Below are 72089 nucleotides of genomic sequence, written 5' to 3' on the forward strand. Positions count from 1 at the left end.
TATGGCCCTACCAACTCCCGTTCATCTCATGATCTTCTATAAGCTCCTGACTCCTTTTCTGAAAAAAAAAAACAAACCAAAAACCACTCCAAAACAAAAAAACAAAAACCACAGCTACATGGACACTCTTGCGTCTGGGCTTGGGTAGATGGTTGTTGTCTAAGTACAGAGCACACACTTTTTCTTATTGAATTACATCCTGGTTTATCTCAGATCTTTTCCCTAAATTATCATGAGTATTTTGAGTTCTAATCCTCTACCTGCCTTACCTCTTGGCCAGGTATCATTTGCAAAAGTAATAAGCACCTTCCCTTTTCCATCATCTAAGCTATTGAAGAAAAACCCAAGTAATTCTGGAACAAGGACAGATTCCTGGAAAAAACCCACTCAATGTATTGCTGTATTTTGATTTCTTTCCCTTGCAGCATTTTTGTCTAGACCATATGTTCCCCGCTTACTTATGACAGTGTTCTAGGAGACCATGCCCGGAGAGTCACTAAAATCAAGATGTGACATGAACTGTTTTTCTGTAGCCACATGAAGTGTTACCCTATAACAGAATGGAATTATTTTGGCTTGACATGGTTTTTATTGACCACTCCTTTCTCTTTAGGTACTATTTTCTAAATGTTCACAACCAGTGTCTTAACTATTTTTCCCACTATTCCTACAGGAATTGAAATTAACTATCTGGCTTATAATTTTAACCTCTCTCTTCTATTTCTTTTTAAAGATAGGCACTCTTTCTACCCTTTTCTAGATGTCATTTTGGACTAACTGATCAGAAAATATCTCATTTACTTGCCTAACTTTGAATGTTTCCTTTCCCCTTTCAAGTCCTTGCCCTTTTTGTCATGATGCCAGTTTCATGATACCATCTGCTCCCAGTTGACCTTTTGAGTGAAACAAAGGGGGAACTAAACGCACCAGCTTTCCAGGCACTGTTTGCCGAGAACCTTCATTCTGCAGAGAAGTGGACCAAGTTCTTCCTTATCTTCCTCTACCTGTTTGTGCACTAACATGCTGAGAAGGAAATGCCACCTCTGCATCACGTGGTTTCACTCTCTGCTTTTGACTTTCTCTCTTTGGCCTCAAATGTTCATCCATTCATCTTTCTTAAAAGTCTTTTCCTTAGTGAGTGATCTATAGCGCCTATCCTTCCTCCGCACTGTCATAACTTGCAATTTTGCATAGTTTCTTTTGCATAGTTTTGCATAAACTCGCATTTAACACAGTTCCTTTAAAGAACTGCCTACTGTTCTTAACTCTCTCTCAGAATTGTCTCCCACAGGATCTCACTTACTAGTTCTCTGAATTTCTGTAATCTGCTCTGCTGAAGCACATTGCGGCTCTTCCTGTTTGTCATGAATTCTGCTGCTTCATGATCACTCATGAAGTGCCTGAGTTGTTTTTAACTGTTACTTTTTCCTTTAGGCTCTACCAAATTATGAGGATCAAATCTGGAAAATGTCATATATTTTTGCTTTCTCCAACTTCTGTTTACAAAAAATTTCCACTAAAACTTGTCAAAAATTAGCCAGACTGCCTGAGGGCAGCTGTATTCCTTCCCTAAGATGGAAATTTTTGTAGTCAAAGTATACAGGTGGCCCTGAGTAGCGGGGTTTGGATAATTCTGCTCACAAAAGACTAATCACGTGATTTCCTTGATAGGTGGCTCACTGTTGACTCCCATCAGAACATCAGCACTTTTTCTCCTTTAAGTGTTACTTAGGAACTGTGAGGCAGACTATGTCCCTCTTCATTCTTAACCTCAAAGCAAGTGACATCTGCATGTAAGGGAAAACCCAAGGTAACACCTACATTCTCTTCTGTGTCTACCTGTCCTGAACAAGTTATACTGTTTATATTAATGTTCCTGGTAGATTAATGAGTCATCCCACCAGGTCTTTACTAAATCTGTTAAGTCATAACTTTGAAATGTATTTACACTGCTACTTCCTCTTGCTTGTTCCCCATGCAACTGGTGTTCAGACATCCCAGGGACAGAAGACAGACCGAGACTCCTAGAGAAAAGCAGACATCTGGCTCTAAAAGACACACAGAAGAGCAAGAATATCTGGTAGGACTCCCTTGTATTCAACATATGTGGAAGAAACCACCATTCAGGCTCCTGGACAGTCTCGACCCATTCAGTCTAAGCAGAACCCAGCCTGGCTGCAGCCAATCTGCAGCACCTGAAGCAGAACTAGCTGCACGTACAGATTCAGTCCTTATGCCTAATTTTGGTGCCTATTGTTCAGATTGTCAGTGGTAACCCAAAGCCCTGTCTTACATTCTCCTCCACCTGAGAATGATGGAATATTTTCTGGCAAGAACAATGTGAAACATCTTCTGGAGTTAAACATTATAAAACTAGCCCCAAATCCCTGAAAATCTTGGACCATCCAGTAACCTGAAAAAGTCTCTGGTGATAATTTATAAAAAATCACAGAATATCAGATAAATCTCAAACATTCAAAGAGTATTAATATGGCAGAAGGAAGATTAACGAGATGACAACAATACTTACAGGTTAGCATTCTGCAACTGGTATAAGAATAATAGCAGAAAAGTAACTGAATTAAAAAATGCATAGAAAATCAACTACAGCACTGACTGTTAGATGTCTCTCACATGTACATGCATGAAAAAGACACATTAATGAGCAGAACACTCTTGAAATCAAAAGAGGGTTATACTGGATCAATCCTAGATTCACAACACGATCCCTGCGAGCAGAAGCTGACCAAGCATTTGATGTAATTTACTGGCACAATCTGGTGTAATCTGGGAATCATTCCAGTAACACCAAGAGAGTGAAGGGAAAACAAAACCACACTGAGACTGAAATCAGACCTAGACTGGGCAAATCAGACTTGCAAATCAGTATCGTAGAGAGAGCGCTTAATGTCACATGATGATCCTTAGCACCAAGGGGAAGGGACGTTATGGGCTTGACAAACAGCCAGTGACTTAGGGAGGCTGAGAGATTTCATTTCCCTTCAAGGATGTTTGGAGAAGAATCCCTCTGCAAAGCTCAGTCTCCAACATCTGAGAAAGGAGTCACCTTCCATTCTGGAATACTGGAACATCACCAATCCACGTACCAAAAGAAATATGTGTTACATCTGTTTACAGATATTGAGTTTGCTTACATGTTTGTCAGATTTTACATACATTCCTAGAAGTAACATTATTTTGAATATTGTTCATGAGAAACTGCTACTAATTACTTTCTCTTGAAGGTAGATTTGAGAATTCTTTTCATTCCTAAAGAAATAAAGATGTGCACACAGAAAAGCTTGCACTGTGCATTCCAGTGACAGTTTTTAAAAAAATTTTTAGTGTTTTGGAAAGCAATTAAGTGCTCTGTGTTCTTTGACAGTACTGATTTTTAAATCTGTAACTCCGTGGTGTTCATAATAATTCAATACTTATACGTGGCAAAATTTAAATATAGTCTTTTATAAACTAGTGATTTTTCATAGCTTTGAATTGTTACTTAAAATCTTACTATATCTTTCCAAACTATCTACTGGAAACAACCCAAAACCTAGCATGCTGGATTGAATTACTTATTTCAGGGAAAATTTTGAAATACAAATATTGCTAAAGTAGCCTCAGAAGATTCAGCGCACATTTTATTCACTAGGTACTAGCAGTTACATTAAAAAATACAGTAAGCAGAAAAAAATCAAATGTTCTAGAAGTAAACTGTATCTTTCCACACTTAAGACACTTGAAGTACCTGATTAGTTATAAAAAGCTTCTGGTGAAGCCAAGTTTCAGAGTGTGCTGCGGCTACTCGCTGCAATTTGTAGGTTACAATGCATCACCTTCCTGGCACTATCTTACTTGTGTCGGACAGGTAGTGAGCAGAGCAAACATACCGAACAGGTATGTGCTGCTGACTTATCTCCCAGGAATATTTTCTCAGCTTGTGGAATGCCACCTTTCATCTTTGGCAAAATAGAAAATAGTGCTTTGTCCTGTCATACCTGGCCACAGCCTTTCTTTTTTTTTTTTTTTGTGATTTATATATATGTATATTTAGTATATGTATCCTTTAATTTAGCATGTCTTCAGTAAGTTGTTCAGACACACACACAATCCACACAGGCAGAAGGATACAAATCAACATTAGAAACACCACCACTTCATGAAACAACACTTGTCATGTTTTTATATGCAAATAAAATCAACATTTTACAGGCAGCTCTATGACAAAAATAAAAATATGTAGGGTTTTGCACAACCCAACAGATGCTATGCCGTTTTGAGTAGTGTTGTCCTTCTCAATAGCTGAGGCGCAGCAATACACAGAACTTTGTTCGATAAACAACTTGTAACACATGCTCATGAGGAGGTGAATGTACTGGAAGATATTTCTATCCATCAATCACATTTGGAATTGATGTAGATAACAGAACAGGCTCTTTTTTGAAAGCTATATGAAATTCCTTTATGATCTCCATTCTTAGCAGATGCAAATTAAAGCCATGTAAGATACTCATCATGAGAAGACATCTGAACTTGTCTAATAAGGCAGTAATTCAATGAAAGCAATAGAGAGGGAATTTATCTCTGGGCCACCGCAAAGAAGTTCAAATTACCATCTTCCAGATATTACTTTTCTTTGGGTAGTCAAACACGTCAGTCTGGATTTCATTCTGGCATAACGCACAAGCACCCACTTCACCCTCATGACTACTTCAAGATTTGGTCCATTACAGAAGCTCATGCCACTCTGAGATTTAATTTTGATCGGCAGCAAATACTTAAACATATAAAGTCTTAGACAAACATATGAACTCTTCAAATACTCTGATCTTTCTCTCTTTTTTTTTTTTAATAAAAGAAACTGTATCTGCACTATACCATGACAACAGATGGCTTTTGGCTTTCACGGAATATCTGCTTTTGACCTTTGCCCTTGTAACAATGTTGTAATGAAGTTCAGTAGGATCTGAAGGACTGTAAATACAATTTAAGATTGGCTACTGTAAAAATAAATTGTTTAACATTTCTTAAGTTTGCTCTCAAGTATTCCATGCAGAATATGCATTATTTATTACAAAGGCTGTTCAAATTCCTGAGTAACATCGTATGAGCTGGTCATTTTAATGTAACATCTCCTCTGACTCACTCCCACTAAACCCCAGAAGTGTTTGTTGGAGCAAAGATTTCAAGATATCATTTATAGACTGGTCTTTCCACAGACTTTATAGTAATTTATAGTAATATACAGCAATATTATAATAAGGATATAAAATTAAACTTGAAAATACAAACTTTGGAGCAAAAGATACATTTGAAACTGGCCACAACCTCGATCAAACCTTTTTTTACCCTTAAGCTGTCATGATCATTTGATATCTGTGAAGTACAGTAGGTTTTGAAAAACAATCCAGCACAGTACTATCCTGTTGATAGATTGCATGTGGGTTGGTGATTCACATATATTTGTATATCACCTTGCTTTTAGAAGGTATTTGCCAATTATCACCATATAACCCAGCAGAAGCTGAGAAAGAAAATGCAGCAGTCATCTGACACTTTAAATGTCATTAACATTTCACAAAATGCACCATTCCCACTAAAAAGGAGAATATGTCTGAATATTTGGAGTTTACCCACTTTTCTAAGGTTTCCTGTACAGCCATCTAAGGTTTGAACCCTGTTTTTCAAATGTTAATCCTATGCCTAATCCACTGAACCTCAGCGCAGAAGTGATTTATCCAGCCCAAACCTGAATATATCTGCTGCCTTATCTGCCCTCTTTTCTGCCTGTAATTCTGCTGTTTCTAGGCGTCTGCTCCACTGTAGCTTTTGTCTAAGTCTGTACCAATAAACAAACAGGACCAAGGGATCTGTCTGGGCATAGGCATGCAATTATTCTACTGTTAATTTGCTAGCATGCTCCATGGTTTTGCCCCAGGCCAACTAGCATTCCCGTCAGGCGTGATTTTAAGTTTAGCGTGAGCCGGTGACCATGTCCTGTAGGGTGGTATGGATGCTGCTGCTTTCCTTTGGGATGTAAGAGAATTCAGTCCTGTGGACCTGCTGTGCCAGGTGGCCTCAGGGACAGCCCTTGGCCGGCTGTATTTACTACTGAAGGTGTCACCACATTTTCAGGCAGTTCTTACACTCACACAAATCCATCAAAATTCATCCCTCCCAGGAACTAGTGGAAGGGTATGTACACTATCTTCCATCCTCCGTAGAGCACATCCCTCACCCTGTTACATCTCTACTAAGAGTCTTTAGCTCTGCTGTGTCTACTGCAGTAGAGTTCCAAACCATCTTCTCTCTGGGAAGGCTGGCTAAGAAGGACTTGAAAATGAATCACACAGCCCTTAAAAAGGTTTAACTCCTTCATGTTAACTCCCAACTCATGCTTTTGAAGGCTCTCCCTATTATCAGTGGACGACAAATCACTTCCAAAAATGTACCCCACAAACCTAGCACTGTTTCTAAAGGGACTACCCTTTGGGACCTGGGTACCTAACTTAAGGTTTTCACTGTCTGAAGCGCTGATTGCCTTAAGATGTATACATTTAAAGTATTCTCTACTGCTTATAGTTAAAACTGGTGGTATGAATTGAACCTCAGTGCACGAAACTAGTTAATGCCCCTAAATACTCTAAACCATTAGGCCCATAGATAGGGTGCTGGTGTCTGCTGCTTCTGTATTATTGAGAATGTACCAGATTTTCAGAAGCTATTTGATAAGATTTACTAGTCCTGAGGAGTCCTTGCATAGCTACAAGAGACCTACCTCACTTCTGTGTTCGTTATGCAAAGTCATTTAAAATGAGCAGAAAGAAAATGCCTAATGTACTACTGCAGTACTCATCAAAACTACCAGCCTCTAGTTTAAGGAAAGAAAACTAACAAACTCCAACCTACTCAGGGTGATAAAATGTGCCAAAGCTACTGAGCCTAGAAGAGGATGTAATTTACATAAAACAGTGACTTAGAAATCATTTTTCAAAAAGTTATAACCTGGACTGTCAAACTCCTGCAATGTACAGACCGGGGAGTCATAATTTCAGAAAGTGATTTTAAGATGGTGTAGTTAAACTTCATTTCTAATATAATTCTATTTCTTTGTTCATTTCCTGCGTGACATTTACCACACACAAAGTCATCGTGGGATGTATAGTTATAATTATGTATCTACTGGTGAATTACAGGCAGTTAGACTCACGGAACTGTTTACCCAAAAGAAGTGACTGTTTTATAAAGGATGATTTTAAGTATTATTCACAGAATTGTTCTTTTTAAGGGACAGTGAATCTGATAACTGTTCCTTGGCTTCTTGAATAAGTGTTTTAAAGAGATTTTGTGTCTTGCTCATACCAAGCCCAATACTGAAATTCTTGTCATCTTCAGCCTCTGCATGAAATACCAGCCTGTGCTTTGCAAATAATTCTCAAGCAGATGAAGAAACAGCTAAAACTGAATTCCAGAGACATTCATTATATGATTAACAGTAACTGTACTTCTGTGTGAAATGCACTGATGCTAATTATCCATACAGAAGATACTATCCGACTTCTTCTGACACTATCTGTATCTGGAATCCTCAAGGCATCTCTTTCAGCTGCTACAAAAATATATAATTTGCTTCATCTGCTGCCAAAGTAGGTATTAACTAACCTCTATCACGCTCTTTTCCCCATAAATAAGGACTGTCCTGCACTACTGCTCCCTCAGCCTCCAGATAATTTTCCTTCCAAACAGTTCAATTACACCTCAAGCTGTAGTTTAACAAGTATTTCTTTAAGCAGCAATCTCATTTAAGCAGCTGTTACAGAATCACAGAATGGGAGGGGTTGGAAGGGACCTCTGGAGATCATCCAGTCCAACCCCCCTGCCAGAGCAGGGTCACCTTAGAGCAAGTTACACAGGAACGCGTCCAAGTGGGTTTTGAATGTCTCCAGTGATGGAGACTCCACCACCTCTCTGGGCAGCCTGTTCCAGTGCTCTGCCACCCTCAAAGTCAAGTTGTTCCTCCTCATGTTTAGGTGGAACTTCCTATGTTCAAGTTTGTGCCCATTACCTCTTGTCCTGTTGCCAGGCACCACTGAAAAGAGCCTGGCCCCATCCTCCTGACACCCACCCTTTAAGTATTTATAAGCATTGATAAGGTCCCCCCTCAGTTGTCTTTTTTCCAGACTGAAAAGACACAAGGCCCTCAGCCTTTCTTCATAAGAGAGATGTTCTAGCTGTTCCATCCCCTTTCTTCACTTATTCCTACTCCAGCTTTTTGTGTGGCCACACAGTGAAACAAATACAATTCAGCAAACACACTCACATTTTCCCACATTCTTTCTAACAGTGCTCAGCCCCTGATTTGACTCTCTGTGCAGCCTCCCAACAGTTAGGTGAGCATAAACTCAGGCAGCCTGTGAATAAGGGCCAGCGACCAAGGACCAAGGTTTTGTAAAAGCTGGCTCTGCTACCAAAAGAAATGCCCGTCACAGTGCACACTTCACTACTCATACTTTACTCCCATTTCAAATACTACCATATTGGAATACAAAATAACACTCAACAAAAATAATGCAAAATAAGTCTCTGATTCATTGTATAGGAGAAGAGAAACTCACAGGGAATAAATTATTTCCGAAGTATTTAGAAATCAAGTACTGGAAAGACATCTTATGTTATCAAGTCATGATGGTGGCACACTCCTCGTGGTGACATCTGAGTTGCTACCCAGCATTACAATGGGTTGGAGTCTTGGAAAATAAGTATGATCTGGGGTGGGGACATGAAAATCTTCCATCTTTGTCAGCAGTCTCCTAATTTGCCAAATTAATCTGATCTTGTTTCACAGTGCGACTGTCTCCGTGTGGGCATTCACACTGGCATCTACAGCTCAAGTGGACCGTCACTGCATCCTGTGATTGTGGGGCTCAGGCTGATAGCCCTATTTTGCCGGAGAAGTGAAGAGCTGTCAGTCCTCGAGTAGGATGCCCATAAACTTGAGGCGACAGAGAGAGGCCCTCAAATAGTCATGATCTCAATAGTCCCCTCTGAGGTCTGCAGAGCCAAGACTGTGTGTACACTTTTGAGTTGCGTGCCAAAATCATGGCAGTAAGGGGAGACAAGGCTGGGGTTTATGTTGGAGATGTTGTGATATGACACTCCTCCACCCTGGAGGCCTTGTCAGGCACCACTGAGAGCAAAACTGTGACAGGTATTTAAGGCACTAGTTTGTTGGTTCTGCCTGTCAGGAGGCTTTTAGTATTTAAGACGATGAAAAGCCAAAAGAAAAGACAGGATGCGTTAGTGGTTTAGTACCCCATAAGATCTGGAGCCAAATTTTCTTCTCCCTACCACCTGTCAATAATTCCAATAAGCTAACTGCCTACTGTTGCCAGTGCCTAAAGGCAGCTCTGCAGGCAAACCACATTGCATAATCCCTTTCATAAACTGATCAAACTCCACTCTAAAACTGGTTAGGTTTTTTGCCCAGCTTCTCCAAGTGAAAGGTTGTTCCTGCATCACAATACTCTGATAATTAGGAACACTAGTCAAACGTCCCACCTAGATTTAGTCATGGCTCATTTATATATATATATATATACACACATATATGCACTTGTGCCAAACTATCCTTAAGTAGCTCTCCTTCCCTTGTGTCTATCTGTCCTCCTCAGTGTGTTTATGGACAGAAAGCATATCCTTTCAGTCTTTCCTTTCGTTGGTTGAATAATACAAACTCTTCTTCTGCTCTTCTCCCTCAGTCACCCCATTTACCCAAGCATCATAATAACCCATCTGTGTACCTGAATTCAGCTGAACAGTGGCAACTAGAGGTGTACAGATCTTGAATAGGCAAGTACAGTCAGGATTTTGACAAGTTAGGCTTTATCTGCCAGTCTGTCTATAACCCAGCAATTTAAACACGGTCACAAAGACAGTCTCTGTGGGAGAGCAGTGAACAGCACAGGGCCTGAAATCTCTCCCCTACTTCCCCCCACCTGCTTCTAAAGCAAATATCACCCCTCTGAATCTTTTGAAAGAATCCCAGAAGTCTAGCACCTTTTTTTTTTTTTCACAAGAGCTTACAAAGATTGGAACTATCTTCAGTAGAAGCATTCTTAATCTTCCACCTAAGAATATAAATTATACTTCTTTACTAGAGTGCTTGGTCCAAATCAGGGTTTGAAGACTCAAGCAATACCATGGAGGAAAATCTACCAGTGTCTTGCTCTGGATTGGGTTTTAATGAATATTAAATTTAGCAACAGTTTGGACAAGAAAAAAAAAAGTTGAAAGGAAATTAAAACCTGTAGAATTCTTATCCTTTTTTCTCATCTGTTATTCTCTTATCTGAACTCGCCCCCTTTATGCAACAACAGGAGTCTGGGATGTGATTTTACTGTAGGTACTTTGACTGCTTGCCAGGGTTTTGAGCAGAGGAGGAACATCTTCCAAGTTCAGTATTTGGACAGTCTTGCTGAGACTCAGCAGTCCAAGCTTTCCACTCCAGTCTTACTGAAACTGCAGAGTGAGCAGATATATCTCTGCAAGAAAAGAAGCTAACATTTACATACAGTAATGAGGTGATCACAGTTATAACTACCCAATTTCCAGTACAAGGATCGATTTATTTGTAGGAAGGTACAGTCTGACGTAGTGTTCCCAGAGCAGAGCTTTGCACCCAGCAGTACCAGAATGTAACCATAACTTTTTTACTAAAATTGTGGTCCACTCATTTTGAAGGCATGACTAAGAGAGCCACGAATTTGGTCTTTTATGTTTCAAAATGAAGCTGTCATTGCAAATATAAACCATGAAATTTCTTAATTTCTTTCCTCTGTGAATTCCAAAGAAGCTAATCAACACGATAAAGCAATTTAGTTTAGCTAGGTGTACTAGCTAAATGCTTATTTTCCTTTCCCTCTTTATTTAAATCAGTGTTGGTTGACAGCTAATTTCTTCTTTTTTATCAGAGTAAATACGTCAGATGACATTTCAAAATGTTATAAAGGAAATGAAAATGACTTAAAAAAAATCAGAAGCAAAGCTTGTCCATCAAACAATCAACAACTAAATCTGCCCAGAGACAACAATTTGAAAGGAAAATCTATAAAATAAGATGTGTGGACATGGTTTCAGGTTTTGGTCGAAAGTCAATCTATAAACTCAGTGGAGCAATTTAAAGAGGAAAATCAAATTCAGCTGCAATAAATACTGAGTACTGTCAGTACCCTTTAGAAATAGCCTGAGTCACTAATTTTGGGTTTAGATCTATGTTTTACTTTTTTGGTTTTGATACTTTGATTCAGATGTAACTACTGTTCCATGAATTATTTCTCTGCATTCCTATGTATACTCCATTATAAAACCCATGTTGATAAATGATGAAAGAAACAATTTTAATTGCAACTGCAGTCAACATCCATGCTCTACCTGGGTCACTGGAGTGCAGCTAAAAACCAACCTGAGACTGTTTCAATTTCCAGATTGAATAGGAAATTATTCCAAATCTCATAAGAGTAATATGTCTTTCCCAAATCTGCAGGGTCTTTAAGAAGCAGCAGAGAAAGTTGGTAGTCTCTTTTAATATAGAAAACCGTTGAAAGAACTACTTTAAAAAAAAATCCCTTTCATGATACTGCGACACAAGCTCCATTTGTTGAGATCACTTCTATGCTGTCAATAAAAACAAGGCCAGGGAGTGAGTTTAGACACCAGATTACTGATTGTCCAGAAGGTTTGTTCTCCTGCAACGTGGCAGTTTTGGCCCAGGCTGACTAGCAATTTCTGGGCAATACTAGTCATAGTTTGGGGGACACAAAGGAGCCGGAGCTATTTCCAGTAGGCACTAGAACCCGCACTAGGTTTGAATTCCTCCACCCTACGCCGTCCTCCAGCACTACCCCAGGAGGTCTAGCACCACCAAACATCCATGCACACTTCAGCCGTGTCCTGGGGGAATACAAGACCGAACTTTATTTCAAAGGGCTGCAACAGAAGCCTAATATTGATGAGGTGTTCATTAAGCAGAATTCAGAAGGAGTTACATGTGATGAAATATATAAATGAAACTGAAAACTGGAATGAATATCAGGGAATTTATGAGGGTATGGACACAATGAAAATTATAATCTGTGTAAAAAACCAGCTTCATCCTGGAAGAAGGCAGCTTCTTGTCCCAGAGAAGTAGACCAGAGATCATCTGTTCTTCAGGTGCAATACTCAAGAAAGGACATGGAGCATCCCTGTTAAAATACTTCTTCCCCCCCACTCATTAGTCTCTGTAGCTTCAGTGAATATGATCCTATTTGTGGAGAGATCACAAGGGTGAAAAGAAAGGAGGGGAGAGAGATGTAGAAAGAAGCGTAAGGGCACACTCCCCCATTGCGCCCAAACATATCCACTCTGTTAACTGACTCACAGTATCACAGGACCTGAACGGTTCCAGCGCTCTCAGACTCCTCCTGCTCCAAACCCTTCATCATTTTAGTGGCTCTTCACTGGATTTGCTCCAGTATGTCCATGTCTCTCTCTCACTGGAGAGCCCAGAACTGGACCCAGCGCGCCAGATGTGTTTCACCAGTGCTGAGCAGAGGGGAAGCATCACCTTCCTCAGCCTCCTGGCAACGCTTCCTCCCTCATACAAACCAGGATGCTGTTGGCCTTCTTTGCTGCAAGGGAATATTGCTGGCTCATGGGCAGCTTGTTATCAAGAAGGTCCCCTAGTTTTTTTCTGCACAACTTTACCAGGCTTAGAGCAAGATGGGAAAAGGATAGTCTGGGAAGTGAATCAGTAATCAGAATATTTGCATGTATCTCTCTGTCAGCCTTAAAATGATAAACCTGACACTGAACCAAATGTTAAAGCAAATAAGACACTGTTTTCTGGCTACTTTCAGCAAATCTCTAATGTGCAATGCACCATTATGCAATGATGTGACATAGTTTGGGATTTAATCAGAAAGTAACATTTCCTTCAACGAGCAATAACAGTTGCACACCAGTTGTTCCTATTCCATTAATAATATTTCCAAAAATATTACTCCATGAATTATGGTCTTATTCCATTAATAATATTAATGATAATAGCTAGAAGAACTGTAAATCAGACAGAAAAGATCTTGGTGTATCATAAGAGAAATTGCAATTTCTCCGTTTCTGAGAGATGTTAAACTTACATAATTCTGCAGGTAAATATGGAGATCTTGAAAAATATTCTTCCTTTCCATAATCAAAATAATTAACTCGCCCCCCCCCCCGTATAGAATTTTTTACACATTAATGAGAAACTTTCCTTTTTTTCTCCAAGTCCATTGGTGATTGCAATAAAAAAACCCAAGTTCCAGATCTGATAATTCTTTGTAAACCGTTAAAGCTTTGATGCATTGTAACAGCTTCAGGAAAGTCACTTTGTGAGCCTTTGGTAAGTCAATATTTAATGCAAAGTGTCTGGTGGTGATACTGTAGTTTGAGGGCTGCAATTTTCATGATAATAATCATGAAATAAAATCTAGTTGTTATGGAAAAAAATTCAACCTAAGGGATAGTCCAGTGTTGCTTGAAATATGTGCTTGTCTGTATATAAATTATAAAATGAAAGTAAAATCAACGTGCAGTTCAGGGTGCTAACTTGAATAAGTTAAAGAAGATTTTGACTTTAAAAAGCAGCAGCAGCAGCACAGCACCGGAGTTCCTGCAGGCTGGAGGCTGATAAGGCTGCTACCTAGATATGCCTGAAAGCCTGTGGTCATCCCAAACCGCCAGTCCACTTTGCAGAAGTAGTGGGAGCCACAGCTATTCTTATAGCACTGTGAACAGCTGGCAAACCTGACCAGAGACCTATAAAAGAAGACACAGCAAGTGACATTTTAAATGAGATATGATAAGCAGGTCCTACAGGTATACCGAAAAAAACATGGTAAAGCATTCATTTGGACAACAATTTGCCCTCAAGTCATACCAAGTGATTCTGGAAACTGGAATAGTTGGGGTAAAATTCATAGTTCTGAAGTAGAGCGTTGCTTTATTTCCTAACTAAATTAATATTTTTCCAGACTTACATTTGCTATGTGTCATCTGCATTTATAAGACAAGTGATTATTTTCCCCTTGCTTTCTTTTAAGTCTTTTACAGTTTTACTCTGCCCTGTGTTTGCAGAATGCCTCTGCAGACTAAGCACTGTCACAATCTAAATAATGAATCTGAAGAATAATAAATGAAACGTGACAAGTCGGTGTGGTAATTGTATTGTATATGCAAAACCACCATTCCAGTCTAGCTCACATATATTCACACGGTCTTCAGGGATACGATGTTTTGCAAATGAAAGTTTTTCTCAATTGGAAGACAACTTTTTTTGTTTACCCCATTTCCTTGATGTTGCAGGTCTCAGTGGTAGCTTGGTAACATCATACAGTGCAAGAACAGAGTGGTCACAGAAGCATCAGAATAAAAATGGAAGGAAAATGAATCTGTGTTAGAGGGTATATAGAAAGATTTGTGCTCACAGAGACATTTGCAATTCTTAGCTTCTGTGATTAGGAAAGTCCTGGAAGGCATTTACTAGGAAAAAAAATTTAAAAAAAGGAAATAAAAGGAAAAAAAAGAAAAGAAAGAAAAAAGAAAAAATAAGAAAAAGCTAATTGTTCAGAAATTCATTATATAATGGTGAATATAACAATAATGGTTAGTATTTCACTGATATTGCTCATTCATAGAAAATGACAAAAATCGAGTCAACTGTTTGTGGGGGGGAGGGGAGGTGTTAACTAATTTAGCAGATCCACCAGCCCCAGACTTGTGATTCCAATGAACTGGGTGCCACTTATAGAGAATCTCGTAATTTTGAAGCCTTTTACATGATGTATAAGGAGGATACGCTCCCTTAGGTCTCACAACAGTTTGTTGAACCAGTGAGTGCCAGAAATAGGAAAGGGATGGTTCACATGGATTTGTTCCTATGCCCTTCACTAAACCCCCCTGAGTGGCCGGACACTGGGGTGGATGAACCATTGGCTTAACCCAGTACGACAGTCCTTAGATATTCTGATGTTCACAGCGGTAGTTAGAACAAAGGAGACGTTGCTGTGTGCACAAGTTTGTTCATCATTTCCTTCAGCGCCCCTACTTCTCAAGTATGCCTCCAAAATGAAACATCAGCCTTTGACCCTTACATGTGTTCTCCCAATGCTATGACAAAAAATGCGATCCCTTTTGCTTGTCTTCTTCCTCTAGCACCTTGTCCATAACAGCCATTTTGAAGAAGTACCTTAAATTTGAAGAATTTACGTAATAGGTAAAGATGCTTTGTTCCATAATGTAGATGCTATGAATAGTATCCTGGCTTTGCTTTAATGCATCAAAAAGTTATCTCTAAAGACAATGTCCTCAGTGTGCTTCAAAACGTTATAGTCTGTTTCTATTCTGTTTCTATGCTAACATACCATCAGATTTTTAAAAGTATATGTGCTTGTCACAGCTAAGTCTGTTGTTTCTGATGACTAGAAGTAATTCCATTGGACTCTATAACAAATAATAAAAAGTTTCTTAGACCTCAAGTAACAACACAAGTATATGTTGTTAATACATGGTCAAAGTAAGACAGCTGAAACTTCATTTGCAAAATACAGCAATCATCCTCAAAATAGGTACTTACTGCATATAAAAAGAGAGGCAAAATACATTCTCTGCTGAAGTCAATGGAAAAAATGAAATTAATAGATTTGATAAGAAGCTGGATTTTCCCCAAGTAATTTCTACAAAGCTATGTCCTGGTAAGATAATGAAGGTACCTGGGATGACATTTCAGGGCCTGGATAATAAAGCAGAGGGTTACTCAGGCAAAGTCTGATGCTACATTTAAGTCTTTGGAAGGATCCAAAATATTCCAAACAGGTATAATTTTTACAAATTCTCTTGACTGGTATTTCTGTTTAACTAAATCTGTCATACAGAATTGTTAGGATTTGAAGCTTCAGCAGAGGCTGTGTGTTTTGTTTCAACTTGCACGCTATAACAGAAAACAAATGGCTTCTGCAATTGCATTTTAAGAGATCTTAAGCAATATAAAGCTCCTAGGAAAAGTTGTACTGGCAGTCCCTGAGCATGCAGCAACCCTCTGGAGGCACGGCACAGTCAGAGAGAACACCAGCTTCTGCTCGCTGCCCACCTGAATACCATTTCTCCACTCCTAAGGAACATGAAGTTTTATTTCTGTTACGGGAAATAATCTTTGCAAGATTTACCCAAAGGAGACAGCTAGAGTATTGCCAGAAGATTAGAAGAAGAGAGAGCCTTAAAAGATAGGCTGAACAGCTTTGCCCTCGTCCCTGGGATGTGCCCATCCATACTTGGCAAAGATGTTGTCAAGTCTTAACTTGGTTTCATTACCCTAAAATGGTCCCCAAGGGCAGCTCCCGTTACAATACTTTATGGAGAACAAAACCCTTACTTTGAGAGCAGTGCCACCTGCACGGGCTTGAAATAAAGGGGCCTAAGGGCTCTTCGGGGCTTGGGAATTTTATTAACATCTTTCCTTCATGTAAGAAAAGTCATCATTTTTTCCAGCACCTTTCTTAAACATTTACTGGGAAAGGAAAACATTAAATAACAATGTCAGTGATGCTATTGGTGAATTTCAATAGACAAGTGAGTGGGTTGTTGTGATGTAAAATACTTGATGCAAAGAGTTTGTTCATTTATTCAATACAATGTATGTCCAGACTATATCTTACAGTGTTTTGGAGAAAGATGTAAACCTCAAGAAAAACGCAGAACAAAAAGGCCCTGAAGTGAGACAAATAAGTTCTCCAAATGCTTTATCATATTAATCTCAAATGTATAAAGAAAAATTGGAAATAAGCACATGCAAAAATAAAAGCAAATAGATCTTCATTAGTGAGAATATTTTCATTTTTAAAATAAACAGACAAAAGGTTTTAAAATTTGCCACGTCAGTAAGGGAAACAAAATGAATATTTGTGATCACAAAAACGTAAATGTTTTGAACACAAAATTAAGCTCATAAATTTTAGTCCTTGCCAGCCCAGTTCCCAACAGTCCAAAAAGTATATTTCAGCTCATTCAAACTTTGAAAAGAAAAAAGCTTTAAGAAAATGTTTTGTGATATTCCAACCAAACTGAGCAGTCAGCATTGCCATATGCAGTAAAAAACACACTGAAACATGAATCGAAGACCGTATGTGAAATCATGTTTCAACTTTATTTTAACCCCATTTTAAGGTTTTGCCCAAAACAACTCTTTTCTACTGACTAGCCTTGATAAACACCTCCCTGAAAATTCCCAGTGCCATTCCTGTGTGTGCTGGGTCTGTCTGGGATGAAGTTAATTTTCTTCAGAGCAGCCCATAGGGTGCTGTGTTTTAGATTTGTGACCAAAGCATAGTTGATAATACACCCATGTTTCAGCTATTGCAGGCTGGGGGATGCACAAGTGGCTGGGAGGGGACACGGCCAGGACAACTGACCCAAACTGACTGACAAGATGTTCCACCCCATACAGTGTCGAGCTCAGCCATACATCCCAGGGAAGCAGCTGTTCCGACACTTGCTGGGCATCGATCTGTGGGCGGGACCTGGTGAACGATTGCATTTCCATTCTTCGTTGGTTTTATTTTCTTTCTTTTTTTCTTCATTTATCAAACTGCTTTTATCCCAACCCATGAGTTTTTCCTCACTTTGGCCCCACGATTCTCTCCCCCATCCCACTGTGGAGGAGCGAGTGAGCAACTGGGTGGAGGTGTAGCTGCCAGCTGGGGTCAACACACCACACTATTTTTGTCTCTAATGAGGATGCTGGATCTTTATCAGAGCTGCCTTTGGCTTCTCAGGAGAGTACAGAAGGTTGAATTTGGTTGCCCTAAACCAAAGAGCTGTGATGCTCCTTCTCCTGGGACCGGAAAAGGTGGGGGAGCCAGAGGGAGCAGGAGAGGCCTGAGAAATCAAGCTTGCTGCTCCTGTTATTTCCAGACACCTGCAAGGAGGTAGGCACAGCAATTTCTGCTGCTGTTGGAAGGGTGTGCTCCCATCCTGTGTCCCCATCCTCCTCCAAGAATAACCTCTTTTGCACACTCTGGCCCATGTCTTTGCAGGGGCAGCAGCAGCAGCAGCCTCAAGCCTGGCTTTCCAGGGTTCAGAAATGGGAGGAGTAGGCAGCAGCGCCTCTGCTGTGCTGCTGCCCCAGCAGCCTGTTCTTCTGGGGAGCGGCGTGTTTTGCCCAGGCTCAGAGGCAGCCTTGAACTTCAGGATGCTTTTAGTAGATGGAGTAATCTTCCACCGCCTTCAGGGTGCCATTGCCCCGAGAGGGCCATCCCTAGCCCCTTAACACTGTAACAGAGACGACACCACTGCTTCTTGTCATTCAGGCATTCCTCGCTTCAGAGAGCGGATTCTGTTATGAAAAATGAGTAAAAAAACATCTAATCTTTGTAACCGCATGAATCCCTCTTGACACGTAACGCATTAGCAACAGACAATCTGGCCATTTTATGAACTCTTAAGGTTTTGAAATTGGTTTGTATTTCACATTGGAACAGCACCCATATCTTTCTGGTTTCAAAAATGGCACACTATCAAAATCATCTTTTTTAGATCAATAATACCAGGTTTTCATTTCAGATCTCTATTCCTATCTGCCATCAGAAGTGACCAGAGTGCCCTGGATCTCATAAACCTTTCTCTTGCAAAAACTTCCTCAAAATCAATACTTCATTGCAAAAATGTCTTTCCAGACAGTCCTATATTCTCCTGGATATTCTTAAAGTAATAGAAAAAGGTGAAGAGTTTCTTCTATTTGAACTGATAGATGAATATTTCAGCACTGGTAATATGCTTTAATAGAGTTACTTACCTGAGGTACTAGCAAAACACTGTTTGGAGGCTTGAGTTTGTACTTCTGACTAACTTATTCCTGAAAATGCGATGTCACTGAAGTTTCTCCATGCCAGTGAGGCAAAAGAGAAAGAAGCAGGACAATAACTCTCAAAAATTAGAAACAGGATGTGGAAATTTCACAGCGGTCTGGAAAGTCTGGGAGAAGAATGAGACCAAAACCATCTAGGTGGCTGCATTTAAAATAAACAACAGCTCATGGTTCAGACTGACATACAACTGACACGTGGAGAGAACAGCTAAAGTACAGATAAAGTAACTCAGACAACAACTTGCCGATGCAATTTTAGCTGGAATGAGCAAATGATTGCAAATGCCAGCAACTGATAAATTAATTCTTGGTACAGCCAGAAACACTCAAAGAGACTGAAGGAATTCAAAGGCAGACTTACTAATGAGACTATTGGAGCAAGCAGGATAATGACGTTCAGCAATGTGGTTATATTCCTGGTGTTTGTAGTGGCAGACTTTGACCAATCAGGCATATCTATATACAGTAACACAGAGGAACATTTATTGTAATTTTTATATCACCACCTACGGATGATGCTCTTTATATTTATAATAAGATTCTCCAGCCCTTGCTGTTCTCTTTTGCATACTCCCACTTCTTTTACTCAAGTAAGAAGAGAGAGATGAGCTAAAAGATACATGAAAAGGATCACAAGTTTTTCAAGAATGCAGGAATTTAAAAGCGCCTCCCGTGCATTTTGTAAATGTGACTTACAGGCTATTCACCAATTAAGCTACTGGATTTTTAATGCCAAGCTGCTGGTGTAGAAACTGCAGACAGAGGCAACCATAAATTTCTAACACATGTTCACTTTCCCCCACACCTCAGAGCACAGGATCTGATTGATACAGCCACCTTTGGAACAAGAAGTGCTTGTTCACGTTTAAAAAAGCGTTGTCAGTGGTTGTGCCTGCTTGACCAGACGGTGCTCTGTGTCCTACCATCCTGGTCCACGGGAACGTGCCCTCAGCTATCACCTAACTCCAAACCAAGGTGAGATATAAGCCATTCCCCTAGTTCTCCAGGGAAGCAAGCCTGGCTGAGTGCAGAGATGGATAGGTGAACTGTGGTGTGTACCAGCAAAGTCCCGTGTTGTGGGCAGCTGGGGCACAGGCCTGTGGGGAGCACCAGGGAGTGTATTTATTCTGTGGCATAGCCACTCTTCATTGCACCCTTTCTATCCTTGTCACTGGTGACTCACCTCCTCCTTTCCATGCCTCAGCCATGCTGGCAGAGGGGAATACGGCAGCCTGGTGGAGCGGATTGAAGGAACACAAGAGAACCTATGTTGGCATACAGGAGCTTCAGCCGCTCATCCCTTCCAGGCCCCTAGCCACCCACCAGCAGGAGCAGATGGTCAAATGAATGGTCCTTGCCCTCCCCAGATGTGGTGCAACTGTTGGGTTTGGGTTTTTTTCTGTTCCTTTTTTTTACCTCTCTCTCTCTTTCCTCCCTTAGTTTTGGCATGGCAGATTGTATTGTGTTTACATAGCTTACATGGCTCAACTTACGAGTCTTTCATCATACTTTCTCCCTCCCTGTCTAGTTGAGGAAGGGGAATGCTAGAGTACCTTTGTGGGTACCTGGTGGCCAGCCAAGGTCAACCCAACACATAGAAGTAGTTTTGTGTTGCTGTAGATCTGGCTAGTCATCTGTTTGAAATTTTTTTGTGTTAGATAAAGTCTAACTTGTAAAGTCTAACAAGCAAGCAAGATGAGTACTCGAGGTGCTGGAGCAAGTGCAGAGGAGGGCAATGAAGCTGGTGAAGGGCCTGGAGAATAAATCTTATGAGGAGCGATTGAAGGAGCTGGGACTGTTTAGTTTGAGGAAAAGGAGGCTGAGGGGAGACCTCATCACTCTCTACAACTACTTGAAAGGACATTGTAGAGAGGTTGGTGCTGGTCTCTTCTCACAGGTAATTAGTGATAGAACAAGAGGGAATGGGTTCAAGCTGCAGCAGGGTAGGTTTAGGCTGGACATTAGGAAAAAATCCGTCACAGAAAGAGTGGTTAGACACTGGAATAGGCTGCCCAGGGAGGTGGTGGAGTCACCATCCCTGAATGAGTTTAAGACTCGTTTAGATGTGGTGTTAAGGGATATGGTGTAAGGGAGAACTTTGTAGAGTGGAGTTGATGGTTGGACTCGATGATCCCAAGGGTCTTTGCCAACCTAAATGATTCTATGATTCTATGATTCTACTTCCACTCTTCTTGAATCCTCATGGAGGTGCAATTGGTTAAGAAAAATAGCATTTTGAACATTTGAACATTGTGGAAAAAAGGGTGAGACACTTCAGCTAGATACCTGTGTTCTGAAGAATTGCATGCCTTCAGAAACGTGCCTCCCCCAGCATCTTTAGTGGCTTAAGCTATACAGTCTCTCACCTCTTTAGCATCCCCAGCTGCCTGTGGTCAATACACGGGAAACAGGTGCCTGAGCCAGTGGTGCAAATGCCACTCCTGAAGCTGCTGGCACCAGGCCACCAACAGCTGTAGCACTGAGCATTGATACATATAAATCTCCCTTTGAAATTTGCCTCTGGTCTCTTCGGATTCACCTGAAATTCACCTTCTCTGAAAATTAACTTTTTTCCTGTGGATCCTGGGAGACTTCTTGTTTTAAACCGGTGTATTTTCACAAAAGGTTTTAGACTTTGAGAAGCTGTGTTTTATGAGGTAAAACAGTTTTCCTGAAATAAATTAAAATCCATGCAGGACAATGATGTATTCTTTCCTCCTACTCGCCTCATTCACTAGAGAAAATAGAAACCAGTTGGAAAGAGCTGGATGTCTTTTTGTGAGAAAACCACTTGGGAGCTTCCTGCGAGCAGGAAGAGAAAGCATGAGATTGAAGAAAGTGTGCTGCCTTTCTCACCTCCTCTGTAATATGCAAGACTGGATTCTTGTTGCCGCCTACCAGTGCAATTTGGCACTGATGTAGTTTACAGATTTCCATTTCATTAATTCTATTTGTCTTACGAGCCCTACGCTCTTGTCTGCTTATGGGACGTGAGTCTGGACAAGTCTCAAGCAGAGTGAAAGCAGTGTTAACAGAAATATGATTAAAATTGTCATCAGAATCAAAAGCGTCATTCTGTTTGCAGGTCAAAAGCCACATGACTTTTCCATCCTCTCAAAGACCCATTTGTACTATTTTCGTCTTCCTGAGCTATGGAATCAACACAGCTTCACATCTGTGACTTCTCATAGGTTATTTGAGCAGGTCTTCCTGCTCAAGCTGTGCAAATTTAGAAACAGAACATTCTACCAACAATAACTTCAGTTGAATTAAATAGTAGTTATTAGCAGCCACAGACTCATCAGAAAAGTTATTCTCTGTCACCAAGATGAGTAGCACTGGAGAATTATTCTGAAGTTTCAAGATGCATGTCAAGTCTTGTTCATTTCAATCAATTAACTCAGGTCCCTGTTAATGCTAGTTCCAGTTGATAAATTACTGCAGCTTTGGGACTACAGCAAAGGCTGTACCTATCTTTTATTTTTAAATTATTTGAATTAATTAGTCTTCCACAGGTTATACAACTGCACTCCAAGGAATTCTCCAGTTGGGCAGTTGTATGGCACATCTGACTTCCAGAGCTACTAAAATAATTTGGATTAGTTATATCGGTATTTAGCTAGTCATCATAGTCATCTGAGATGTAAAAAACTCAAAACACTGACATGTCACATACACAAAGAAGAGAGGGAATAAAGAAAGCAGCCGAAAATATTAGACGCCTATTGTTCATATGCTAATGCACAATAGATATGAAGAGTATTATGAATAGTACTATTCATTCTTAGTATCCCCGCTAAGTATAGCATCATTATTTCCTGAACTTTCTTTAGAATAAATGTGAGGAAAAACTTTAATGAATTCCCCTTAGAAATCAGTTTTGATGGCAGCAACTGTTCAAGAAATGTGGCAGGTTTTTTTTTCTCAAACATAAAGACGAGGGATCGAATGATTCATAGGAAAAAAGTCATGAATTTCTCTGTATTTCATAGAGATACTCTATACATATTCTAGAGCTGTGATAGAGCACGGTCAGCTCTTAAAATAACGATAGTTTAGAACATTTACTCCTGCAGTTTATGAAACAAATACACACAACCCTCTCTCTGGATCTTCTTTAATAGTCTCCACAATTCTGTTAGGTGACCTTTGATCATAAATGTAGGTGCCTGAGTACTTTATGGACAAATTAGTTAGTTGAAATGGAAACTAATTTGCCAAAACATTTAAAAAATATTTTCTTTTTTATTTTAAAATCAGAACATGCTTAAAATGCTGAAATAAATGACATTTTCAAGCCACATAATTGGATTTTGAAGGTGAAAACAAACAGCATCAATACCAAGCTGCAACATTCCATATCCCTGCTCTGGTATTTCTTTACCTGTTGCGGTCTTCATTTTTTCTGACAGATGTTACTTATGCTTTTTCAATTTTCAAAAAAACATGCAAGACAAGAAAGGGAACATGGAGATACCTGCAGAGGTTTTATTTGGTGGCTAACCTGAGCCCCCAGTAAGAGGAAACATTCTTCTCTGTCTTAAGTTTGCGGTTACATCTCTACATAAATCTCCTAGATAATCACATATGGCTCTATCCTACAAGATGGCAGGTGGTCTGTGTGAGATGCTCTGTTTTCTGAATGTTGAGTGGGAGTTGAGAAGTGGTTTGGACTGTGTTACACTATGATAAGAAACTGAGCAAGAACTGTTTATTTTCATGTTTACAGTTCTGGCTTAGTTGAGAAGGAAAAAAAAGGTAAAATAGGCAGGGAGGGCTAATTAAACTCAAATGTTTGCAATTATTTGACCCCTTTAGGAGGACACAATCAGTGTATCCCTCATAGCAATTCGGAGTGCTTAAAAACAGAGGCAATAGGTATGCTCAGCCTTTTTTCAGAAATCCCCTTTCAGAGGCTCTCACAGAAGATCCAAGAGATTTAATAAGAAAAGTTCAGAACAGTTTGTCCAGCTAAAAAGATGAAGTACTTTGGTGAGAATTAACTCCAGCAAGAGACAGAGGAGGAAAAAAAAAACCCACTGGCTAGGAAACATTTCCTCTTCTGTACTTTCCCAGTCTTTAATATCAAAGCAAGAATTACACTTTGAGTAAGATGAAAACATGTTCTTGATGTTCTGGTATCCCTGGCAAGAATGGGCCCTAGCTCAGAGACAGCAATCCAGGAGCCCAACTGATGAAACTTCATGATGCTGAAGCAGGGAGCAGGTGTCAGCAGGTTGGAAAGCTTCATGGGGGAATAATACTTTCTTGTTCAGCCACCAAAAGGGAAATTATTGCTAACAAGCTAACAGTTGTTGTTCTATTTAAATTATCCTGGTAAAATCATCTTTTCTGACACCTATTCCCTATACTATGTCTAAACAACACATGAGCAGGCAATGTGCCATCCAATAAGTTAAGCAAGACAGCTGTAAGTGCAGGCAGCTTGCAGATGATTCATTTTTATGATACGTGGTAATAAGCAGTGCTCTTTCTAGAAGTGCAGTGATTTCTGTTGACCTTGTTCAGTGGGCATTAATATAAGCCTGAAAATAAAAATCCTTATTAAAAGCTTGTTCTGTATGGTGCTATGGCTGGTGAAAGACTTACAAGGTATTTTATTGGGACTTTAACACACAGTTTACTATAACTTAGGCTCTGGTCGTCAATGTGGGATGTCAGATATGCTCTGACTCACTCGGAAAGTCAAAGTGAAAGTGTCAACTTCCACATACTTTGGACTATAAGAGTATGTGACAATTTGAATCTGACAACTGGTCCTAACTAAGAGTGGTAGCCCACCCTTCATCTATTGGAGCAAGCAGCATTGCTGGCCATGGTCTCTTTCCCACTCTTGCTTTAGGGGTGCTGTGACAGAGACAGTGACCACCTTTCATACAGACACAGGGAAAAGGCATGGGCTCAAACAGACGTGTCTCTGTGCACTCATGCAAGCCTAATTATAATCTGTCTAATAAATTCTGCATCTGGTTTTGGTTATCCTCAAGCCTCTGACTCAAAACTCCCTCAAGAACGATTTCCTGGCTTTATCAATTCTCAAATCTCTTTTCACTGGCTTCATGTTGCTTTTACCATGACAATGATAAGAAGAAAGATGCCCCCTAAAAATGAAAAACATTTTATTTACCTGAAACCCTTGTTTTCTAAAAGTAAACCTCCTAGCAGGCTGTCTTTCTCCTTTAAAACATGCGTGATTTACTAACATTTTCAATTGTTTAAGACAAGGACAACGCTTAGTAATTTCTCGATCAAGTGGTGACTATGTATTTGCCCAATTATTGCAGTTATCAACTCTAATACAACAGATTTCTTTTAGAAGCTCACCGTGAAAAAGAAATGACCAAAAATAAAACGCAACATAAAACAAAATCCTCACCAAAAGAAAAGAAGAATCTGCAGTAACTAGCAAGAACGTAGGCAAAGATACAATACATAGAACATGAACAATTCACAATAAAGAATTTTTTTAGTAGTGAATAAATGAATATAAGGGCTCTCTGAGTCTAAAATACAGAATAACAGAGAGACATCGTTCAATAGAGACCCCAGTAAAATTTTCCTAAATTATGTGAAATTCTAAAGCATTTTGTCACATCCTTTTTTATCTTGATTTTGCACCAAATCCAGGTTTAATAGGAAACCTGTTCTTTAACTTAAACCAGTAATTTACAAGGGAGTTCTGAATCAATCAAAATTAAATTCTAATATTCTTTTAATTCATATGTGATGAAGAGTTTGCCTTTTCGGCTTTGATGACAGGGTTGCATAAGCTCCATATAAATGGTTTTAACTGAAATTTGGAACATAGGAGCAAGACTGGAGTGTAATTTTTGCACTGCGTGGAGCCATTCAAAGTTTTAAAGCTTGTGCAAGGTACAGCAAGTACGAAAAATGCCAACTCTCTGCTATTATCTGCAAATTCACATGTACTCAGAGGGGAATTCCCTCTGTTTTCGCTCTTTCTTTTGTGACTTTTTAAAAATTGAGATCTGGGGATAAAAATCTCCATACCTATTGGAAAACAAAAATGTGAATAACAGAAGCTGGCAAGCTATTAGTTTTTTGTGTGTCGTGCTAACTTAGGCAGGTATTCTAAGGGTGCAGATCCTGCAAATGATTATGTTTGAGTAATACAGATTTCACAAGCACTCCTACAGAAGTCAGATGCCATAAAAGAAAACTCGTCAGAAGATCTTGTTGAGAGTATTCATCAGTCCTCGTGGACCAGAGCTGCGGACTGGAGCCAGGAGGCTCAATCACAACACAGCAAATCTTTGGATAAGTATGAACCAGGAATGTGTCACCTCTTCATTATCATAAAATGTTGTAAATCTTTTTGTTTAACTTGACTGAAGTTTTGAAAGGCAACAGGAATTTATACAGTCTTCAGCCGAATTGATGTCTTGCTTAAAAAACTGTCATGCTGATAGCAATTGGTGTTCATTGGAAACGTGAGGTATGCACTTTTTTAAAGAATTGTTGGTATGGTATACAAAATCAGAGGCATGTAGACAAGAGAGGAAGAAGGGCAGAAAGAGCAACTCCTCTTAGGAAGACAGAGGGAGAAGGGTGAGGGTGAATAAATGTCTACAGATATCTGCTGAACAGCACAGGAGCTGACTCAAGCTAAGGGTTTGTGCCAGGGTACACTCATGAGTATGTAGGTTTTGTAACATTCCGGTGCATTTCCATTGAAAGCTATGTTTAAAGACAGAATTGCAACTGAATTGAGACAAACAACAAGGACATGTTTACGCATCAAACAAATTCTTGAATCTGCCTCACTGGGATGACCCCACTCTGGGGAAAGAGGCTTTTTGAGAAGAAGGAAACAATGCCTAATATATCTTATTCTTGTGATGTGGGGTTTCTGTGGACTGCTTGTATCACCAGACTGGATTAAAAATTAAGAATCACCCAAAGCAGCTGCAGACTATCAGCAAGCCAGTGGCAAAGAGAGTGGTATACAGTGTCAGCAGGAACTGGTGCACCACAGCCGTAAGCAGTTTAGCATAGTGTCACCCCAGTGTGACCTCTGCATAAAAACTGATGCTAGTGATGCTAACATAGGTTTGTGTATCTCTGGAAGCAGATTACACTCAGGGCTCAACAACTCAGCAGCTGGACTCCTGTGACTACATTTATACAGCTAAATAAAACAGGGTGCGGAGGAAGCTTGAGCACAGCATCATTATTCATCCCTACTGCTTAACCGAGTGCAGACTGTCCCCTCAGTGTCAGACACTCAGAGACATAGCTTAGACTAAGCAACTGGCACACTCTGAGGCAATCCCTGGGCCCAGTTTGAGTGCCAGCGTGTGCCAAGGACCATTGCAAATGCAGTATAGACAAGACAGATTGGACTCCCTGCACAGTCCTCCAGTGTAATCCAAATACCTCCAGTTTCATGCTATGAAAAAAAAACACCACCACAAACCAGTTTGTCTGGCTGCACATGGCTCCAGAATTATTTCAGACTTTGAACTGAAAAAAATCCCAAATATATACACATACAACAAGTAGTAGTGTTTGTGTCTGTGGACCACAGGAGCATCATCCAGGGGCAATGAAGAAACTCAGGGCAACTGCTGTGGAGTGTGGATGCAGGCAGTCTGTGCCATTTCAATGAAGGCCACCTCTGGCACTGCTTTATTTAGCTTTATAAATATAGCCTTTGAGAGAGGAGGGGCTATAGTGAACTCTCTTTGGTAGCCACTCACAGCAGGAGAAAGAGGACCATCCTGTTCCTGGTGCTGAGGTGGTCTGGGAAGTGGGAGCTCTCAGCTTTCTGACAGCTCCACAAAAGGATTGGTTACTCTCTTCCACAACTCTCCCAAAGCTCTGTTTATTTAAAGCCATTTGTTTAACTCATTACTTGAGACTGGAAAAGGCTTGTTTGCTACTGAGAGTCACTCAGTTTTCTGTGGGGACCCTTAAGCCAAAGAACCCTAAAGACTGACTGCAGATTTTGTTGCTGTCATATTCCCGGTACACGGTTTACAGAGGTCATCAGCTGAGTCTTGGAGAATGGGTACCAGGAAATTTAGGGTGAGTTTAGAAAGAACCTATTTTGAGGGACATATTTATTTTATATTAGATTTTAGGATTTATTTGAGATAGCAGGTAAAATATGAATAGAAAGATATACAAGGAATATATGGTAGAACAGGTACCGGACAAGAACTCCCGGTAACCAGCGGGGAGGAAGCAGTAGTTCAGTGCAATTGCCTGTCACTTCTGGCTGTGAATTGGTCTAGGGAAATTAGTTTGTTGGCCATATGCTCTTTTCCAGTCATGCATACCAAAAATGTATCAAAACCTTCTGCTTGCTCAGTGCTATTAACAACCTCTGCTCAGTAGACACCCAAGACTGAAGTAATAGGCACTATTACGGGTTAGGCTACAAATATATTAGCAGTCGTGCAATCAAATTTACTGCATTGGGGTCAGCTCACTTTCCCAGTAAAGTCAATTCCACATTTTATAGGAAATAAAAATGGTATAGTATGCCAAGTATTTCACAGCTTCCTGGCTGGAGAACACCAAAAATAAAAACCATAAACATGGAGAAGATATTTACAGAAGGTGCTTTCTTTCATATTGCAGCTCTCCCCTCTGGCAGCGGAAATGTGCACTCAGTGGACAAATAGCATAATATACATCAGGGAAATTCTATCTTGTCATAACTGTATAGATACAGTTGTACTTTACTAAATAGTACTTTACTAAACAGCACCAGAAGTGCAGTAATTCCACTCATATCAGTGGCTGAGACAGAAACATAAAGGATTTAATGTGAGACAAATATTGGCTCTAAAACTGTACATTGCATATATCTTAGACCAACATAGCTTAAGAGAATCTGAAAAACACTGTACCCATACAAACTTTAAAGATGAAAGAAACCATAAAAGTAATCTTTAAATTTGTGATGTGCTAGGAATAGTCTCCATAGGCTCTTCATTTAATTTCAGATGCAGTGTTTCAGCATGGAATCCAAAAAAGAGTAATAGAGAGGCAGTAAGCTGATCAATACCTCTTCCTTGCCACCTCCCACCCCTCCAAAAAAAGAAAAGAAAAGTTGGAGAGGTATTTTTTCTTATGCTGCAAAATTGTGATCCCAAATTTTTAACATCCTACAGCTACACCAGGACATCACAGGAAGGGACTAGACGCACGAGGAGACAGATGTTTTTCCTGGTTCCATTCTCTGATGACCTCAAGGATATGAGTATGGAATATTTGCTGGGCAAGAAAGAATTACACTTGCCACAGTCTACCTGACAGGCTGTGCTGCTACAGCACCTCAGGATCCCACCATGGAGCTGTGCAAGTGTAAAGGAAAGGATGGTTCCTCCTCTATGTGCTTTAGCACTGCGAAATGAGGCTGGAGCACACGGGGGCTCAGACACTGCACTGCAGCTTTAGACTACCATGACATGACATAGTTTGCACGATACAGGCAGCTACCTGCATGTAGATGAATGGGATTTAAAAATGTTGTTAGCAAGTGTGACTTCTCAGTTTTCAGGAGCTTAAGTTGAAATGTTTTTAAGGGTCTTGTTTCAGAACATGGAGACCCATCATCTTCTAGACTATGGATTCCACTGAGGGTCTCAAAATTATAATACTAGGCTATTTCATTTCTCCCATAAGCCTACAGACACTCATTGGCGATTCTTGGATCATAATGCTCTAAAATAATTTAGAAAATAATGCAGCCTGGTTTAAAATAAATGTTTAGCTCCGTCTCAATGACCTCCTGTTTCAAAAAAAGTTATATTTAAGTTACTGGAAATGTCATATAGCTAACTGATATTTGCTTACATTCATTGATGATTAAAAATTCTTTGACTTAATAGCATAAAGTGAATATGAAAATCAGCTGACAAACGTGGCAAAATAATTCAGTCTTCATATGATGTCCTTAGTACACATGGAATTGAACTGGTGTAGGTAATGTTCAGGATGTGTAACATTAAGCCATGGTATGAGCCTTACCAGTGTTGGGTCTAAAAGATGCCTGATTCTCAAAATGCCACAGAAGATCCATAGACCCTAAGTAACCACAGCAGAAATATCAGCGCTGCTATTGTTTTTGTTCATGTATTTCAGTGCTGGTAATATAACACTACCTTGAAATTGCCAGAAGAGCTTTTGGATACGCAGCTCATGTTCAGGCTTAGGTTCTGAATGGCAGATGTTATTTGACTGATGCATGTGCTTTCTCACAGTGATAGTTTGGACTAATTACACTGTAGATGTTTTAAACTGCAGTCAAAATAATACTTAAAGCTTTAGTTTCTACTTCTTCCCCTCCTGAGGGAGGCAGGGGAGAAGTGTTGCAGAGAGCAGCAGCAGTTACGTTTCTTTATTTCGAAGAAAAATTGTGGATCCTTTGAAACAGAAGAAAGTGAGAACAGATTCTTTCAAGAGTCCGCTTTGTTCGCTTTCCGTGATCTCTTTCACGGCTTACAAAGGAGGTGACACTGTGCCGTAGCGAGAGAGTAACGAAGAACAAGGCGAAGGACTTTCTTTCGGTGTGCTGCTGTACAGTCTGTGGGTGGAGCATCACAATGAGGGCTCCTGTCTCGCATCACCTGCAGCAGCATTCGGCTCCATAGGTATGTACAAGTGGAGAAATAACTCCCAGGTAAAGAAGAGAAAGTGACTGATGTCTTTCTTTATGTGCTCCCCTCTGAGAAAATAAGTGTTTCTTCTGATTGTGTATTATTTTTTTCTCTCTTCTGAGAACTATTAAGAAGAAACTAGAGATGAAGAGAAGCTGGCAGACTCGATCTGAATAGTGCTTTGGTGTAGAGAGATCAGATCAAAGAAAAGCTACAAACACAGAATTAAACATTTTTGAGTTACAGTGGCAGCATTTTTGGGTTACTCATATCTGTCAACTGAGTCCATGCCTGTGTTCACCTAGCATGCCCCAGGCCCCAGGCAAAAATGGGGCCTCCTAAAACTGGTTAACTGTGGCATGTGCTAAGATAGTTTACGCATTAATAAGTCAGTTTAGGATGACTGAAAGATTGCAGCAACTTAGCTCTCGTCTTAACAAGGTGCTATCAAAATCTGAAGGCACTTTGCTGTGCACCAGTACACAGACACTCTGGAAGGATACTAACCTGTTGACCTGCTTGGTTTGAGACTGATTATGGTTTAAATTTAGATCCTGAAAGCAGCTGAGTCTCAGGAATCCACGAGATCCTTCCTATCAGAAACTGCCTTTCTTACCTGATCTGAGGTGTTAGAAATAGCCTCCTTTAGGCAGTCTTCAGTCAGTAAGGCTCAACTTCTTTGCTGGCAGACAACGGAATTGAAGCTAAGACAATTGCTTTTAAGCTCTGTAACTCTTAAAATACAACAGCGTATTCTGCCTAGGCTGCTTTGGAGACCCTGGTGGCACGTCAGCATGGGAGAGAAGATGTAGCTCTCCTCTTACTACAGACAGGGAGATGGGTCTTTGCCACACAAGCAGAAATCCAGATCCCCGATGCAAGCACTGCTGCTTTTAATACTACAATTTTCACAGTAGCAGAGATCTGAGTCTAACAGGTAGCAATGAACATAGCAGCACAACCATGTTCCCCAGCTGAGCACCTCACACTGTTTAGTATTATTTAACAGCAGGACAAATGAACAGGCTACATTTGTTATTTCTTTTGCAGATGAAACAATATAGTACCGCCTCTGAGGCTGTGTGGTGAACTCTCCTCATAGAATATGAGGTTATAAAATAGGTTACTCTTACAAGCCATTATGCATATGTGCAATCTCTATTTGTTTATTTTTATATAAGAAACATTTCAGGTAATTGTTAAATGTTTACCAAAACTGCGTTCTTTCTTTTAGACTATCCAATTTAAGAAACACACATACTAAACTAGTAATATCCATGTGCTTTAATATTAAAGTCATTGCGATGAGATGTCAAGAGGCAGCGTCAAAACCAGAAATCTTATTGTTTAAGTGTCTCTCAAGACCACAAATGCTTATCAAGCAACACAAAGTAAGGTTTTTGCCTTAGTATTGCTGCCATTTAAGTGGCCTGGGATGAAAATACTCCTGTAGGTGTAATAAAGACCTCTGTGCACCGTGTACAAATTATTATAGCTGCAAATAGATGGTGGAGCAAATGGAGAAGAATTATTCCTTTAATAGTATGTCCCTGGTCCCCTGTGATTTAGGAAACATAATTGTTCTGCATGGTCTGGAGGATAAATGTAGAAGCACTAATGTATTATTCTCATTTAATTATTCTGCTATTCTTGTATTACTGTAATTCAACATACATTTTTCTCCTGAAAGCTAATAGTTTAGTACAGGTAGGGAATTTAAAAGGTGTGCTTTTTGCCCTGAAAACTGTATTTTAACAAGAGAAAGACCAACATAAGCCTGAAGTTATCTGCAGAAACACGAAAAAAAAACCAAGAAAAGAGATCAGGGGAGTGTACTAGGGTAGCTTCAAGATGAAATTTTGCATTCTTTCTGTGTTAACTATCACTTGAAAAATTGGAAAAAGATTACAATGATGCTCCTGATGAAATTCAAAGAGAGAAGATAAATGGTATGAAGAGCCGGAGGGAAACAGAATGATAAAGGATACCATCCAAGTGATTCAGACTAGTCACTAAGGGCAATTTTAAAAAGTATAGTACTTTGTGGCCAAATAAATTCAGCTGCAATTTTTCGCACATTATTAGGTATAGATATTAATATTAGTAGAGAGACGTTATCCTGATTGGGCAGCACAGTGAAGAAGTCAGAGAGCTAATTATTTGTGTTTGCAATTAAATGGAACAAAATAGTGCTACCATTATTGGTGAGGACAAAAGGCAAGGCAACTTTAGAAGTCAAGCTCCAATAGCCGCATTTCTTCTTGAAATCAGTGGAAGTGTGACCTAACTGCCAAATGTCAGATTTTGGCCCCAAGTTAAACTAAGAGTTTGATGATCTTTACTGGGTAATGTGTCTTAGGAAACTGAGTCCCTATGAAGATAAAAGGTTTACAAACTCAGAGGACTGTGCATGTGTAATGCCTTCATCACCTGGAGCCCTCCTTAAATGTTTTTAATAACAGTTTTAGAAAGTATCTAATATATGTATGAGTAGCCAAAAGGACTATGGATTAACTTCTCATATCCGCAAGGGAGGCAGTTTGCATTCACTGCAACCCCCAAGTGTGAAGTAGGAGATTGAAGGTGAGAACATAAACATCCTAATCCCTGCTCTCAAATATTTTTGCTACACAATATCACTGAGTTCTAAAATGTGTGCATCTAAAGTTAAATACCCGATTTATGTATTTACAGATTTTTAGATGTGCTGCGAACATCATGGCATACCCCTATGTAGGCACAGGAGGTAAACATCCAAGTAAATATTTAAATAACAAACATGGTTATGTTTCCCCCCAGTGACCAAAAATACAGGTTTTAGGATTTGAAATTTCATTTAATTTGTTCTCTTTTTCTTTGTGGTTGAAACTCACAAAGGAAAAAAGTTCTTTTGATTTTGCTTTTTTGATCAGGGCCTCATTATTAACCAAACACTCATACAGAAATGTGAAGGTTTTATCCTGTAATTATTTCAGGACTCACTAAATGTTCCCATCTGTTAAAAAGATTACTATTATTGATAACTCAGCAATAAGCTGCACACATCTTTTTTCAAGCACAAAGTCACTGCCTCATTTAAAGGAATTAAGATATCTGTATGAGATTAGAGTTCTTCATAGGCCTTTTCTGCTAAAGGCAGTTGACTAAGACATAGAATACAACCTCACTTATACTAAACAGGGCAGTTCAGCTGTGCTGTAAGTGAAATAAATCTAAATTTGCTCTCCACACTTTTGCTTCCTCCCTATTTAAATACATTTATTCCTTTCTGCTTTGCAGGAAAACACATTTTGCACAGGAAGAGTTTGTATGCTCCAGATACAAATTTCGCTTTATGCAAAACACGATTACAGCTGGCCCTCTCCACCTAGTTCTGTGTGTTGCTGTCCTTGCCCATGCTGAGCAAGGACCCGAGTACTCCAGGAAGAATGGTGTTTTCTTTGCTGGGGTGATAAGCCACAGCCCAGCATGAACAGGGTCTGTTCAGTAGGCAGCTTAGTTTCTCTTCCAGTGCTTTAGTTTTAAGAGGCCTCTGGGATTGCCAGGGCCATTGAGGAAAATAAACAGTGTTTTAAAAAGGAATCTGTGGCCTCACAGTCTGAATCAGACACAGACACTTGCAGCTCTGGAAACTGTTTTATTAACTATCTCTTTCTGTCTCTCTCAGGCAAGTGCTCTACTTAGCTTCTTGATGTTTCACGAAGCTGAATGGATTGCTGATTAGTACAGCATGACTTTTACCTCTCATTTCATTTCTATGTCTAGTATCGGCATTGCTCACTCCCCCCCTTGCAATCCACACCCCCTCAAAAAATGTTCTGATTGAAGCCATAAGGCAGCAATCTCATTCTCCGGCAAATTTCAACATCTCCTTATGGTTCTTGGAGAACTTCACATTTCCTGCCAGGCCTAAGTATGGATGGGAGTGTGAGAGTAGGTGTATGGGACTTTTCAGCCAACCCTGCCTGCAGGAAAAGCTGAGTCAGTCAGAGGTGCAAAGGAACCTCACGTGGTAGGGAGGGCTGAGGGAAGAAGTCTGTGCTCAGAGATTGGGTGTACTATCAAGAACCAGCAAAGCAAGCTAGGAGATTATGTTTATACGCATTGTTCAAAGCCTGCAAAAATACAAAAGTCTTGATCAGAGTGCATGAAGAAAGTTCAGAGTTGTTATGAATCTGCTTATATCTGCTTCTAAAAATTCCCATTTCAGCTCTTTTTCATAAAGAGCACTGGCTAAATTTGCAGGTTATTTTCTTGGTAGCTTAGTTTGGTATCTGTTGATTGGTTTCAGAAAATTCACTGTTCTAGGTAAGAAAAGAGAGACGAGTATTAAATTAAGGACTGTATCATGGTAGCACAGCGTAGCTCTTCCACCTTGAACTGTGGGGACTTGTATCACTTTAGAAGGGATGCTATCCCCACCCTGAATATCCCAAAGGGATATTGCCGATGCTACTGTTTTCTTCTTAAGAAAAGCTCTTTCAGACCATAGTCTATAGTATTTCTTCTCTTTTATCATGAGAGAGGGTGTGAGCTGGGCATGGTTTACTTCGACAACATAAGATTTATCATCCACATGCATTGTGGGAAGCCTTTACACCATTGACTGACATTTTAAATTGAGTTCATGCTGAAGTCAGTTTGCATTTATCATTTCTGCCAGGTTCCTTCCTCACCTGTCATACTAAATCTGTTACAGAAAAATCCTTTTTTTGAATGGAAGTCAAGCAGGAATATTAGCATTGCTTATTAAGTGATCCAAAAAAGAGCTCTAACAAAGCAAAAACTTGCTAGCAGTTTGCTATTCCTTTCATCCTCGTAACGTTGTCTTGAAAAATTATGATGGCCAAGAGATGTTAAAGGCGTCAGCTTTCTGCAAGCAAGAAGTAATCACTTCTTACACATGTCTCTTCATAACCCAAGCCATTTAATTTACATATTCACTTATAGCTGAGCTGGGTCATAAATTCTTTTTACATGTGAGGTACTTTATTCAATTGGTTAAAGAGTCATTTATTTGCATATTTTATCGCTTCTATATTTATGGCACCATTAAGATCACAGGGAATTTATAAATCACCAAAATACCTGCTGTGAGAAAGAAACTTACAAATGTCTTTTTGAAACAAACTATTTCAAAGGGTGATGCCTTATCACTTTTCTATATTCCTAAACAAATATGAAGCAAGGCTTTAGTACCTTCATATCCATTTAACAAAGAAAGCAATCTTCTGTTTCCGAACACTGCTTCCGTTTCTGATATGCAGAGCACTGGTTACCCTAGGTGTATAGTCCCAGTCCTATTTCCAGCTCTGCAAGTGGAGTTTGCACCAGCATTCTTCCTCTTCCCCAACCATAACATGGTTAAGAGTCTCACCTGGCATTGGTCAGGCACCTCTCCAAAGCCCAGAACTCAAATGATACAAAGGCACCACAAAAGCCAGCCTTGGCCTTCCTTCTGACAGCCTGATGTAGCTTTGAAGAAAAACCCCTTAGTCCATAAAAAAGAGGCAGTAATTTAGAAATGGTCTTACAGATACTCATTTTCCATGATTTTCAAATGTATAACGTATGTAGAAATGTTTTTAAATGGAGGTATTGGTATTTTCCCTACAATAAATGACAAAAGGAATGGAGACACATAGATGTGATAACATAGTAAGAAGCATATTGGGTTCAATCTATTTGGCTCTGAAATTCAGCTCTGAAATGATGACTTTGCCAGAAAGCATTTGCTATATGTTGGTTTTTTTCATGTAAATATATAATCATAGAATAATTCAGGTTGAAAGAGACCTTTGGAGGTCATCTATTCAAACGTCCTGCTCACAGAAAAAACAGTTCTGTGCTCCGACCAGGCTTAATGCTCTTGGGTCTTGTAAATCTCTGAGAATAGAGACTGTAGAACCAATCTGGTCTACCTCCTTCACAGCTTGGATGGCTTCAGGGGAAAAGATATCTCTTATATCTGAATCTCTCTTCTTGCAAATTATATATGTGGTCTTTAATCACTCTACCATACATCACTGTGAAAAGCCTGGCTCTGTCCCCTTGATGTGTCCAGCTCTGGAGCCCTCAGCACAAGAAGGACATGAACCTGTTAGAGTGGGTCCAGAGGAGGGCCACGAAGATGATCCCAGGGCTGGAGCACCTATGCTATGAAGACAGGCTGAGACAGTCAGCCTGGAGAAGAGGAGGCTCCAGGGAGACCTTATAGCAGCCTTCCAGTATCCGAAGGGGGCCTACAAGAAAGCTGGGGAGGGGCTGTTTGCAAGGGCATGTAGCGACAGGACAAGGGGCAATGGTTCTAAACTAGAGCAGGGTAGGTTTAGATTAGACATTAGGAAGAAGTTCTTTACAATGAGGGTGGTGAGACACTGGAACAGGTTGCTCAGAGAGGTGGTGGAGGCCCCATCCCAGAGGCTCTGAGCAACCTGATCTAGTTGAAGAAGTCCCTGCTTACTGCAGGGGGGTTGGACTAGATCACCTTTAAAGGTTCCTTCCAACCCAACACATTCTATGATTCTAAATGCAGATTTTTGGTATGTCCCTTGTGGGTCAGAGAGACCCATCCCAGTACAAGTTTAGCACTCGTTCTGGGCAGCATTCCTTCTGCTGCCCAAACACCTGGCCGTTTTGTATGTCTGCACTTGTGGTCCAGCTTAAGTCATATCTGTGTCCTTCAGTTTTACAGCACATTTTTCTAGGAACCGAGTTCAGGGAAGGACAGTCTTTTCCTGTAAATAAGAATCAGGAACCTTGCTTGTTTTTGCACTAATTCTCTTAAATGTACTGATCCTAATACTCCTTTTGATGTCCCTGCTTACTGCAGGGGGGGGTTGGACTAGCTGACCTTTAACGGTCCCTTCCAACACAACACATTCTATGATTCTATGATGTCCTCCTTGTAGTCACCGGAGAATGCTGTTAGATACCCCCAGAGTCATGTCTTCTCCAGGCTGACCAAGACCAGGTGCCTCAGGCTCTCCTCACAGGGCAAGAGATCCAGCCATGACAATTTCATTAGTCTCCACTAAACTTGCTCCGGTTTATTGATTTTTTTCTATACTGGGGAACCCCAAAGAAGCTGGCAGTAGCCTAGATGTGACAAGTGAGAGTAGAGTGGTATTTCCTTTCATCCTTCAGTAGGCCATGCTTCTGTTGATGTAGCCCAGGATGCTATTGGCCCTCATTGCTGCCAGGGGCACTGTTGGCTCACATTCAGCTTGATGCCCAGCTTGTGCCCTCAGGGCCTTTCCTGCAGACCTGCTCCCCAGCCAGGCACTCCCAGGTTGTCACTGAGAGGGGCTATTGCTTTCCAGCTGCGGGGCTTAGCATTTGCCCTTGCTGAACTTTGTGAAGTTGCTGTTGTCTCATTCCTCCAGGTTGCCTACGCTCCTCTGAAGTGCAGCCCTGTCCTCAAACATATTGAGTAGGGACTATAGTCATCTGCATCTGTTTTGGTCTGAAACAGATCTAAATATTTTTGTTGGTCAAACAAAAGAAATACTTTGTTTCAAGGCAGCTTAAAGTTGCTTCAGTTTTTCCTGCTGCAGTGCTCAGAGAAAGTTCAAATAAATAACTAATTCTCTCCAGTTTCATTAAACTGGTCTCTCATAGTGGACTATGTTCTCTCTGGTGTGCCATTACTTGCCTTATTGGTTGCACCTCACTAGTACAGGCAAGTTCACAACAAGAAGAGAAGCTGAGCAGCTCAGAAACATGTGGTAAAGTGATGTGTACATAGCATTTTGTTTTGAAGATCCCCCATCTTTCGATGTGAGAACTGAAAAATTATTTTCAATAAAAGATCAAAAGTGATCAAAACTATCATAATAGTGAAAAATACCACATCTCCTACTAAAAAAAAATCAGATTTTCAATCAAAAAAGATAGTCAGTGGAGACAATTTGTCAAGGTGTAATAGTACTTCTATTTACATTTCAAATGGAAGATTCAAAATTAGTTACAATACTAGAAAAAACTATTTTAGAAAAAGCATCAAGGCCTCTTATCAACTAATTTAATATAATTTCACCTTCCTTCCTTCTTGATATACTTTGGCATCATATTTGGAACATATAACACAATGCTCTTTTTAATGGGCTTCTCTGAGTGTAAAATGTTTCCATTGGAATAGCTAACGCCTACAGATAAGGCTTGATTCAATAATGTAGTCAATTCTGAATATAAAATAGACGAAGGAGGTTTGATGTAAGTTGGGAAATACTAATCAAGCCCTGTGAATCAAGTATTAAACACCACCATTACTTTTAAACATATCAACACAAAGCACAAAATTACTGGTTTACAGAACTCAAGCAATGACTGCGTGACTTTGGAGGAGGTTTAGTTATGCGAGATTAGGAGGAGAAAATGCAGTTGTTGAAACTAAAATATACCATGAAGACAACATTTTTTAAAAGAAATTACTAACTTATCTTTGCCAGCATGGATCTCAAGTCAAATGTGTGCTGAGAGCTTTACAATCAATCAGAAGCAGATCTCGATGAAAAGAAGACAAAAAATAGCCCATGGTTTCCTTCATATTTGTTGCTAACTCTTTCTTTTCTGCTGAAGGGAAAGTCACACATTCTCCCTTAGGGAAGAATTCAAATTTTTCTCTGATGTCGTTGGGCTGAGAAGAAAAATGAATGTCGAGACACCATGTTCCTGAGTACTGGAAATGCCATGTGGACTTGAAATACATGGTTTGCATTTGTAAGTGTCGTCGCTTGGACAGTGCCTCTCATCTGAACACCACAGAAACAGAACAGCTCATGCCACCAATGACTGCTGTTTGAAAGGAGAACATAATTTGACAAAAGGTATCAAAATCTGTAAACACAGAAGAGTTGAGAGAGTTCAGTTTCCCATATCTTTTTGGCTTTAATGATTTACAGTCTGAAAAGTTTCAATGACTGACCAACATGTTCATTGAGAGTTGGGTTTTTCGAGTCACCAGGTACATTTCAACATAAGTTTTGTTTTATGCTTAAATAGGTGGAAAATAGGTTCCCCAACTCCCTAGTTTCTAGCGATTACCATTCTTAACAGCTGTGGTTTTAGAACCTGCAGCTGCTTACTAAAATTAAATTCCTGGCAGTCACATTGTTAGCATGATTAAGAAATCAACAAGAATCCAAAAGTATTGCAACAAACTGTAGAGTATTTCAATGTCCTCGTCTTTGAGACAAACCAAATTCTAGGTTAAAACTAATGGAAGCTGAATAATGCCAGTAATGAAAGAAACTCAAGGGAGCATCAATTTCATGAAGTTAAATGTGAAATAACTGTTGTGCCTTCTTGTGATTTTATACCTACTACTACCAAAAAAAACTTCAAAACCCAAAACAAAGGAGGAACTACCTAAGGATATATGAGTTGAGCCAGTAAATAATAAAAGCATAAAAGGACGGGAGGGAGGGATGAAGGAAAGGAGGGAGGGAGGAAGCGGGGGAAGGAAGGAAGGAAGGAAGGAAGGGAACACTGTAGAAAAACAGAAATAATGTGCTGACATTTACTGCACAGAAATTTTGGGAAGTCTTTCTTTTGTGGGCCTGAGGAGTAGTCTCAAGCTGAAGTCTGAGAAGAAGAAATCTTGGAGAAAAACCAAACTGCTTGGACAAAACTGTTCTGAAGGAATTCAAGTATGACATTGCTGAAATGCTAACTGTGATAAGTAACCAGTGCCAAAGGATGGAAGGTGACAAACACACCATCAGACTTAAAATGAACTTTTGGAGATGTCCTGTGACTGGCAGGCTATTTTGAGCTTTGAAGTGGGAAAAAAACAGTATAAGTAAAAAATAATTGAATGTGTATACAATATGAATATGTTATACATTACAGGAGACAACAAAATGTTTGGAGCAGGGAGTCATGCTCACAAATCTGTTAAAGTTTTTTGAAGGAGTCCATGTAAGTGTGAATAAGATTATTTAGGGAGTATACAAGTGCATATAATTTTGATTTCCAACAAGGTCCTTCATCAAATTCTCTTCAAGAGGTTACACGGGCATGGGAAAGGAGGAGTTTCTCAAAGGTTCTCCCACTGGTGGGAAGACAATCAACAAAGCGTAGACAAATATATATATATATCAAATTATCATCATTGTGGGCAGCTACCAACAGGATGACCAAGAGATTAATTCCGCAGCCTACACTGTTAAACATACTCCTTAACAACCAGGAAGAAAGGGGATGAAATAGTGTCATGACAAAGTTTACTGATAAAAGAAAATAAATCAGAATAATAAAAATTCAAACCGTGTATAAGATTTGCTTGATGATCTTATAATTCTGGCTGACTGGCAATAAAACGACAGATGAATTCAGTGCTGGAAATACAAAAGATGAAACAAGTGGTGAAAAAAGCCCTAAACAAATATACTTAATAATTGGTTGCAAATTATCTTTTACTACTTTGGAGGAAGATCTAGGAGTTTTTGTAGATAGTTCTCTGAAAATGTCGGCTAAGTGATGAGCAAAACTGTAAAAGCACAGTTAGGAATTATTAGGTGAGGAATGGAGAATAAAGCAGAAAGCTCCATTGTACCCCAGCATACCTCCCTGGTGCAGACACCTCTTGAAAACCTTGTGAATGATCAAAACATCTGAATGAAGGCACATAGTGCAACTGGAATGATGAGTAGGAAGGCTCACCGGAAATGACCACGGAATGGATTAGGGTCCTTCAATTTGCAGAAGAGCTTTTAAATGAGGAACACTTCTCTATTTCTCATGATACGTGTGCTAAGAGGCAACTAGTGAAATCAACAGGCAAAAAAAAATTCAAAAGAACAAGAGAACAAACATTTTCGCATGATAAATCCTACAATCAGATAAACTCAATCCCTCTAAAACAAATTAATCTATTAATGTCCAAAATAAATAATGTGGATCTACACTTCTGTGAGTTTTCAAAATACCCTTTCACTAGACGTCAGTTTTGCACTAGAGTCATTTTCTTTTATCACTACCCAGCAGGAGCAAGGGCTTGAAACCTTCCTTTTAGTACTCCAAGATGTTAAATGAGGATATTGTAATGCACTAAGATTTTTCATCCTGCAGAAAAGAGAAAAAAGCATCTCAAAGAAGCAAATAAATACAAAGAATGACAAATATCCATTTGCCCTGCAAATGCATTTGTTTAAGAAAAAAAGACTCTGGTGAAATGGTAGAAGTCAAAGCTAATGTCAGATGAGGAGCTCCAAAACCTGTAATAGTCTCCAGAAAGGGAGATCAAAGGAAATCATAGGCGTATGCAGTGAGCACTCTTTCAGATATATCTTGATGTGGGTCAGCCGAATCAAATGCCTTAAAACCTGCTGTATCAACTGTTTTACAATCAGTATATGCATGACTTATACCTTCCAAGTTAAAGTCACTGAAGCATTTAGCTTTACCACCACAAGAATGAATTTTGGAAAATAAAAAAACTATATCACACTTCATCTATCCTTTTCCCTGACAGAAAAAGTGACCCTGGTACCATTACTCCAATTTCTTCAGCCCTTGGTAATTCAATGGAAGTTGTCCTGGGACTTCCAGGTTATTGGCCTGATAGAAAGGATATCAGTGATTCCAGTTTGGCACATTCTGGGTGTACCTTGTTTTATGTTTATATCTATAACATTTGTGGAACACGCGATCTAACAACATTTAGATCGTCTTCTCATTCACAAATCTCAGGTCAACTGTAGTTCATGATATCTCAAGGAGAAACTCCTTTCTTAAATGTTCCCTCTCTTAAATGCTCCCTCTAATAAGAGATCAAAAATCTTTGTCTTTCTGTAATAACCATCATTTCTTTACAACAGCAACAAGATAGCTGTTTTGCAGTCCTAAGCTAAACATTTGCTTGCATACAGAGGAAAAAAATGTAACAGTATATGTGTGGTTCAAGACAGCACTTGGAAACATCTATCACAGTGCTATGTTTTACCAACTGAGACCACCAAGGACCAACTAAGAGCACTAAGTTAGCCATCAAGGCTGGCGTAAGACATAGCTCCCTGGTGTTGTAAACTCACAGCTAATTTAGGATATGACTTTTGAGCACGGACTGCTGTGAATAACTAAGGATAATGATTGCTAACAATTGAGAATTTATTTTTGGCAATGTACACTGTTAATGAACGTCAAGCTAGCAAAGTTTTGTTTTGAAGTGCTGTCCTGGACTGATTTACCAGTCTTCTATGCACTTGTGATGCCTCCAGTGCTTCCAGATATCTCAATTAGCACAGCAATGTTGTTTCTTCTAGCAACATTGCCAACTCTGTGCTCCTCTATTTTTTTCACAGTACCCATTCTTGCTCAGATATTTCAAGGAACCCCATTATGTACCATCTTCTTACTTGACAGGTGACTATTTATTTCTACTGTTCAGTCATTCCCAGTTTCTGCCTTAAAGTGGAACGGTTCCTTTCAACCAAACTTTTCCACACTGTGAATTTGTAGCTTAATTCAGCCCTAACCTCTCTATTTCCCTCACAGGGATTTACTTTAGATTAGGAAGAAAAGAAATCCCTAAAAGGGTATGTTGTGGAGCTGCATTTTCTAATTTTTATGGTAGAATTTAATTTAAATCTAATTTAAATCTAATTTTTATCTGGCAGAATCTCTTAGGAACACCGAATAACTTACAACATAACCTCTTAAGCTTCTGTTTTTATTTGTCCATGTTTTGATGACCCCGATGTTCTTGTTCAAATCTGAATACTTTTTCAAGTGTGCAATTTTCTTTTCCATCCCGTCTGCTATGTTTCTGGCACTGCCTGGTTTTGTTTCGCCATTGGCAGCCCTAACACTGAAAAGGCAACAGAAGGCTATTTTTGTCATAGATCACTAACAGTGACCTGAAGTTCGATGTGTGGGCTAAAAATGAAATTTGTTTTATCACCAGATTGCATTGGAAAGCCCCTCCCTGAGGCTGCTACACTGTCTGATTTCTTCTGGTTGTTATGAGCTATTCCTCTGCTTTCAAAATGTCAGTCCACGCAGGAAACATTTCAATATTCCCAGCCAGAAAATGTCACTCCAAGCTGGATTTCTTTGTGAAATTATGTAAACAAAAGGCCATCATAGCTGGCAAAATTGAAAACTCTGTGAAGTTAAACATGTCTCAGAGGCACATTTCCTGCCTTCTGGCACTGATCCTAAGGAGCACAAGTACTCTGTGCACATCTTCTAATAGTGTATGCTAAAATTAGTCTATAGTAATAGAAGCAGGGAGAGGTGTGCTAGTGATAAGGTTAATTTGTTTTGAACACTGTTTTTCAATAAGATGTAAATATGTCAAGCGAAGGAAGAGAAAGAAATAATCATCCCTCAAGAAAAGGAAACTTTCCGTCACACAGTCTGCAGGGAACACCCGTACAGCCAGGTCCCCTTCATATAGAAATAAATGCCCCTTTAAGCAAGCACAACTTATCCATAGCTAAAAGGAATCCCTCAGAAACACGAATAATTAACTATGCTATATTAAAACACAAAGAATTCAACAAAATGGATGTTTCCTTTACAATTACTTTTCATAAACGTACATGAGGAATGAGCTCCGCCTTGAAACTGCATAGCGCAGTGAGTTAGTACAAGTTACTGATTTGCTTAATGATCTTTGTGTTTTTAGCCATCAGTGCTCCTCACTTTGAAACTTAACAGGAGCACCGAGATGGGGCACTCAGGAGGTTAGTGCCTTCTGAAGCAATCACCCATTTGGAAGGAGACTAATTAACAGGTTGCTTTCATGATGGTGGTGTGGTAAAGGTCTGTGGGAAAAGGTCTGAACTTAGTGGTCTATTTAGAAAATAATAGGCAAGCTTTGGATTACAAATGCCCAGAAACAGCCAATTTCAAAGTCAAATACAAGCTGAGAAAAACTGCTTTGAATTTAACTAGAAAATGTTAGTACAGCCACCAAAGGGAAAAGATAGCTGCGAAATTCAGGGGGTAGGACTGGTGGGAGAATAACAGCAGGGAAAGGTGAGAAAGAGATTGTCTCCTACAGATAAGAGAGTGAGACAGGTTATTTATCACCAGTGGTAAATGGAAGGGCTGTCAAAAGCAGAGCGGACGATTACAATGTGCCTTAAGTCTAATAATCCTTTCCAGTTTGGGATTTTTAGTATCTTGTACAGTTGAAGCTTTCCTATGCTTGTTTTTTTGGAGGTGTTTTCTAGCTCTCCCTTGAGGATCAAGAGGAGTGATTGATTCATAAAAACCTAACAATTCCCTGTTTTATATGCTTTATCAGCTCCTTGTAAGAGTTAATTCTGGTGTATGACAATGACATCAGTTTTTCCACACTTCTCACAAGAGCATTTGGTAGTTTGATGGAGTGCATTATGTTACAGCATGCGTGCGTTAGACCCATCTGTGGGATTTTGGTAGTTCTGTTATAGGCAACACACGGCAGCTGAGGAATATACCACTCTACCTTGTCACCTGCAAGCCTTCACAAGGCACTATCTTTTTTTCCCTGAACAACCTCTTGGTGAGGAGAAAATAAGGGAATACAACAGGATACATGGGAACTTAAAAAAAAAAAAAAAAAAAAAACCAAAAACTTGAGATACCCTTTAATAAAAATAAGTCGGGAAGTGAAACTCTTTCTATGCTAGTACTGTAGTCAGTATAGGTTAATAATTTGCATGGGGAAGAAACAATCTTGATTTTGCATACATAAAGACAGGCTTTGCACTAACTTGTTACTGCTCAAGAATGGACTCTTGGGGCTAAAGGAGTTTGATGAAAATGTCAACTCAGTGCTCATCAGCACTGAGCAGTGCAAACAAGAGGTAGGAGCTGGGAAGAAAGGAGCAAAAATATCTTAAAACTGTATAAAGGCCCAAACATCTTGAATACTCGGTGAAGTCCTGATCTGTGCAGTCCTGGTCTATTCATCGCAGAATGTGTTAAGTACAATTGTAAATGATTCCGAGAAGGGCAGCAAGGATAATATAGAGAGAAATGGTGAAATACTCAACAATGACTCTTCAGCATGAAAAGAGAGACAATGAAGGAGGATAAAACAGTCACTAGTGACACGGTGGCAGGCAATAAGGAACAGTTAGTCATTGTCTTCACAACCAGAACTAAAGTGTATGAAATATAATTAATATTTGGCAAGTTCAAAAGGAACAAGAGAACATCTTTCCGATACTTATAGACAGTGCACAGTAGTGTCTGCTGGAGATGCTGCTAGTTAACATGGTTCAAAGAGCCTTTGCAGAATTCATGGAAGAAAAATATTTTAAAGGTAAGAATGCCACATGATGTATGAAGTTCAGGAACTGTTTGGGCTTCGGACTGCTAAAAATCAAAAGGCTGTCCCTGGGTTCTGGACTAAATTAGAGTTTTGCCTCATTCAGTAAATCCACTTTTCTGTCAAGTTATCCCTTATTCAATCAGGATGCCCAATGAATTATGTCAGGGATTAGCAAGTACCTTGATTTTTTTGTACAGTCATACAGCAAACTGATGATGTCATCCCTTAAGTATTTCCCTAGCAAAGACATCATGAATATCTGTTAGGCGATATTATAGGAATTGCTTTTAAGATAACAAAACATTATTGGGGTAGTCAATCATAGTTACTCTTACATCACCATCTCCTTACCAGCTACTATGATTATCTGTTTACACGAGAATCTGAATGTAAACTAAGGAATTTTAATTTTGGTCAACTTTCTGTCCTTTTCTATAGTAGGAAGGCTCTTACAGGGAAAATAAATGTCTCTGGCTCTCGTAAATTTACAGTGTGTCTTGAAAAAAGTAAATATTTTATGTGAAACCCCTGCTCTGAAGTCACATGTTTCCTTAAGACTCTGCTTTTATTTAATAAAAAATAAGTCTCCTGAAGCTTGAAAAATGTGCCAGATGATAAATAAAAAGAACCTAGTAAAAAATACCAATGACTTTCATTTTTAAAATCAGATGTTGAGGAACAAAGAAATTGTGAATGTCATGGTTTGTAGTACTGAATAAAATGTCCTTGATCCACGACACATTATTGATATAATTGGTATGTGCATTTATCCCATTTAATGAAAAATCTCAACAATGACAACAAAAAAATCAACAAGAGTAGAAAACAAGAGGGTACTTGGCAATGAGTTATATCAGTGCTCCTTATGTTACATAAAAATCCTTAACTGACTCCAAGAAAAAGACATAGTAGGGACATATCAAAAAAATAATACTTATGTAGGTCTTATGAGTCACTGTATAAAATACATGGCCTTTTCATTGTCACTTGGCCAGAAATGCAATGCCTACATACACCAAGGTAATTTAATCTCCCTCCACGTGCCTCAAGGCTTAATAGAATATTTTTAACATGCAGATTGCATTGCATTTTTTTATATGCCATATACAAGTGCATAACAAGCAATATGGAAGTACATCAAATACATAACTCCTACACTGGGCTGTATTCATGCCAGTAAAATATTTTGCCTTTAATTTCACATAAAGAAAGATAAAGAAACAAAATGCTATGAAACTTTTGTAGGAGAAATATGCCAGCTTTTTCTCCTCTCCATGGCCTGCAAGCAAAATGATACCTACAGCGTATTTAAGCAAACATGGGTTTTGGCAAAAGCATCCCACCTGCTCACAAGATCGGTGAATTAGTCAGAGATGCAATTCTCACTTTTAGTTGTACAGCATGGAGTAAAAAGGCTGTAGCACCAGAATTCTTTTTTTGGCACCTGCCTAAAATTTGCACGATAAATAATGCACTGTTACCATTTCTCCACCCAGACCTACTCATGAAATAAAGTGGCTTCCCCATCAAGTTGGCTTCTATGTTTCACTATGCAGAACTATATTGCACAACATCAGAAGAAAACACATTATTATTCAGTTGGTCAAGAAACTGGAACCAAACAGTATTAATGGTCTGTTCCAATGTCCTATGTGGACAAAAATTAAAGGGAAAGTTTATAAATCAGGCAAATTGAAAAGAGGAACTGGGACACAGACTGTGTAAACACTTTGTTGAAAAAAAAGTCCCAACTCTGCCTTCAAATCCAGACTTTCCTATGTTCATAATGCCAAGTGGACAGAAGGAGGAGAGGGTAAGCCTGCAGATTCTCTGCAGGTAGCATTTTTTTTTGCAGTGGTATAAATAGGCATTGGGTAGGGAAAATATGTCTGCTGTGGAAGGATCCTTGGAGACAGCTAAAACAGAAGAGAGAGTGAAGGATGCAAGAACCTACTGACCTGGGAAGGAAAGGAGCATACTGAGACCTATGTGACATTTGTGGGAAGTTTTCAAGACTAAGGAAGCGAAAAAAGGGACACAGAGAGCCGTGAGATTGACCCCCTGGTGCTTATCACTCCTCTCAATCCCCAGCAGCTATGAAGTATGAGGTGCAACAAGTGCTAAACTGTTGTTATCGGTAGCACCTATAGGATCATTGCACTAATTTGGCAGCGCTAGCTGTGGGGTGAGACTTTGATGGTCAGCTGTTCAAGTATTCAGTGACTTTCACTGTTTCATATTGGACTGTCAAGATTGTGGATGCAAAAATCACGATAGCCATTCTGGTGAAACGAATTAAAGAGTTGCAGGCCTCTTGGTGATTGCATTCATTTTCGATTTGGCAACAGCTGGAGAAAGTTTATGTATCACAAATGTTTGCTACACACTAATTCACTAATCATTATTGAGCTGGGAAGATTGCCAACAAAAGAAAAAGCAGTAATTTCTAGAGCTGAAAACAGACTTATGTAGTTCATGTCCCAGTATTTTGTTGCAGTGTTGAATGTCGCACTGGTATGCTGGTTTTTGTAAGTGGCCTGATCAAAGAAATACAGTCAAGAGTATCTTCAAGGGCCAGCTCCCTGGAAATGTCATTAATCTTGAACGTGGCCAAATGGTTTAGCAGCACTGACTCTTATTCTAGGAAAACTAGATCAGGCAGTTTTCTTGGTACCTTGTCTTCACATTATTGGTACCTTGGTACCTAGTCCTTTTTCCTAAAAAAGAAGAGAGGACAGGGATCAAACTGTGTGATTAATCATTGAAGTGTTCGATGTCATGACTAAAAAATGAAGATATTTATTTTTAGAAACACAAAATAAAATAATCAATAAAACCGATATGGATTATTTCCAGCCCTGATATTGCTTGCTTGTAAAAGTCAAAGTGCCAGGTGCTTGACTTGATGGCAAAAGGTTGAATTTCCCTGATTCAGGCACTGGGATTGGATCCTAACTGGGAAATAAAATCTCCTGCTCCTGTAATAGCTGAATGGAGTCATCTGAACCTCCGTATTCTGTTCTGAGAAGGAAACTCTTTAAAAAAACCCTGTATTTTAAATCAAATAACACTGAAGTAACTTTTGTCCAAACCAATAGCTATTTGGTTTTTTTAACAAAATCTGAACAGTTCTTAAAATGTGACAAATTACAACCCCAAATCTCTTCCCAAAGATCTTCCTCTTTGCAAAAAGAAGTGGTAAAAGCAAAGTAAGGATTGAGTCTCTTACCGGCTCCTCTTTGTGGCTACTTTTCCTGATGTAACATCCAATGAGAAGTACATTTTTCAGGGAAGCAGGAGAGCAGAGGGTTCAGCCAGGCCAGTAACTTACATAAAGAGGAGTTTTCCGACTGCAGAAAAAACACCAAAGAATGGGGACTTGAGATGGTTGTGAAAAAATCAGAATTGTCAATAAGATATTCCCTAGAACTTAATAAGATCATGCTGTCAGCAACAAAACAAAGGGATCATTGCCAGGATTCAGGGTGTAAAGATGTTATGGCCAGATCAAGAAAATATCAGTAGCTGCATTTTTAATAGCCGGGAAGGTGAATTATATGTGCATTAGCACAAAGAATGAACAATCTTATCAAATGCAACCATTGTAAAATATTTACTTGGTTTTTGTCCTCTTCTCACCCTAAACAATTTCATCATCTTTTCTTCAACTATCAGAAACACTAGCCAAGACTGAAAGCAAAAACTAATTTCTGTAGGATCAACAGGGCCCAAACAGAATAAAGAATGAGTTGTACTTGCATCATACAGGAAAATTAAAGAAGGGAAGAAAGGAAGGACAATTTTCTTTATAACTCTCAAGAACAATTGTAGAATGAATGGTGAATTTTATCCTTGCCATAAAAGCCTGGGGAGTTCCAAACTTACAGCAAAGCAAACTTTTTCTATTAGTTCTGCAGGTTTTAGTGTAATTTCCACAGGCTTTTTTTTTTATTTTTGAAGAACTATAATAATTCCTGCTTTATTAGGTGTGAGGTTTTTTGTTTTGTTACACATAGATATGAAAAATAACACTATGCTTATACATAATAGAACTTTAATAGGGCTAAAGCCCACAAATGTCACAGTGAATGGTAACATCAATATTATTTAAAAGACATCACAGCATACGTATCCATTTATTTACTGGATCCTGAATATTGGCTGGTACTGACAGTAATTAATTAATCAGCTATAATGTTTTCAGTAAAGAGATCAGTGCAAAAGAAATATTTCCATGACCATTTCATATACACAAACTCATTCACAACAGACATAAATCAATATAGATAAGATTTCTGTATTAACAGGCCAGAATTTTGTCTTTTGGAGTTAAGATCCTCCCTTATGGATATCTAACCTAGCAGCAACCCAATAAAACATCAAAGCCTTGCTTTGAGCAGCAGGCTGGAGAGATGACCTCCTGACATCCTAACTTATTCTGTTTTTCTGTGATTTTAACTGGCCTACATATATACATATTTTCAGAAAATCACAGTCTCAACATCATGAACATTGATATAAGCTACCCCAAAAAACATTGTTTTTTAGAGATGTGATATTGCTTTGCTGATGCATTCAACCAAAATATAAAGGGAGCCCAGGGGCCTTCAAGTAGGTCAGGATACTTGATTCTCTTCCCACTGCCCTCCTTCTGTGTCATTCTGAAGTACAGCGACTTTGATCCTATCTTATGTCTTTGATTTTTCTGAATAATAAACATAACTTTGAAAAACACCCTCTATAGAAAAGTTTGCTGCTGTTATACATAATATTTCATCCCTCCCCAAATGATCTTTTCTAGTTCATTTGAAATAATTAATTCCAAATAATTAAGATGACTGTGACTGCTACAAAGACATGACTTTGAAAAGTCTACGGACAGTTCCCAGTGTAAGATTATGAGGTCTTTCCCATACTTCATCACAAAACAAGCTTCACTTTACTTGCATTGCTCCATTTTGGGATGGCAGTGAAGTCCGACATATTATAGAAGGTTATTCTTCCTATGTAAATGGAAGCCCTCTTGGACAAAGAAGATGGCCAAATTCTCTAGCCTCAGTCCATAGCCACTGGTGGCTTTTGTCTGTTTGCTAAACTGAAGAATCATTTGGAGCAGATTTTCCACTTTTATTTATAAGGCTTCAGGCTTCCCAACTTTCTCTCTAAAGGGAACCAGTCTCCTGAGTCTTACTAATAAAGCACATATTTTAGTTCAGTGGCTCTTCTCTCAGTTCTTTGTACCATTTTATCAGCATCTGTCCTGGTTTGAGAAACACAGGATCAATTTCTTTTTCAATAGTTTTACTTTTCAGTAAGGTCTCTTCCAATGCTTGGGGAAAATGCATTTTTTTTAGAAGATTCTAGTGTCTGAATTTGTGAAAATATTTACTTTATAGCCAGCTATGCTATGTGGCTTTCAAGGTCTCAGTGTTTTTGAGCTATCCAGGTGCAGGGATAAGGAGGAGCAAGACCCGGGCACTTGACCCAAGCTCGCCAACAGGATTATTTCATATCGTGAACATCACATTCAATATAAATTAGAAAGTTTGTTGAGGAGTTCTCTCTCTTCCTTGATAGCTGCAATCCTGAGATCTTCTTGCCCCCGTGCCAGACCCCTGAGCCCTTCCCTTCCTCCCAAAGCATTAGTGCTCACAGTATCCGACATTTGCTGTCCATTGCTGGGAGTGCACAGCTTCCTACTGATAGAATGGTCTGAGTATAAGCCTCGTGTATTTTATGTTGGTATTGGGATCAATACTGATTCTTTAGTATTATTAATGTTAATTATTTAGTCTTATTCTATTAAATCTATTTATATTCCTATTAAATCTGTTTATATTTCAACCTTTTCACAATTCCCCTTCCCTCATGGGGAGGGGGTCATCAGATGATAGAACAATTATCTAAAAGAAAAAAAATTGTTGTGGGTTCTTCAAACCATAACAACATCCTTTAAAACTGGGATTTCTATAAGCCCCAGTATCAGACTACAATAAAAATTTCAGTAGGAGCACCATCACTGCCAGTCACAGAGGCATATGCAGTTCTTGTTCATCTTCCCTGGCCTCTCCCTGCTACCCAAGATTAGACTAATTGAATTTGCAAGAGATTTTTACAGAAAATAATTTTTTTGAGAAAAATAGTTCTTTAATCCAAGTCTGTTTCTATGTGAGCCTATGAGGCTACATGCTGAATTTGATGTTATTGCTCTGTTCAACCATAACTTTCAAGAGTCACATATTTTACAGGCTTAGATCATTAGAAATGTATTGGCTTAGGAAGGTGCTGGTGGGCATTAATCAGTATACCAGAAAAGGAGAATATAGGGCAACAGTTTCTCACCCCTTCTCTGTCCCTCCAAAGCAGGATGACAGAGTATGGTTGCTGACTTACCTGGAACAGAACCACAACTCTTCTCCTGGTCAGGCTAAACTCCATGTCTCCTGACCACAAAGCAGCGCTGTCTGAGGACCTTGCTGCCCACTGCTGACCGCAGCTGCTAATGCCTTGCTGGATAACAATGAGCCTACATCACACACCCAGTCCTCAATGGCGAAAAGGAAGATACTAATGAACAAGACATGAGTGCTGCCCTAGCAGAGAACAGGGAACATCTGTGTTGGGGAGAGAAAGGAGGTCAGGAAAAACACAGAGAACCTCAGGGTGGTGGTAGGAAGAAAGGATTTGGGGATGGAAATGCATGAACAGATACTGGCTTCGAGGGAGGAGGTATGCTATGTGGAGCCCTACAGTTATTGGAAGTCCTTGTGCTGTATGCCATTGTGGGGATGAATAAAAGCTGCCTCAGGGAGAGAGGGGTGGAAAGAAGGAGACGGAGTTACTACCTGCAGTGACTTCACCGTGTAAAAAATTATCAAAAGAGATCTGAAAACAGTCATCTCATTTTTGACATGCTCAAGTGGTCTTGTCCTCTTGCATGAAATTTTCACAGTAACACATATACTTGTCTATTAGGTGCAGATCTTTTCCCTAATAGTCATCATAAAAGACAAAAACCCACAAAGCTATTTGAGCTGATACATTAGATAATGTTTACTTTTGGGATTGAAACTTGCAGTCATCAATTTTTAAACCATGCTTTATGAAATGCTGTATAAATTAGCACAGTGGATTAAAGACATATTCCACCTCTGCTGTACGTTTTTTAAAAATTGCATTTACTGCAAAACCATATAGATTTCATTCCTCTTTCTGGATTGTGATACCACACAATGTGCCTCTGAAATGTTCAGTACACAGAGCAGTGGGTCACCATTCCTTAGTCTTTTTATTCTCTCCTACATCATTTCCTAAAGAAATGGAAAGAAATTTACTCTCTTCACTCTGCCAACATTTAGAAAGCTGATGTCGCGTTAGTTTTCATATATTTCCATAGTCATTCATGCTGAGTGAACCTTTCTTCTTTCAGAACGTAGGGTGCATGAAGCCAAAGGAACAGCAGTTAGAATCATAGAATCATAGAATCTTCATGGTTGGAAAGGACCTTTGAGATCATCGAGTCCAACCATACACACACAAAAAGAACCACCAACCTACAATCTCTGCCACTAGAGCATGCCCTGAAGTGCCAAATCTAGACGTTTCTGAAATGCCTCTAGGGATGGTGACTCAAACACCATCCTGGTTGATGACTCCTAAATTGCAGGTATTTAAAAGATTCAGAGTAACATTCCAAGATACTTCCCAAATTCACATAGTAGTTTTCAATTACTATTGTTGAATCCAGTTTTCACCTCACATATGATGAAGTTTGATACAGTAGGATAGAACTAAGTCCCAAGAGGCAGAAGAATAAATCAATTTCTTTCCTCTACAAGAAAAGCAGACAAGTAAAAGATATAAATTAATTTTCTCTATATTAATCCTATGCAATTTCCTTTTCTTCTAAAGAACCTTCTACTTTCCTTTAAAATGTCACAAAATTTTGAAGTGGCTTCGAATACATTAAATAAGCTGAAGACTGAAACATTTGAAAATAAAATAAAAGATTGTTTTTTCTGCAGGGACCCCCTTCCCCCACTTCCCCAGTCCTTTCAAAATTGCTGTGGAAAACAACTTTTCTTTTTGGCAATGCTGTAATAAACTCTATCAAGAGATACTTAATGATCCCACTTAGGCTTCAGCTTGCTTTTGCTTTCAAAGGGCCTCCCCATGCGCTCTCGCTTCATGCTGGAACTCGTTGCCAGCACTGACTTAAAAGGTTAAAGTGCTGTTTGTGAATAATCAATGCCACCTCCAGCAACTGGGAGAAAATGCTATTAGTCAGAAGATACTCTCCCGTGAACCCTGATCCCAGCTGCCTGCCTCTCTCCAACCAGCTTCGCAATGGTGCGTCCCATCCCCTCTCCACAGCAACCAGCCTCATGGGCTTGTCTCTTCACCGCTCAGAAAAATAAACTGGCATGAGCGGTTTTATGGTGGAGGTGTTCATGACAGCTGTCTGAGCCCCAGGTACCTAAGGCAGGGAAGAGGGAAAGCCACCCTCCATGTGGGTTGAAGAGAAAAGGAACCTTTATGGTCTTCTGCAGCTCCCCCATGAGCCTAATGATGGTTTAATCGTTTTTAACATATGATCTGCCTCAAGCAGCAGAGGTCAAAACATCAAATGCAATGAAAAGGAGAACCTGCTGTCTCATTTATGTGACCTGAGAAAGGCAGTGAAAACAAAATTACATTTGACTGAGCAGAGGATAATAAGATCTGTGAGTTACAAGTGGAGTGGGAATTCTCTATGCCTCGTCCTGATAAGGGCAATTAGAGAGGCATTATCACAATAAAACCAAGTGTTCTCCAATAATCAGGTGCACTTCTAGTGAATGTGCTGGGCTGACACATCATAGCCCAAAGAAGGCAGAGGCAGATAAGCTGGTGTCTGAGCATCATTTGAATAAACATTTTCTTTAAAGAAAGAGAATTTGAACAAGAAAATACACCAGTTAAATGAGGTCATTCAGAAAAAGAATTAGCCACCAAGGACAAGAAGAGACAGGATCAAATGTGGAAATAATGAACAATATGATGAAAAATAAGCATAAATAAAGATAAACATAAAACAAAAGTATTTGATTAAACATCGAATCATAGAATCATTTAGATTGGAAAAGACCTTTAAGATCATCAAGTCCAACCATTAACCTGGCACTGCCAAGTCCACCACGAAACCATGTCCCTAAGCACCACATTTACCTGTCTTGTAAATAACTCCAGAGATGGTGACTCCACCGCCTGTTCCAATGTTTGATAACCCTTTCAGTGAAGAAAGCGGCACCTTTTTTTTTTTCCGTGAAGAACCATGAGATTGCCTATGCTTCTGGGGTACCATAGTGCATGGAGTGCCTAACGCTTTGAGATACCTGAGAAACAGTTGCTTCCTGGGCAGAAAGTGCTCTGTCTGTGTTCATTTTCAGTTTGAGGGAGTTTGTTAAAACTGCTGCTTTTACAGTATCTCGAAAAGAGGGATGGAACTCATCTTCGAAAGATTATATATGGAAAAATAAAACGTTTAAACTGTCGATAATGCCTTTCTCAGGTGGATTAGGGAAGCTATGAGAAGACTACAGATAGCAGAGCATTTTCAGCATCAAGACACCAAAACTAGAGACATTTTTGCCGTCTATGACAGCTGTACAAAAATTGGCAGATGATTTCTGCCAAAATTAGCATGCTAATAAGAGCAATATTAAATCATCTCTTTCATCAGGTACCTATTTATCTTCATAGCTTAAGTCAAATTATAGCTCTTGGGACACCGTTCTGTAGCACAGGACACATGTGTCTCTCAGAGCACAGGGCACTCATCTTCTCCAGGAGGAAAAATAAGGCCTCACGGATCCACACACTGTTTACACAAGCTCTGTGGTTGCTTGCCTTCTTTTGCAAGATTATAGCTTTACTATCCATGTGGTTTTCCATGGCAGTGGAATTACTTGTTTAGTTGTGCAGTCGTGTTTATAGTTCTCCTCCCAGACTTCTCTTCAGAGAAACTGAGACCCTTCCATGATTAAGAATTCCTCGTCCCGCCCTGACCCTGCAGGTCCTGGCATGAGGGAGAACAAGAGTAAAACTCAGATCTCAGCTTCCTAGAGTTCTCACTTTTTAGACTCAAGATCCAACTCTAAATGCTGTGTCATGAATATTCATGTGTCATACTTATGTGTGCTGCTCAGGATACACAACCAAACCTGTTCTCTTGCGTACTAATCACATGAGAACCCTGTGTGGGGTGGAAGAGCTAAGTGAAGGCAAGTGAAGAAGAGCTAAGAGAGCTAAGTGAAGACAAGAAGGGCATCTGAAGACAGGACAACTGCTTCTGCAGCTATTGACAATGCAAAACAGAATAAAATAGGTCAGTGCATAAAAAACATACCTCTCCTTCACAAGATGAAAAAGTTCAGTTCATGTATTTTATGAAGCAATTTCTTTATTAATATTACTCCTAATCAGCAAAACAGGAATAGATGCAAGGACTACTATACTAATAAACAACACAACAACTGTCTTGAGGAATGATATCAAAACCTAACACACAAGACAGAGACAGAAAGAACTTAAACAGGAAGGTGGAAATTCAAAGAAAAATAAAAGTCAGAACAAAAGGTGATTTTCAAGTGGTTAGAAAGTCAAAAAGGGAGCTTCAGAAAACAGAATCTGACTCTTGTAAAGTGAAAAAAAATCCAAATGTTAAGAAGAATAACAGGTGCAGATTCAAGCTACAAGATCAATAGGAATTGGAAAGGCAGTAACTAAGGACATCAATAGAAAACAAGATAGAATTCACATTTTCAGAAGCAGGAAGCCTTTCAGCAAGCAAACGATTCAGATGGTCATTTCAGAGAAGCTAAAGCCTAACCTGTGAAATCCTTGCTCCTCCTGAGTGGATCCTTACACCTTCAAAAGCCCTATTGATTTCAATTACTGGTTTCCTAAGGAACACCGATGGGAAGTACTGTATGAGGTGATTATCATGAGCTAGCCCTGATAATCTGTTTTCTTCAGTCTTTCGTGTCTCATAGAAGAGAATGACAGGAAGACATTTGTGTAGAGAATACATAGTCATTGCTGGATTAAATATTTGTGTTTCTGAGATGTAACACTTCTGCACCCAAGTACTCCGTCATTGATCAGTTAACTTTCCTACTGGCTTTGCTAATCAGAAAATGAATGGGAAAACATAGATGAGCATTATGTTAACCTCAAAAGGCCTTTTATCTGAGTGATGCCTAAACAAAGACACCTATCACACCAAGGCAAATGATCAACTCCGATCTTATCGCTGTGGAGCAGATTACTGAGCAGCAGTTTATTGAGATGTGATTGATGTACATGAGTTAGATTTGAGGAGAATATTTAATGATATTTGTCTAAAATTCAGATTTTACTGACACCAACATTAACCAGGCTGTTAAACTGAAAGTGTACTAAAGCCAATAGTTTACATCAGAAAATAAATAATGGCATAACTATGGAATATTATCATTATTAAAGGATTGATCATTATTACTGTTGCACTTAATAAACCGTCATGAAGAGATTTTGTTTGGTTGGTTGGTTGATTTTGGTAAGACAAAGTCACAGGTACATACTATGCACCAAACTCTCTTCCTTTTTCTGCAGAATATAACGAGGCCAAAATCACAGCACAACAACATGTGAACAAAACTTCTGGGAGCATTTGGAAGAAGATTCTTAAGTCTATTAAAGTCTCTTATCTTGGAATAATTAATAATGGACTCTATCCTAAACTTAATAGGTAATATCAAAAGACAAAGGGGGAAAGTAAAACAAGGATAAAAGGCTATTGCATTACTTTACCTTAGTGCAAAGACACAAGAAGGGATGCACAGTGGGTTTTTATGCAAAGGGGCATTCTGAATGCAGGAAGAAAAAACTTGTATTTTATTCAAGGCGAAAAAGGTAGAGCAGCAAGGGGCTGGGAACTACAACTGGAACAGTGGGAGAGGAGGATCAGCTGCTGTGAAATAAACCAGAAGCTCAAATTATGTGGAAATCAAAGTCTCACTTCTGTCAGTGTGACCCAGCTTCATGATTATTTTCATGACTGGTATCAATACACATTAAAACCTCCCAAAATAATAATTAAAAAATCACATCACTAGCTATTTTAATTCTGGTGGTAATTTGGGGTTGCTCTATCTTCTAAGCTCCCTTCGTCATTCAAACAATGTTCTTATTCTCTTATAGCAATTAATTTTAATCAGAAAATAATGAAACATACTATAAATTTTCTTTACCTCACTAAGCTTTTATGTAGTTTTTTTGGAATTACAATTCCAATTCCAATCCCAGACCAAATCATAGTCATAGGGAACCAGTTCAATGGGTCATGTGACACGAGCAGTGGTTTCTTCTTCCAGTATAGCTCGACATAAATAACTAACTTAGACAGGCTGCATGGAAAACCTGTCAGAGTTCCCAAAGGAGCTTCCTCTCACTAATGCATGCCTCAAATCTAGGCATGTCTAGACAAGCATACTCCCAGCTGCCTTCAATGCAAAGATGCAGAGGTATTTTTCAGAGTTCTCTTCATGCTGAATAAAAACGCCAACTTTTGTCTGAAAATCCTAGGCTTCTCCTGTGATTTAACAAGCTTTCTTCTTGCAAGAAGAAAATCCTGAGGGTCAGAGAGTGAGAGACAGAGGCCCTAACTGAGTCTTGAATAACCTTTAGGTAACAGATCTTGGGAGTCATGTTTCTTCTCCTTTTAGCTATCAAAATCTACTTTGGTGTGCGGATAACTTTCAACTGGTTTAACGTTGCAACTAGAAGATGGATGACCCTCAGATATGTTATGCTGCTATGCTTACTGTGAGATAGATAACCTCTACACAGAAATCCTTATACTGAAAATTGTAACTTGTCCCAAGTCATAATCCAGTAAGTCACAATAAAGAGTATTTACAGCATTAACTTTTAAATTACGAAGTCACAGAATAATTAGGTTGGATACCTAATTGTTTGAAGGTCATCTGGTTTGCCACCCAACTCAAAGCAGAACTATCTTCAAAGTTAGATCCAACTTTGAAATTAGATTAGGTTGTTCAGGGTAGAAATCCAGTCTACATAAATGCTTTTTGAGGCAGCAGTTAATGACAGGAAGATATTCTGCATCTTTGGTAATTTCATAAACGCTCTTAGCTGCAAGGAGAGCACACTGTCAATCCAAAATAGACAAAAACTGTCTAATGAGTACTAATCACTCTGTATTTCTTAAGTGTAGAATGCACTTTTGCTGGCTGCAATGTGGCATTTCAGGATATTACCGTGCTTTAAACAAACTGCATCTAGACTCTTAAGGATGTGTCCAGAAAGTTCTTTCTCCAGCTACCAGAGAGGAACTCTCTCTTTAATATTCTTTTTATATCTTACTTTGTTTTACGTGTGTTTCATATGTGCAATTAAAGATGTGATTTCTCCCTATTCCACACAGGCAGAGAGCACCCATGAACACAGACATGGGTTTTTGCAGTATGAGCAGCACACAAGTTTTGTGTTGACTTAGTGCAAAAGGATCTTAGTGACCAGCAGAGACTAAAGTAGACGTGAATATATCCACAGTTGTCTCCCTCCGAATCTACATTCATTGCCTGGATCCCACTTTGCTTCTGAGATGTATCCTTTTAAACACAATATCAGTACAATAAAAGGGATAGATAGCCTCTAAACATGAAATGTTTTATGATGAAAAATAACATCTGCAAATTACTATAAACCTCTTGTGGTACAATAGAAAAGCTTGATTTGAGATCCTTTTGAGCTCCCCTTATTGCTTTTTTTGGCAGCTGTATAATTGCTAGTTTCTTAATGCATGCAATCAACATTTATTCCTTTCAGTGAATTATGCCTCAAATCGTTGTACTGATCATATTACTGCTGCTTCTGTTTTGTCCATATTGACCAGGCTTGATGGGAAAACAACGTTATTTCAGAAAGAGGTCCAATCTGTTGCTGATTTGTGTGGACGATTGAAGGCACTCCGGCTTTCGGGGCAACATCAAACTTTGGGTAATATTCTTCATTTTCAGTGACGGTTTGTCCAAAGCATGATTTTAATGAGGGGCAGTAAGTAAACAATTCAGTATCATAGTTAACAGTTTACATACAACAGACATTTTATATTATTACAAATGAGGCACCCTTCATTACATACCACAAATGTATGCCTTCTGTTTTGCCTTCTAAATCAGAAGTCAGCATCCTCAGCTACTATTAATGCACATAATTTCACAGAATTTTAGAGAACGACTGAATAAAAAAAAAATGCAGTTCACAACTGACCTGATGAATGCATTTACATGAAAATGACAGGATATTAAATATTACTGAAGTTTTCAAAAGCATCGACTTATAAGCTTCAAATGAAATTTAAGGTTCAGCGTGTTAAAAATGCTGAACTTAGAAGAAAAAGGGCTTTTTCTTTACACTGGGTTAGCAACTCTTTTACATTTTAATTAAGCATCCGGAAAACCCCCAGAAGGAAGTGCAGTTCCCAAATTCTGTCTTCACTGGTATGAGGGAAGTCAAAGCATTTAAAGACTGTGCAAACAATATGGTATGTCAAACAGCAGCATAGTTGCATATAGAACAAGATGTATTTGTAAGAGGGATTCATTTGGGATTTCATTTTGGTTGCTTAATAAGAAAATTCAGCATGATTCCTTCTCCTTTGGCCAGCTGGTCTTCGCATGCCATTTTAATTGAATTGACTATTCCCTCCTCATTGCAGGGGGGGTTGGACTAGACGGCCTTTAAAAGTCCTTTCCAACCCAAACTATTCTGTGATTTTGGATTTTGAAAAGAAATATTTTTATTTTCTTCTACCTTCCCTGGACCCACATTATGTACAATTTCCAAATGACTGAGTAATAACAAAGTATTCCACACTCAAAACTATGGTGGTCTTGAATATTAAAGTATCTGGACCACTCTTTCAGAGATCTATGCCAATAACACATTGACCTTGATTACTAAGAGACTAACTTAATGCGTGGGTTAATGCGTGGGTTTGGAAGCTGATAACAAGAGGGTTTTTTGAGTGTCAGTTTAGCCAAGTGAACCCTCATTTTCCACAGAATTACATAAACCAGCTATAATAGGTTCAAGAAAAAGTCACTCTATCCCAGTATCACGTTTCCTAAAATAATTGGCACCAGATGCAGAGAAAAATGTATAAGACAAATGCAAGCATATAATGATACTTTTCCTTGTACACTGTAACAAGATGGAAGGCTCTTCCTCTTGACTTTTTATTCTATGACTTTGTCTAATTGCTTTTTGGATCCACGCAAACTCTTTGCATTCACAGTTGTTGAAGCAATGAGCCTTATCGTTTAAGAGTGCATGGTGTGAGGTAGTACCTCCCCCTGATCATTAAAATCTTTCCCCCAGTAATTCACTCCTGCCTCCTACTAAGTATGAACAATCTCCCAGTTTGACTTCTCCATAATTTTGTAGCTCTTTATCATCAGCTACTTTGCAGGCTACAGCCTCCTGGCCTTCTCATACTTCCCCGCAGACTTGCTTATCCTCGTGAATTTTCTATGTGTCTTTTTCTTTTTGATAAACACAGACATTGTTCAAAACATAGGTATGTTGTGAGTTCACAACACTATAATCCTTTCCATTCTGCTGTCTTTGCCTCCCCTAGTCTGTCCCTGGTATGCTTTTTAAATAACTGTTGATTACTGAGCTGATGTTTGCAAAGAACCATATGGGTGTGTGGAATGGGAGAGCGTCTGGTTCATTACCTGCTTAAGGACTATTCAGTATAAAAGAAGGAACACATAACAAGTAAAGTGATAAATCAAACAGACAGACGAACAACTATCAAGGTCGCTTGTTCTTAGTTTATGGCTCAATTAATGAAAAACTGAAAAATATTGTTAGAACCGGAAGTAACAAGTTGCTTAGTATTATCAATAATGTGTACTGCCTAGAAAGTACTTTGTAAATTAATATTTCTCATAAGGATAACATTTCTAATAGTATTTCTCTCTGCAGAAAAATTACCCCATACTATAGCCTAATCTGATAGTGGGGTTCAACAGCCAGCTCCTGTCACTCGCTACTGCAAGGGAATTTTTCTTTATTCTTCCTCCAATTATTCCAGTTCAAGGGTTTCTGTCTTAACTGTGGAAATGCTTCCAGTTTTGTACTGTCATTTAAAGGCAGAAAAAGGGAATACTTAACCCACCATTTCATTCTTCATGAGCAGCACCCAGTTCGTAGTTCAGTTTCAGTCATTGCTTTCCAGTCCTGTTTCTCTAAGCACACACTGAACTGAATTTCACCTTGCACACCCTTCCTGTTAGTTCTTCCATTTGGTTGCCTATAGACTTGCCATTACTTTACAAATACTTTATACATTAGTGTGCTTAACTGACCGCTGCCTGTCCCATCTTTCATTAGTCGCTAATTGCATTGCAGCCCAGTTATCGCTGTTATCAATATTAGCACTGTCTTCCTCATTGATCTCTCATTTTCTGCTTAATGATATTACTTCATCCACTCTCAAATTACTCTTTGTTCTGGTGGAGGTTTTATGTCCCTTTTAAACTAAGCTTCGTGATCAGCCGTCATGTAGCCTGGCTCTGCCATGCTCCATTCTCCATTCTTTTGGCCGCAATCAGAGGCAACCGATGCAAAGAAGTTTAATGTAAATTTTCATGATCTAAGAAGCTTGAATGAAGTGCTTTTGAAATACAGGTACTAAGCTAAACACACTGAAAAAAGGTGACAAAGAGGTTTAGAAAAGTAAAGGATCAATTTTAACAATTATTATTTAAAATCATGAAATTGTTTGGCCGTTCTCGGGTTAGAGAGTTTGGCCCATTAGTTCTTTATTGCACGGCATGGGAAATCTGGGTAATGAAGATTAACATGGGACACATTATTCCGTGATAGCTGTAGCAATGACTTTCTGTAATTAGGAAGTACTTGAATTAAAGACTACGACAATAACCAATAAATTTAAGAAAAATGTTTCCATTGATTTTAAAAAGTATTTAGATTGGTCTGTAGTAGCCAGACTCTAGAGTTTGATACAGCTCTTGGTGAAGTTAATGCTGCTACGAATACTACTTAAGGGGAATAGAAGCCAGTTTAAAATACATCTCAGCAAACCTTCTGTACGGCTTAGTGTTCTGTGGTCTCAAACACACGCATGTCTGAATAGTTTTATGCACAATATTAAGGATAGAGGGTTGCCTCTCAGAGTTTCCTTAAAAATTACAGTAATCTTCTACAGGTTTTGACAATTGAGAAATGTGTTACTTCAACAATAGAGGTTCAAATCTGAATTTTCCTTTCAAATTTATTTCAATTTCTCTTGAAAAATAGTTTTAAAGGGTTCACTGTTTTTATGAGGGATCAGACTGAAGAAAAACATGTAATATGAATGATGAGAGCCCAAGATAAGCAAAGAGAGAGAAAGAAAAAAGCTACTTGAGAAATTATATCTTTTCAGATTCCCCAAGAATACTGCTGTGAAGTATGGGATTTGCTCTTGAAGCCCATGCAACAATTCTGCCAGTAGTCCAGTTGTCCGTTCCCATACTTATCTTGTTTTTTCTTATGCATACCAGATGATGCTGTGAAGTGTCCTCTTCCCACAGAAGGAGAGTTTCTCAGTAAAGAAACTTTTTATATTGAAAGTCTTCAGTCATTTTTTCAGTATGAGTTGCATGCAGTAAAGAGAGATTCAGAAAAAAAACCACTTTGCTTCATATTGGAAGTGAAATAAGGTCATTATAAGTTTCTGTCATGAACTCAGCAGACACCTGTTTATACCCTAACACAACTTTTGGGCTAACCCTTTAATGAAAACCCTTAATAAGAAGCTATGAGATTTCCAGATAGTACAGTTAATTATTTTAAACGTATTTTAACCCACTGAGTTATAATCTTCATTAATTAGTTCTGAGAGCTTATTTTCCTTTCACATGTTTTAGTTGTGAAGGGAAATTATGGCCTGTAAAATAAGCCTGACAGAAAAGATATTTAAAACAAAAGGTAAAAAATAAAAGGGCAAAAACCATGACTTTTGATTTGTGAATTTATGTCTTGGGCCTAAAAAACAGTTTCTGAAGGTGACAGTACAAGGCAAATGATATTTTTCTGCCACAAAACCAAGATTAAAGCTGAGAACATTGTTTTTAAAAAATTGCATTCCAACTGTGTTGCATACCAAGTGGACATCAAAAATTCATCTTACAGCTATAAGCTACACATATAAATTATCTGCTATTCCTTTTAGAACAAGAAGCTGCAGAATATAATGAAACCACCCTTTATTGTGATCAAGACAAATATATTGTGGGCTTTGTTGACATATTCAGAGCTAGAATCCTGACTTTTTACAGAAATAGCTTGTAGTGACCATCTGAGTTAGAAAAGAAAGAAAAGTGGTTTCCTCCAGGAAACTTCCTACGACCCTCTAATCCTTGTCCTGTCCCAGTTCAGACATTCTAGCATTTACCCTTGCGATCCCTGCCACCTCCTCCCACCATGACCTAACCAACCTTTCTCTTCATCGTCACTTAAACTGCTCCCACAGCTCCCAGTTGCTGGATGGCGAAAAGACATTTAATATGGCTGGTTCTGAACCACTGAGATACTGATCGGCTTCTTGGCACGGGCTCAAATTGAATAGGCTACAGGAGCTATTCCTCTGGTGGGTGAGGGAAGGAGAGAGGAACAAACTGAACAGAGATCTCTCTCCTCCCTCTGCCTTCTATAAGAAACTAAAGGAACACGAAAGCTTTGTGATCTCTACAGAACAATCACATACGGCTGACACTATTCAGTATATTCCCAAGTTCTCTGGGAAGTGAGGGGAGAAGATGAAAGGGACAGACAAATAGTATGATTTTAAAAAGTCTCATTTCCTTACAAAACAAGGTTAAAAAAATCAATACTTATGTTCTCAGCAATGATTCTTCTAACTAGATGCCAAACAGTGCATCCAAGTCGTCTGTTTTAAGCAGACTTTGTAGAATCTGGAAAGTAAAAAGAGCACCCAAACATCAATGCCTAACTGTTCTCAAACATGACATCTTTTGAGGCTTAGTGGTTTTATTCTGGCATAGACTGACCTAAAACTGCACATTTTATGCAGAACTGAGAGAAATGTTGGACACCAGTGGGCTCTTTCATCAAGTGGAGAAAGAACAAGAATCAATGGCTGGAGCTTGCAGCTAGGCATATTCAAAGTTGTAATGAGGCAATTTTTTAATTGCCGTGGTGATTAACTATCAGAATCATCAAGTGAAGTGATGATTTTTCTCCAGTTGTTGAAATCTTCAAATCAAGACTGACGGCTGTTCTGGGACATATGCTTGAGCCCATTACGAGTTATTTGGCTTACTATAGCACTTAACTGGGTGAAATTGTACTGCTGGTGTTATATTTAGCTCAGGCTAAGTGATCTAGTGATCCCTGTTGGCCTTCAAATGTATGAACCGGTGAAGTGAAGCTGACATAAAAAGTTGGAATTTGCAAACAGCCAGAGTTGAGGGAATAAAGGATACTTCAGTTTGGTGGTTGAACAGCAGGGAGAAGAATGGCTTGAGCTGAACTGAAACAAGATTTATGCAGAATTTGAGCAATGCTAAAAGGGAATGGGAAAGAAAAAATAGGTTAATCGGAAAGGTTTCATTTAAAATCTTTTGCTGTAAGATTATTTTCTTTTCATTGTAGACAATTGTGAAAAGGTTAAAATTTTCCTTCAAAACATTGAAATTAAATATATTGTGTTAAAAAGTTTCCCACAACAAAAATTGTGGTGAATTTGGTGCAAAATTGCAATTAATCTATGATTTCCATAATTCCGGTTTTGTAGGGTATACAATCTTTTTCAGAGAAAACAAATATAGTCAAGCAAACCATGCAAAGTATATTGATAAGAAAGGTTAAAGGTGCAGCAATAAACACTCCCATGTCATGTCCTGATTGAGAAAGAAAGGGTGGACTGACAGTTAGAGATTACTTTAGGGAAAACTACAAAAATGGTTAGTATGACCACCAAGAAAAGGTGCCCTACCGTAGAGTAAAACTGAAGTTACTTTTAAATAAAATTTTGATAATATTTCCACAGGTTTTCCATGCATATGAAATGAAAGAAGTCAGAAGTGAGGGATGGAGCAACTGAGACTTATGTCAGACAAGGGTAATGGTTTGTTCAGATTAACATATTTGTACAGTTAATGCAATGCAGCACTTGGATAAGTGGCTAGTCTACATTTATACAACTGAAACTCATGAAAACAATATTCATAAGACGCTTTACAAGTGTTTGTGAGGTTCTCACAATGTATCTATAACATGTGACTAATTTGTATTCAATAGCTTTACACAACAGAGGGCAGATTTACCTCCTAACAAAAAAGGTTTTTTTGACACCGTGATAGTGAGTGGCTTTCTTTAACTGCCATTCTTCCATGGCTTCCCTGTGGCAATGGTACAGTACACCACAGTCCACCTCCCACCACTGACCTTCCTACATGGGCAACTGCATTCCTTCAGGTTTCTTCATGGAATAACAGCCAGCTTTATTTCTTGAGAGTAAGTAAAGAATACCAAGGGCTACAAGGATAGACCTAAAACTTCCCATTTAGCTACTCTACCTATAATAGTCTTTTAAGAAATTCACAAGAAGTGATCAAACTTGTATCACTCGCAGCTGCCTTGAACCTTGGACACGGACACTGTGCTGGTACAGACATATTCTTTCTGTTGGCAAAGTCAATTTTACAATCATTCCTGGTAGCTCTATTTCCAAAATGTCTTTATTTCAACTTAACAGTAACAAGAATTGTTCTCATGTTTTCACACATAAATGATTTCCAGACAAAAACCACTCCACAACAACAGGCAGATTCAAATGCTCTGAAGATAAGACCATTGTGATCATGACAGCCTTATTTGTTTTCTTCATAGATTTTGATTGCAGTGATCTGTCTACTATGCAAAAAACCCTAAACCTTTAAATTACAGCTTTTAGGTCATCAGTGAAAGCAATTGCACATTAAAACACAGTAAAAATGGCAAGAAGAAAAACATTACAGCAGAACTGAGAAATGTGGTATATGAAGTAAAAAGGAAGATGAGAACACCAAAACAAAAGTTGTTCTAGTAATGTAGAATATTTTTTCCTACTCTGTGTTTTCTGTCTCTGACCTTTCATCCTGTAAATATCAAGGAAGAGATGATGTAATTAAAATTATACCTAATGCTAGACTGAGAAATTGCACACTAGATTGCATTAATCATTTCTCATATTTTTCCGAGAGCTATACATGCTCAGACAGAAAGACACACATACGTACAAAGTAAGCAGTAGAAATCTTTTCTTCCCTTTAAATGGATCTCCTGTACATTTTCATTTGCAAAGGATTATGGGTGGTTTTTTTTTTTTTTTAAAGTTTTCACACAAGCAAGAAAGCTAAAACTTATAAAGGTGGAATAAAAATCCTCACAACATTTGTTGTCTTCTGTGGTTACCCTTAACAGTCTTAACAAACATTATGGAAACACTTGCTAGGGCTCAGAGCAGTCCTGATAACTTTCGATGAGTTTAGCTTTATCTTCTTATACAAGATTTCAGCTTCAAGCTCTACCTTTCTGGTTCGAAATTAAGCACTAGTATTGGCTTTTTTCTGAGTACTTTGAGATGCTGCTGTCACAGATCCCTGGAGACTGCACCTTCACTCTTCAGGTCATCATCAAAACAATATTCAAGCCAAAAAAATTTTTTTTTTCCTTTTCCCCAGTCCCCGGAAAAAAACACAAGCAATGATGACCTTGCACCAAATGTATCCTTCAGTAGGAGTTCACTTGGAAACAATCATAGAATGCTTTCATTTATTATTGGAGATAGCTATTGGCATCTTTTTTCATCAGTGACCTCTACCAAATCATACTTAAAACTTTGTCTGAAGTGGGAACGGGGGCATTTCAGAGGCTACAGAGCTGAGACTTTTGAGAAGAAAAATGCACTCTTCCATGAGACCACTTGGAGAAAGACAACACTTTGAAAACCTTCAGATAATTCCTGACAGTGAGTTTAATCTAACATATTGCAGAAATGAATCTAATTGTTGTAGAGAAGAGTGGAACCTAGTAAATAAAGATTTGCGATGCATGTAGATTCCCTGCTTTTGGAAGATGGTATTTAGTACTGTAGAGACAGAAATCTGCCTGTAATGAACCATATCGCCAAATGAACTGCAAGACTAAGTAGCAGCCAATATTAAGCAGCTTTTAAAAAACAACCTTTCCTTAGGAAATGCACCACCAGGTTATTTGATTAAGAAGAAGACAACATTTCTCCTTTCTGTAACGCAAAGCTGAAATGTATACACAAGTCATTTAAATACCACATCTGCAGCAGCAGAGCTGACTTGCTTTATGCCATTTACTGCAGGACATACTGCAAGCAAGGTTTTGGCAGGGTCTTCTCCAATGCATATCCTGACCTCAGCAGTTCAACGCACATGAAAACTGAGGGAGCTGAAGTTTCCCCTCAATTTTCTTTCATCTCTCTTAAGCAGATATTGCCTAATTTACAGAATGCCAAACAGACACAGAAAGGTGAGAGACTCTGCTCTTTGCTTGGTTCATCCTCTTGAACACTATGAAAATCACTCAGAGATATAAAGAAAAAGGCTGATCTGCAACTCTGGTCCACGTGCTAATTCACCCTCCCTTGATAGCCCCATGCAAATCCTTTTCATTCTCACATAGCACAAATGCAACTTGACACAGCTCCGTACGAAGAAAAGCTGACATTTACATGCATCACTAATCACTTTCTGCTCATTCAGGTCCTATATTTCTGACTCCCTTTATCCTGCATTTCAACTAAATATTGGAGATGTTATGAAAATCAGACTATGTCTTTTCCTCCCAAGGTGATATTCCGGTTACACACAGCACAGTTGCTGCCATACAGCACAAGAGAGAGACCAAGGATTAATGCTAAATCCACATATCATGTTTGGTAGGATGCTTTACGTTCTGAGATAATGAAGTCAAGCAGTTTGTCTGGGAAGCTAAATACAACAAATTCACCTCTCCACCTGGCATGAAATTAGTTTCCAATGAGCACTGGAGCTGGCCGTGCCCTGCTCTACTCCACAAGGGCTAATGGCGAGGTGCCCGTATTTATGCCCCTTCTAGCCTTTGCAGAGCAAAACATGGTGCCAGGCTGTGCTCTGCTGATGCACCATTGGCTTTGTCCCTGTGCCAAAGGGGCAGGAGTCACCCCCTATTCTCCAGATGAGGTACAGCAGGCTTTTCAGTGGTTCCTCGCTTTGCAGGATCCCCCTTCACACACCAAGGGAAGCCAGGTTGAGGACACATGTCAAGGGTTTCCCATTCAACAGCTTTGTGTGTGCAGGTCAGCCCAGGAACACCAGTTGTTGCCCCTGAAAGGTGGGCAGCAGGCAGGCCTCTACCACCCCACGTCACACTGGCCACCCCTGCAGTGTGAACTCCCCACATACAAACCGTCAGCCCTTTTCCTCACGGCAGTGTCTCAGCCATTTCATCACTGAACATGATGGCTTGGCATACACCACCACGTACTGGACCAGTCACCAGATCAAGCTGCAATCAAACTGGGCAAGAAAAATTCCTTGTGTCATAACTTTGTGGGACTTGCAGTCTTTGCAGGGTGCTCTGCGTGTGTCAGCAAATGTAAGCATCCATTGAGATAATGGTATCATAGAATAGTTTTGGTTGGACGAGACCTTTAAATGTCATTTAGTCCAACCTCCTCATGTAGTCCAACCCCCTAAGTAAGGGGGCAAAAAGTTATGTGTCATGGGAATTTTCTCAAGAAGTACAGTTAGGACAAATGTCTTACTACAGAACGATTTGGTAGTGATTTCACTCATCTGTTAAAAGAACCCTGAATTTCAGTATCTAACTTAAAGTCAAGCCACATTTGGTGCTGCTGCATGATCACTTCGTTTGGGTGGTAGGCTTCATAAAGAAACCTAAGTTCCATGGAGGCTTCTAACAGAGATCTAGTTGATATTTCTTCAGCAGCTCTCTTCAGTTCCTCAACTAGTCTTCTCATAAGGCCAAAATACTTACATGCTGCTTCAAATGTGGGTCTATCAGTGCATTATGAATCACACAAATTACTGCTTAAATTTTATACTTTATGTTGAACAGGGATAACATTAGATGTATAAGATTGGTTGGCTGAAGTATAGTTTTAAACTATTTTCCACAATCGTTCTCTTTTACTAGTCTTTCAGTCAGATCTTTATGCAACATGCAGTTTAGTTGGTAATATCTCTGGCAACTTCCTTGTCTTATTTTGAAATTTGAATCTCTTACACTCAGTTTTTTTGTGTTTTGTCTCCAAGTTTAGACGGTGATATTATGTAATATAAGTATCGGATATAAATTCAGTGGCTGCATTCTGTTTTTGAAGATCATATTCTCACTCTGTCTATGGGCTGCATGTCTCACCCTTTGTCAGTCCCAGCCTTTTATGTGTCAGTATCATTTATTTTAGTATTTTAATAATAAAGTAGTCTGTAATCAATATAGGGGATACTTTTATGATAGCCATGGATCATTTTTCACAAAACTGCAACTCCTTACCCTTCTGAGAACACTCTGTCTATGATTACTTGATGCATGGTAACAAATGGAATGAAGTGATTCCACATAAGTCAAAATACTCTAAAATTAGATGAGCAGTAGCAAATTACAAGGGCATAAGAATGGAAGGAGCACAGTTTTTGCAAAAAGGGAAATGGAGTCATTTTTGCCAGACAATATTTTTTCACTAGCAGATTCAGGAGCTGTTTGAGCAGCCTGAAGCGGCATAGATCTGTAGGTATACAAAAGCAACAGAATGTCCTTTAATGAAGGTAAATAGCCATGATACACTCCCTCCTAAGTACCAGGGTTTTTCCAATTTACAGGCACATCATTACTGACACCAAACACAAAATTTCTGTTCAGTGAAAACACATCTCTTTGAAAGGTTCTTATCCCACACTTACAATAGTCATTTTGTCTGCATTCAGAAAAAGAATAACCAGGAAGAGAGGACAAATTGATTAAGGAAGAAAGTCAGAAAGAAGGTCAACAAGAAAGCTTCCAAACATGCTGTAACAACTGCTACTCCAAAGGCTCATGCATCCAGCCTCCTGCTTTTGAGTGTGGCTATATGCAGACAGCTAGAAATGAAACAGAGACAGGTACAGAACTATCCTCCTCATGGTAAATACTTCCAGTAGCTTAGGGCCTTCCTGAACCAGAAGGTGTATTCTGACACACCTTTAAATAGTCATCAGTAACTGCATTATCAAAAAATTTTATAATACTAAATGGGAATCTCTTCACGTTTTGGCCATCTGCAGCATCCTGTGATACTCCAATTATTTGTCTATCAGGTTTGAGTTTGAATACCTTTAGACGCCTTCTCGTTCTTGTAGTGGGAGAAATGCATTTGGGGCACCCATGCCAGAAAGGCCTTATTTATCTTCTCTAAAGTGAACTTCAAACACAGAAGCCAAGGCAAAATGACACAGCCTGGAAAGACAAACTAAAAAGTCAATACAGCAGACTTGGGTCAGTTGGGATTCTTTTCCTCTCCATTTTTGACACCAAATCCCAGTATTCCAGCTCACTGTTTTGGGGCACTTGGACTAGCATTACTGCAGTTTCCAAGAACAAGCACAGTAGACAAAACTCATCCCATCAATGGTTGTTTTGAAGAGATTCTGAGAAATGTAACAGGAGAAAACGTATCTATCAGGAAAAAGAGACAGGTGTCCTCCGTTTTTTGTGTGTGGGAAAGAAGAGTTTTGAATAAGTGACAGGAGCTATACAGACACTCCATGTGTTAACCATAAAACTGCAGTTTATTAACCATAATAAGCTTACAGAAACATTGTGTACTAACAAGTACTACTACCATTGTCAATACAAGCACACTGTATGAGAACAGCAGTGAGGAAATAAGATGGTATATCATTATTTTGGGGAAAAAAAAATAAGGACGTTCAGTTCTATTTCTCCACCTCTGCTAAATCTTTTAAAAACTAATGGTTGAATAAAATCTTTGCCTAGAGCAGTGACAGGACCCCCGTCCCCCAGATTTTCTGAGAAAAAAGGAGAACTAGTCTACGATCAGATGATGTAAAATCAGTAAATGTTTTAAACATTT

Source organism: Chroicocephalus ridibundus, chromosome 3 (assembly GCF_963924245.1).
Source record: "Chroicocephalus ridibundus chromosome 3, bChrRid1.1, whole genome shotgun sequence".
NCBI classification, from domain to species: domain Eukaryota; kingdom Metazoa; phylum Chordata; class Aves; order Charadriiformes; family Laridae; genus Chroicocephalus; species Chroicocephalus ridibundus.